Source organism: Lissotriton vulgaris, chromosome 10 (genome assembly GCF_964263255.1).
Source record: "Lissotriton vulgaris chromosome 10, aLisVul1.2, whole genome shotgun sequence".
In the NCBI taxonomy this organism is placed as follows: Eukaryota; Metazoa; Chordata; class Amphibia; order Caudata; family Salamandridae; genus Lissotriton; species Lissotriton vulgaris.
The window spans coordinates 871,822,736-871,893,411 of record NC_141698.1 but is presented as its reverse complement, the minus strand read 5'-3'; the positions used below and the strand labels follow the sequence as shown (position 1 = coordinate 871,893,411).

At 42.7% G+C, this 70,676-nt stretch overlaps 1 pseudogene; it reads left to right on the top strand.

Moving 5' to 3' along the window:
* The first annotated feature begins 17,327 nt into the window (after window positions 1-17,327).
* Window positions 17,328-17,824, top strand: LOC147688928 (ubiquitin-ribosomal protein eS31 fusion protein pseudogene; annotated as a pseudogene).
* Window positions 17,825-70,676: the final 52,852 nt, after the last annotated feature.

Genomic DNA, 70,676 nt, shown 5'->3' with positions numbered 1-70,676 from the left:
CGATGTGCTAGCACATTGTAGAGACGCCTGATGTTGAGTGCATAAAGCCAGATTGTTCCAGATGAACTAAGGAGGAGATTAACGTGACTAGCCGTGAGGCAAGTATTTTCCCTAGAATCTTAGCTTCTACATTAATTAATGAAATCGTTCTATATGAACCGCAATTATCTACGGTTTCTCTGGTTTAAAAGATGTCAACTTTAAATGTGAACATGTAAAATGGTGGTGTTCTTTTCCTGGGGCCTATGTAACCACACAACACCCATTCCTTATTTCTAAGACGACTAAATCTTAATAAAGACATGTGCTAGAATATGTCACTTAAGCTATAAAGTCTTCAAAGTACAGTGATCTTTAGTAGTTTTATCAGAATGAAAGCCAAAATGTATTCTTAAAAAATTGCCTAAAAAGCCCATAAAAAAGTGCATCTAAAAGCAATTTTGCTGTTAAAATCATTGCAGAAATTTAAAACAATGTATTTTCTTGAACATGTCTGATTGTTTAAATGCTTCCATGGAATGGGAGCATTGCACAAAGTCTGCAAATCCAGTGCAACAGCATGATAGATCTAAGCAGCGTTTCTCCATGTTGTAAAAAGGGCATGTTGCAAAACCAATCCAAAGAAAGAGAAAAAGCAACACTATTGTAATCCAAATGTATATCTGTGGTGTAATGTTATGTTATGTTATTGGGATTTGTATAGCGCTCAGCTGCCCCAGACTTTTTTGGTTTGGTGAGTGAATTTCAATGCTGAGTCGACCCAGACTCCCAGGTTTTTTACACATTCCTTGGGCTTGGGAGGTTGGCCTAAAGTATCAGGCCACCAATTTTCGCCCTAGGATGCGGTATTTTTCCCCAAGAGCAGTATCTCCGTTTCCCCCGCATTAAGCTGGAGGAAATTCGCCGTCATCCAGTTGGTGATGTCAGTAAGGGTCTGCTTGAAGTGATGGGCCTCCAGACCGTTGTTACCATTGAGAGCTACCACCAACTGGGTATCATCTGCGTAAGATACTAACGTCAGACCACTCTGTTTAACCACTTCTGCTAGTGGTCGGACGTAAACATTGAACAGGGTGGGGCTCAGTGATGACCCCTGAGGCACCCCCTGTCCGATGTTGTGCTCTTTAGAGATGTAAGGGGGGGTTGAGACTTTAAAGGATCTGTTTGCAAGAAAGTCTTTAAACCATCCCAGGGCCGTACCTGTGATTCCAGCTTCCTCCAATCTCATCAAGAGGGCCTCGTGTGACACCGTGTCGAAGGCAGCACTGAGATCCAACAGGATCAGTGCTGCCGTTCTGCCGGTGTCAAGAATGGTACGGAGGTCCTCTGTAACACTAAGCAAGGCTGTCTCGGTGCTGTGACCAGCTCTAAACCCGTGTTGGGAGTCATCAAGAATGTTATTGGTTAGGAGGAAGTTGGTGAGGGTGGTGTTGACGTGTGCCTCTATGATTTTAGCTGGCCAGGGGAGAAGTGAGATGGGCCGAATATTTTCAGAAAGGGTGGGGTCCAGAGTGGGCTTTTTCAAGATGGGGGGATACCCATGCCTGCTTCTATTTAGAGGGAATTTTGGCCGTAGAAAGAGACAGGTTAATAATATTCCGTATCGGTACCGTGACAAGCTCATTGGCTGCACAAAAGGTCTCGGGTTTTAGGGGGTCAGCCGGGGAGCCAGATTTCATTTTTTTACAGATTTTATGGAAACTCTCACGTTCTAGTGTGGAGAGGGAGGAAAGACAGGGTCTACTGGGGTCTAGAGTAACTGAAATCTGAGGGGAATAGGGGAAGGTCTCGTAAATTTTCTTTATTTTGTTGGTAAAGAAATTGGCCATGTTATTACATAGGTCTAAAGAGATGGCGGCAGAAATGTTTTTTTTTTTTGCAGTGAGGTCTTTTAGAATTTTAAAAACAGTTTTAGAGGCGTTGGTGCTACTGTTGATTTCGGTGGCATAATACGCCGCCCTTGTTCTACAGACATGACGATGATAGGTTTTTTGTAATTGAACATAATTACGCTTGAGGTTTTTCCTCCATTCTCTTTCCGCCTTTTTACATTCTTTTTTCAGAGTGGCTAATACTGAATTGTACCAGGGGCTAGCCGCATGGGCACGAGCCTTGACCCACTTAGCTGGGATCAGGGAGTCCAATGCTTGGGTTATCCAGTGGCAGAACTGGTCATATCCTAGGTCAATGTCGTCACTCAGGGGAGGGGGATTAGTCCTTAGGAGATTATGAAGCTCCTCCAAGCGGAGTTTTCTCCACGGACGCTTCTGGACTTGAAGGGTAGGTGCAGATGCGGGGGCGGGTTTGCAAGGTACTGTCATGATCACCAAATGGTGGTCTGTCCACGCCATAGGAATAGGTGTACCAGCAGTCCCATTCTCGATGTTGGAAAAGATGGGATCAAGGAGGTGTCCCGCTCTGTGGGTGGGGCCACTCACGAGTTGATTAAGCTGGAGGGCGGCAAGATCCGCAAGAAAGGTGGCGATAAAGTATGGTAATAAAGTATGTATTTTCGAGTCAAAATATAAATACCCAAGTTCCATTCTGTGGTGATGACGAATCCGTAGAAAAAGTCGTCTGTGGACAAAATAGCCTGAGGTAGTTTGTGCAAATGTAGGGGGCTTTGCTAAACTGCAAAGAACTTGCAGTTCGTTATGCAAAAATATTGCAATACGTAATGCGACAATCAGGCAGTTCGTAATACAAAAATAATGCCATGCGTAAAGCAGCAATCAGGCAGTCCGTTACATAAAAATAATGCAATGCATAATGCAACAATCAGGCAGTTCGTAATGGAATAGTCTTCCTCCTGAACTGTCTAGCCAACCCTCTCTGTCGATTTTCCGGAAGCACTTGAAGACTTGGCTCTTTTCTCAGGCTTACTAAACCTACCTCCTGCCTTATCTGCCCTCTATTTATCTGCCTATATTTCTGTGTAGCTATGCGCCTTGATGCCCACCCGGGCTAAGTTTGCGCAATATAAGTCTTATTCCATTCCATTCCAACAATAATGTACTCTGGCACCGATCATGGTGCTCTGGACGGTCTCTATGCCACTCTTAATGACTCGCGGTCAGCTACTGCCAAAGTATGCCCCCAACTCGGGTATGGAGTAAAACAAAGTGCAGCTCCACACTCCAGCCCCAGTACTGTCACTCCTCGGAAAGTACGAGCCATAATACGAACTTGAGCAGAGGCTCATGCTGCAAAGATGGGAAAAGGCAACAGCGTTTCTCTTGCAACCCACTCCCTACCCCAGGCGCGACACACGCATGCTCACTGAGTGTTACCTGGTGCGGGTTACGATCTCGAGTGGAGTGGAGTGGAGTGGTGTGGCTCACTGGTTAGAGGCGGCAGACCCGGAAGCAAAAGTCGGCCCGGGACCAGGGTTCGATTCCCGACGAGCCAGGGTCGTGGACCAGGGTCAGCGGACTCAATAATTCTCGCCTCGTGCCTACTCTAACCAGGAGTCCCACTCGGCAACTGTGGGCATTAGCTTGCCTAATCTCCACAATGGCCCCATAAACACCGGGGATGCCTGGCTCCACCTTGGGGATTCCCAGCAGGGACCATCCCAGCGGTATACAGCGCCAGGACGCCGACAGGCAACAGTGCGCTTTACAAGTAAACATCACATTCCATTACATCTCACGCTCCTCTACTCTCCTCGCAGCTTGGGCCTCTGATGCGACTTCGTTGATCTTGGGCAGTGGAACACGGACCCCCGATGTGATGGTTCGAGGTCTCTCCTTGGCAAACGCAGGCTCGGGCTGCCTGCAGTTAATCCGCTCAGCTCCAATGGGGATGCCGGTCCAGGCCGATGGCAATGACAATCGCAGCACTTCCGGTCATGCTGTTGATCAACGGAGGGATCACGGCTGCTCCGGGACACACCGTCACAGGACGATTTCTCACGAAGGTCTCAGGCCGCAACAGAGCACACGCACACAGCGTCGCTGAGACTCACTTGAGCTCTGGCATGCACATGATCACAGGCAATCCTCACGAAGGTCTCGGGCTGCACGAAGCACACAAACACAGCATCGCTGAGATTCACTTGGACTCCAGCAGCACATGATCACAGGACAATCCTCATGAAGGTCTCAGGCTCCACGAAGCACATGCACACAGCGTTGATGAGACTCAAATGGACTCCAGGTGCCCACGATGACAGGGCAATTCTCACGAGGGTCTCAGGCTGCAAAAAGAACACACACACACCATCGCTGAGACACCCTTGGAAATGTTATATTCCTGAGTTTCTACAATAGGGAGCCAGCTCTCCTCGGGCCCTTGGGGACAAGTTACTTCAGGACACAGCAAACAGCAAAGTCCTTCCTTTCAAGCAGGGGGACACAGCAAAGTCCCTTAGCCTTTCCTTGGTTAAATCAGCAAACTGCAGGCCAGCCCAGGAACACACAGCAAGGGTCAGACCTTTACTTCAGTCTCTCAGCTGTTTCTTCCTTGGCATAGGTTCCTCTTGACCATGAAGTAGTTTCCATCCTTTTCAGTCTTGATCAATTCCATTCCAACATTCAGGGATTTCAGCTCTCATAGTTATACCCCTAAATGTCTTTGAAGTCTTTGTGTTCAGGGGGGCACTGACCCCTTTCCAAACCTGTACTGGGTGTCTCCCTGTCAGGGACACCTTCTTCCTTTGATAGTGGGGTCTGGATCCTCAATCACTCAGCAGGAGATGGAGCGATTGTTTTATGGCAGCATCCCAGGCCTCTTCACCTCCAGGGGATACTACACTCCAGATGCAGGTCAGCCTGTTGCTGTCTCACCTCCACCCCTGGGTCAAGACATTACCCAGAGCCTATCACATTCAAATCCAGACAGTCAATCCACAACCAGGCAGAGACACACTGAAATATTAGAAGACAAAAAAACAGCCACTTCTAAAAGAGTGGTTAGTAATCACTCAATGCAAAAACCACCTTAACACAAAGATATGTTATTAAATTGTGAGTTCAGGCACACTAAACTTCACCTCTCCTTCTTAAGCCTAAGGGAATATATACTGGAAACATATTACACAGCCTTTCCCATTCTGTCCTATGGGCAAGATGGCCTTGCAACAGTGAAAAACGAAATGGAGAGTATTTCACTGTCAGGACATGGTACACACCTTAGTACATGTCCTACCTTTGACATACACTGCACCCTACCCAGAGGGGTGCCTTGGAGCTACCATAGGGGTGTCTGATGTACATATTAAGTGAAGGGTAAGGCCTGGCAAGTGGGTGCAGCAGCCAGCAGCCATAGAAGCAGAATGGGAGTGGGAGCAGGAGCAGGAGACGCCGATAGAAATGCTACAGCCGCTCTACCCACCAACCCTGCTGATTGCCCGATTGCTCCGTACAGGGCCCCCTCTCTGAATTGGAGGCGGAGGTGCCCAGCCAAGCTGAGCAACGCTGAGCCGAAGTCTGCATCTGACGCCCAGAGCACCCGGAGCTCTGAACCCGGAGTGTGATTCGTGAGGGAGCCGGGCTTGGTGTGCAGTGTGTGCCTCCTGCTATCCACATGCATGCCAGGCATCCTTGGAAGTTCAGCAGCCATAGTGTGCTGCTGCGAAAAGAGTGGGCCCAGGTGACTTCGGAAACACCTCGGTATGACTGAGTGTGGTTTGAAGTCCCCAAGGAGACCCCTCTTGCCTGCCAGCTACATTGGCCCCCCCTCAGCACTTGCTCCTGCATTCCGACGGCTGCTCAGAAGGCAGGGCCAGTTCAGTGATTCCCCATTGTTCCAACCGACGCCAGCACATTCCTGCAACATAAGTAGCCCAAGGCTCAAGGATCAAGGTCAAGGCTCCAAGTCCCCCGTTAGTGTTTGTGCTCAATACCACCACTTGCTCCAGTCACCCCAGATGCCCCAGGAGGGGGAGGTATTTGATCAGCGAGTGCCTCCGAGACACTACAGGGGCACCGCTGCATATTGCCACATTCTGCCACACTCCGAAGAGACCTGAAGAGACATGTTTCCCCCTCAATTAATCACTTTCTATCCCCCGGCCGGGAAGCCTCTAAGGCAGATAGTAGCTGTCCTCCACTCCCCCTCCCTGATGGAGTGTAACACCATCCACAGCCAAGCACATTCAACCCTGAAATGAGGTCAGGGAAAACTAGGAAATTGCTAAATAAATCCCTACTCAAAAATACAAGGCGAGAGTCCTTTTGTGACAACTTGGACATGGTAGAAGCCCCACCCTTGGACACACTTCAGACCAGTGCCACACATGGACACGCTCAGCTTTCATTCCCTGATCCTCCCCGGCATTTCTGCTCTACCTACACCGTCAGGCTGTTATCCTCTGTCAGTCCCAATCTTCCTGATCCAAACCCTGGTACGACAGCCCCTGCCGCTACCCCCTAAAAGGGCGACATTAAGGGAGTTCTTCAAAAATGCTGCAGCAACAAAAAAGTCAGGTCTAACCTCATATAATACTGTCCTGGAAACTACCCAGGCCCCCCAGCCCTCAGGCCAGAATTTAAAATGAGTAGAGGCCACAACTCATGATGACCCTCACAAGTTGGGCCTTAAACCACCTCAATCTGCATCCTCATTAAGAATCCCAACTACGGATGAATATTACTTCTCTAAACACTATTGAGTGCTGTTCACCACCAACATCACAGGATCACAGGGATCGGACATGTTCCACCACGACAAGCTATCAGCTAACGTAGAGATAACTTTAGTCTTGCTCCTAAACACTTCTTTAAGGAACCATTTCCAGCCCTTTATCAACATAAGCTCACCACCACCCTTAACACCAAACTTACAGACCAAGATCACGGCTACGGATAAGCAGGTTGAGAGTAAACCAGCATTAATCGCCGGAATTGAACAACAAATAGGGTAAACTCTACGCAAGGTCCAATTTTCACCCACAAAAACTATACTGGACCGATTCGATCAGTGTAACTGCTTCGGCTCCTCAATTGGCAGTCCGAAAATTAATTTGACCCATCCAATTTCAATGTCGACCGTAATAAGCCACCTGCCCTTGAGAGCTGAGGTTCGAATAACGAGAACATTCTTTGGTCTCAATTTTTGCAAACCCTCCAATCAACAGTCTCAGCCTTAAATTATCATTCTGACAAACTGGACTTGCAGGTGGATCTTTTAAACACACTTGCCGTGTTCACAACCGAGATTAACCAAAAACTAGAGGGTCATAACGCTCTGATCACAAAAGCACAATCTAAAGCACACTTAGCACAGGCGGTATGCTGTTGCTCTCCGATAATCGACAGCCTTTCCTCATTACCCAAGTTTCTCTTGTCAGTTTTAACCAAAGTTAAGAAACTCCCGTTATCAGGGCAGACCCGTATTCCATCCCAGGATCATCGCTCACCCGTAGTATCTGACTTAGATGCTCAGAAGTCAAACAACAGGAACCAAGGCCTCAACAGCAACAAAGCCCCATTAGGAAGCTTGATGACAGTCAAACAAACAGTCCTTGGTGCCCCCAATCCCATACTTGAATCTCAAAACGCTAACACAACAAGCCCCTTAATCTGCCAATCTGCAACAGTTTACGCAAATCCTAACACCTTAAAATCAGACCAAGCAATCCCACTGAAGAACGCATCCTCAACAGGCAACAAGGCAAGGATGCCGGCAAAGTAGTCAAAGTGGCACAAACCCACAATATGAGTAAGCGGGCAAATAAATCGCAACAGACAAGTAGTTGAAAGACGAAATACAATAAGCCATTACTTTTTAAAAAATACCTCCACTCTATCACTGGGCTCGACAAGTACAACTAGTAGCATTAGCAGCCAGTCTCCGACTCAACAATCAACTCCGTATAAAAAAACATCAACAAGGATGCCGGCAAAGTAGTCAAAGTGGCACAAACCCACAATATGAGTAAGCGGGCAAATAAATCGCAACAGACAAGTAGTTGAAAGACGAAATACAATAAGCCATTACTATTAAAAAAATACCTCCACTCTATCACTGGGCTCGACAAGTACAACTAGTAGCATTAGCAGCCAGTCTCCGACTCAACAATCAACTCCGTATAAAAAAACAAACGAACTGCAACTTGCATCAAACACTTGGTCCGAGCAAATTTAAGTTCTTAAGCCTACTCCCCAAACTACGCCAAAGAAAGCCCAACCTCCATCTAACGTAGTGTTTGAAGCAGACCAGGTGCGACCGCCATTCACAAACCATAATTTAATGGCTAATCCCGGTGCAAGCCCATCCAGCCTGATAACAGCAGGCAAGCCGAGTTCAGGGAAGAAGTCGGAGGGTTTAGCTCACCCCGCAGGTAACCTTAGCCATGATGTAGTGGAAAGGCTTCTAACAATTCCATTTATGATACCAGATCCTGCCACCAAGTGTAAAACCATCCTTAATAAAGCAACTCTAAACACTTTCAGCAGTAAAACCATTTTTAATAAAGTGACTCTAAACCCTTCCAACGATCATATAGGCCTCTTGCAAAGATCTTTTGGAAACCAATGGAGACCAGACCGCACTTCAAAGTCATCAGAGCTTACCATCGCTCCCATAGAGAGACACTTGCCCAATGAAGGGACCCAAACCAAACTGTTAGTCCCAGGGTACATTTCTCAAGGCCCGCACAACATCTTAAATCCTGGGAACATTCTTAGACTCTTTAAATCAATTCCAGAATTAAGCAAACTGGAATCTAGTGATATATTATCAATTGGATTTAAACCTAGAAACAATCGATCAATCAAAACAACTTTGATTACCCTGGCAACCTAAGCAATAAAGGAACTGGTACAATCACAGACAGAGCAATTTAAAAGCTGGGGTATGAACTTAGTAATACCCAGCGACCTCTGGTACTCTTCAATCCTAGCTAGCACTTCGGCTCTTTCTATTCGATCAGCAAATAAGCTCGAAGCAGCTCTCCAGCGAAGCAGCTCTCCAGCAGATCAGTCAGCCACAGAGAGCCAATCGACTGTAAAGTCCTGTTCCGAGGCTATAAAGATTGAAATATTATCTGCTCATTCTGTCAATATGCTCCAGGAAAATCAATATCCTTGATACGAAACTTCAATTCCCTGACAGTCTGGAATTCCTGAATAAATACAACATCATACTTCTCCAGGAAACCTGGTCTGTAACAAGTACACCCATAGAAGGTTATTTTGAATTTAGTGTCAACAACAAGCGAGGGTCCCTGATTATAGGAATACTAGAAAGAGGAGGCAGAGAAGAATACAAACAAGAATAAAAACCTCTCCTAGAAGCACAATAATTCTAAAGTTGGTATATATCCAAAAATTAATATGTATCAACATTGTCCCACACCAAAACTCATTAGAAAAACATAATTCTTATTTCATTTTTTGTCAACATTAACAAAGGCAATTTTCATAATGACATTCACAACAGATCACAAATATGAATATACATTTACAACATAACCCCCAATCATCCTAAAGCCACCACACATCCTCACACTCAACCCAACAGCCATACACAATACACAAGATGTGCAAAAATTAAATGACAAGTAAAAAACGAAGAGAGAACGCAACAATACAGTGAAGGTCAATTAATCACAAACAACCAAACAAAGAAGAGCCGACGCGCGTTTCGTAAAGAACTATGTTCCACAGTTCCTTCTTCAGGGTGCAAATATACTTTGTGTATGATTTCTTCTGGACTGTGGATTTCTTTAATATTAATAGATCAGAAAATAAACAATCAAAGGGGCTCAATCTTGAGATCAATATGTACAATTTTTACAATCTCTGTGGGGACTATGGAACAAGAATAAGCATACACAAAATATATACAGTCGATCAGATGATTCAGCTGCTGGAGAACCACAAACAAGATGTAAGACCAGTAAACCAAACGAGTGAATGAAGAAGAAAACAAAAGTGCCTGATACAAAGTGCATAGAAAAGCGACAACTAAACCTAAAAAAATATATAAAAATATGCAGGAGATAGACATTTATCTAATAACCACCTGTGTAAACGAAAATAAAGAACAACAAGTGTAAAAGCCTGGTCCATAACCGCGGAGCTCAAACCCAGATCAGTGGCCCACTATCTTTCGAGCTTTTATGCAGCCGTCTGGAAGAAAAGATTTATGGTACTGAGGATGGGCAAATGGCCCTTTTTAAAACATCAGCCAACATGGCGACGCTCAAATGATTACATTAAATATAGTGGCTGCGGTCATCACTCAGAATTAATTGAGCTGGTGGTGTGGGTTTGCCCCGCACTTCTTAACGACAAAAGGAGTTTGTTGTGGTGCGAATGGATCAAACACGGAGTTCGATCATGCCAGCAAGCCATTATAGCAGCATTGAATCTCAACAATATGATGCTTAACGTCAGGTTCATGAAATTTTTCATTAAAACTTGCAAAAAATTTACATCTGCTGGTTTACAAGAACCATCGTGGTAATTTGTACATCTATAAAAAAACGGGATTCCTGTGTTCTTTAATATATCTCGGGGCACTTATCAATGGTGCCTCTGCTTGTTTTACTGAAGGTTAAGGCTAGGTCGTACACCCATCAACAAGGTTATTATGTTTTAACATATTTGTGCTTGTTTCTTGCTCACCTTTTAAATATTTTGTACCACTGCATCCTTTTACTATTTTTTACTTTTTTCTGTTGCATTTAAGATGAACAGTGTTTTCCTACTTGTTTTTTATTCTAATTGTCATGATTTTAAGTAATCAAACAATAAACAATACTTACTGACGTGAAGTAGCAAAACTTCAGTGTCAGATGTCCCCAGCTGGGGAAAAGAAACATCAGTGTTGGTTAAAACAGAATCACCTGTAAGGTACAGAAAGTAGGAAGTTAACATCCAAGGAGCCCTATGTAGAACCGGCCACATTGTGTGGTTTGTTGAGAACTAGAGAAACATAATTATTGTGTTTGCTTCCAGCAAGGGCTGGTTAAAGCACAATTCTGGTACCTTCAATATTATGATAGGAACAGGCCCATTTCTTTTTGTCAACAATATTCTTCTGCACTAGATCACTGATCATTTGAAGCCAGGAAGGAACTGCTGGTACTCCCTGTACTTTGCCTCTGGTAGAACATTTCTGTAGCTTGTTGCTCTCCTCGTCCTCATCTTGAAAGTCGTTCAGTTCCTGTAAGCAGCCAAACATTCACTGATATCAAATAAGCATTTCCTCTGCCACTGTACTAGGACTGTCAAGGTCTGCAAACCACATCTTAACTCCAAACAGGACTTCATAGGGAGTCTGACCCCTAAAGGATCTTCTTGGCAGATTGTTTAAGGCTCTCTTTACCCCATACAGGTGGTGGACCCAACTGCGACCTGGGCCTGAAACTAATACTCTAGCTGTTAAAGACTGCTTTAAGTCATGGTTTTTCCTTTCCAATACTGCTTTTCCCTTGGGATGGTAGGGCTGGGGAATAGTGCACATGCATACCCAATGCACCTATGGTATCCCTGTAATCTTTAGAGGTAAATGTTGGGCCCTGGCCTGTATTGAATGCCTGTATTGAATGCATGCACTGCATATATGCTGATGAGGACTTGCAAATCTTTTGTAACAGTCTGAGCGTCAGCTAATCGCTGTGGCCATACCCATAGAAATTGAGAGCAGGAATCCACTGCTAACAATGTCTCCATCTATCCTTGTGTTAGAACATGTTACTGCAGCTTCAACAGCAGTTTGCACTGTCACCTATGTAGCCTGATCAGCCAAATAATTCCCTGCCATTTGTATTCCTGTACGTTGGTGGCTCAGCACGTGAATAACGTGCTTGTGACAATCTTGATTTAAGGTTTGCCACCAGTCCCCAAAGCATTTTATGCTTGATAGTGTTCCCTGGAGAATCTCTGAATCCATCTTCGCTCCAATAGTGTACATACTCATTATACGACTGGACACTATATTACAATTCACACACTAGAACTGTGGGGAATTCAGAATAAGTATTCTCAAGTTCATGATTTAGATCTTTCAGTTCAGCCAGCTGTTCAGTGCAGTCACCTTGTAAATGTGTGAATGTTTTAAGAAGTTGGAATTCTCCATTCCTCATTTTATTTTTATTGGTATACTTTTCCCACTAGGCAGAACCATCAGTATAAATTAGTACGTGATAATGATCTAGAAGCATTATTTCACTTGGCCAAGGATATTCTTGTTCATATTGTAGGTCTGCTTGTGTTTGTAATGTAGAGTCAAAGACATAATCTACATCTGTTGCTGTAAGTGAGATGGCCCATCTAGGATGTAAGGCTTTTGCGGCAGGACACTGGTTTTTGTCACTGCCTCTAACACTGGAATCAGGGTTACCACATTTATGCGTTTTCCCTGAGCCAATGATCTTTCTTTCACTTCAGCTGTCTGTACTAGAGTCAGTATTTTTTCTGTTGGTGCAAAACACATTTCGGCATTTGTATATAAGTGCAATTTAAATGCAATTGGTACAGTGTCAACATCATAGAATGTGACAAATAAGTTTGTTGTGTTTACACATATGTGTAAGTCTTTTGCAGCTATCATGTCAGCTTGTACTTTACTCAAGATTTTACAAAAAACAGTAGTAGTGCTGGGGATGGGAAGAATACCTAGCAAGTGATTATGCTGTGGGGCTGTGAGAAATTGGACTGCTGCCTGAGTGGGGCATTAACCTTGCTTAATCCACAGGCAAAATCCATGTGAGCGTGAACTACAAACGTCAGTAAATTAACCTGTGCTTAACCCTCTGGTAGGTTGGACAAAAGCAGTCAGGCTTAACTTAGAAGCAAGGTGTAAAGTATCTATGCAGCACACAAACAGTAATAGAGTGAAAATACAACACGAGTAAAAATCCCACACCAATTTAAAAAAACAGAGTAATTTTTTTTACACCAAAATGACAGAAATCCAATCAGTTCAACCGGAGTAATCAATTTTTAAAGTTTAATGTAAATATTAGTACCTAAAGGAACGAAGCACCAATCTCAGATATCTAGTCATGGGACACCAGATCAAAGTAAAAAGATATGGCTGATCACGATGGAGTGCGAGTAGGATACAAGAAGTGGATTGGGCCCGGTCAGAGCTTACCTTCAGATTGTCTTACAGTTCATATATCAGTAAGAAAGTGCATTTAGACAACATAAACTTTGCATGACTGAGTATGTGCACACCATCAGGATTTATTGACCTTAGTCCTGGCTAGCTTACAGTGCACCATCTGTAACCATAAACCTTACAAAATACTGGATGATGTGCAGTCTCATAACATGACAACCCTGATTTCCCAAGTAAATTGTGCAAACAGATCTAAACCTTTTGTTAGTAACTCAGGCATGCACAGAGGAAGCACACAAAATATAGAATTGTCACTTCAAACATTTATTTAGGCAGTAATATTCTTGTGGAAAATGTGTGCCACAATTATTAATAAAAGGAAGCAAAAGAGAGTAATCATCATTTCAAGAATGGTGAAGAAATAAAAGTTCATACATTGTGCTGTTACATTGATTAAATGAATACATATAATTATATCTGGTGTCCTATGTGTGTGTGTGAAGTCTGGATGAATCCGTTCATAAAACGGTTTAACCGCTAGTCCGTAATCTGGTATGTATGATCAGGCTAAATTCAGGAAACCTAAAAGTGATTGTAGCCTATTTATAGAAAAAGTGCACACTTCTCTAAAAAATGTGTTGCTAAGCTTTTGCTTCATTTTACAACTCATATCCCAAGAACAGGACACTAAGATAGTCAAATTTTGATTTTTTTAATTTGAATTTGTTGCACAAGTGAGTGAATCCCTGAATTATGTGATTTACTGTGGCAAAGTGTAATGCTTGGGAAACAACCTTTACAATGCGGGCTAAGCCATGCATGCAGTTTCCCCGCAAATGCAACCGCGCTTGCCTTAACCACACATAGGTCTTAACCATGCATATGTGTGGTTAAGTTATATGAGCGATCTAGATGCTGGGATGGGTGAGCCCAGGAACAGTAAGGATCAGGACAGGATGCAGTGAGCTAAGTGGGTATGGGGCCAGGTTGTGGGGGGATAGTTTTTAAGGGTTGGGCAGTTTGGGGTTTTAGGGCTGGGAGTCAGGGATGTTTTCAGGGCTTGGGGCAGGGAACATTTCAGGACTTGGGGGATCAGTGTAGTTTATAGAGCTCAGGGGGGTCTGGGTAGCTTTTAGGGCTTGGGGGTATTGTGGTGCTTTTTTAAGGTTCTGGGGATTGAGTCCTTTTTAGGGCTTTAGGGGAGTCAGGTTAGTTTTTAGGCCATTAAAAGGTCCCGTATGCTAATCGAAACATACATTGAGGAGGTATACTTGCTGCAATCTTCACTAGAGAAGTTGTTAATTTTGAGCTTACATGTGCTACTACTGCATTCCCCAATGATATTTCAGAAGCAGCTACAATTTATATGCTTGACCGCTTCTGCAATTGCTACCCATCTCCTATCGGCATCTTATATTTTTTGTGTCAATAGCTATCTTTTTCTCCTCCTACTAAGACTGTTTATTATTTTATTTCCTTCCTTTGAATAAAAGATAAATTGATGTCTTGATAGTTTGATCATCAGTGGAGTGGTGTGGCTCACTGGTTAGAGGCGGCAGACCCAGGAGCAGAGGACGGCCCGGGACCCGGGTTCAATTCCCGACGCGGCAGGGTCGTGGACTCAATAATTCCCACCTCGGTGCCTACTCTAACCAGGGATCACACTCTGCAACTCTGGGCATTAGCTAGCTTCATCTCCACCACGGCCCCCCACAAACGCCGGGGATGCCTGGTTTCACCTGGGAGATACCCAGTAGGGACCATCTCACAGGGAAAGCCAGGACGGGTTCCCCAGCGGTCTATGGCGCTGAGATACTCCTTCGGGAGTCGATTCTAGCGCGTTAGAAACCCGCAATTAATTAATTAATTAACCTATTGAGAGTATAACCCTTATTTAAAGTCTTACCCTGCATGACGGATTTATGACAGGCATTCTCTGACATTGTTGATTTGCCCCTTACACATTTATGCATTTCTTTTGTAAAAGAATCTGCTGAAAACCAACCTCATGCAGGAATTGTCTCTACTGCTCTTCTTAGATTGCTAATTAAGTATAGTTTATTTTCTGAATTCCATGACACCCTACCAACAGTAGCCTTTAACTGTACCTGCTCCTCCTCTTCAATTTGTCAATGACAAATAGCTTCAAGTTTACCTTCAATGGAGAAAGATAGAATACTAAGATCACTCCACTTATTATTAATTATTGAACCATTGGACATTCTATGGGTTGGATGAGCAGGGATGTCAGCCTCTATTCTACCATACACAATGATGACAACTAACACCCTACATGATTGCAGCAGTGGAGAACCTCTCTTGTTTACTCTGGACCACAATGGGAAGCACACTCTTGGACTATTCAAGTCTTCCTCTTTTATCATAGGTAAAAGTCTTATAGTATGATTGGAGAAAGTGGCATTGAGGCCACCAAATGCAATTATATTACTTGTCTGTACCTTATAGGCAATTGATTTAATAAAATAGAAACTATCTTTTAAGAGTGAGTCAGTCTCTTTACCAGGTGATATATACATGTCTTATCTTATGTGAATTCATAACACACTTAGCTAACCAGAGGCTTCCGAGCGCTGCATGAATCAATTGTGCATCCATCATCTAAAACTAGCGCCCAGCTAACTGGCCAAGTTTTAACCATTTTTCTAAACTTAGCCTCATTAGGTTTTCTTCTTTAGGTATTGAATTCCATAACTTGCGGGTCAGATAGGAAAATAAAATGCCACCCCATCTGGATCTGTAGATTCATGGCAAATGCAGGAGACCTACCTTTGAGGATCTTAAACTTTTGTTGGGGACATAAGCTAATAAGAGAGCACTGATCAGATGGGGGTCCTCTATGGTTCATACCCTTATGGGCCATGCAGAGAGCCTTGTTTTATATCCATTTCTCCACTGGGAGCCAGTGCCTGGGAAGACAAGGCATTGTTCACAGAAGAGTGTTTGGATAACTTGTAAATGTTCCTTTCCACAGCATTTTAAACCACTTGGAGTATCTTGATAACCGATTTTGGAGATCCCATATATAAGGAGGTATCATAGTCTAGGTGGGAGAGAATGAGCACCAGGAACTTAATTCTCCTTAATTGTAAAGGAAGAAGGACCAGGATTTTTTTGTAGGCTTCTCAACATGGCAAAGCATGATATAGTCAGTTTTTTGGCTAGGGCTTACATTTTTAAAGATCTCTCCAACAACATCACCAGGCTTTTTATAGGGGAGGAGGGAATAGGAGCAGGTCCATAGCTAACCTAACCTAACATTATATGTGGGGTAAAGTTGTTATCAGCTTGGTTTTGTCTTCATTTAGTTTGAGGGAGGAATTTGCCATTCACAATGCCACTTTCTCATTTCTCTTGTTCGCCAACATTAGCTGGGGAATGGGATAATATTTCCCTTTGTTATTACAAAAGAGTATACAAGGAGGTATCTTTGAAGGATGATCGAACACTTTAAAAGACTGTGACAAAGTAGTGCTCAACAATGTGGCTATGCTACCACTAGTATGCCCTTTTCTAGACTTCTTTTCAGGGGCTGCTAATAACAAAGTAGTCTTTTACCTCAAGTGTTTCAGTTACCCATCTCTCTTGTATACATTTTATGTTTAGGTTCATTAGGCCAATATTCAGAATTTTCTCAACACTTTGGATCAGCTTGCTTCCAGGTCAAAATATTAATCAGATTGTTAAACAGATTGGCTCAATGGGGTTGGCCTACAACCGTTATATTTTGGGGCTCCTGCCAACCACTGCAACTGCAGCAAATCATCATCACTTGGCTCAGGAATTAAATTCTTCTTTACAAGGAATACCCTTCTACTCCCTGCGTTATTTGTATTAGGTATGAGCATCAATCATCCCTAGGGATTTAACAGCACTAGAAAGCATTGTTCTGGTATGATAGTGTGCAATGACCCGGTAAACTGGGAGGAGGGAACCAAGGTGCCGGCTATGAGTATCGTTGTTTACCACCTTGGGAAAAGTGTTGTTCTAAGCTTCTTTCTGAATGGCAAATAATCAGCTCTGTAGCGAAGGTCTAGGGGGAGTTTGTTACAGTGAACGGCTGCCAGCTTAGAGAAGGGTCAACCTCCTACTCTGGTTTTCTTGATATGTCTAATTTTGGCCAAAGTGAGGTTGCAAGACCTCAGTTGTCATGTGGGAGTGTAGAAATAAATGTTGTCCCGTAGAATTCGAGGGCTGAGCTTGTGCAGTGCTCTATGTGCAACCTGCGTCGGCCTCCGGAAAACCCTGTAGCGTGCAAAGGAGGTCCTTTTCTCGCCATATGCCATTGGGAGGAGGTGGAGCCGCCGCCATGCAGATCTTCATAAAGACCCTGACGGGCAAAAGCATCACCCTAGAGGTTGGACCTTCTGACACAACCGAAAATGTGCAGGCTAAAATTCAGGATAAGGAAGAAATTCCTCCTGATCAGCAGTGACTGATTTTTGCTGGCGAACAGCTGGAAGACGGATGCACTTTGTCTGATTACAACATTCAAAAGTAATCTACTCTTCATGTTGTACTAAGACTTCATGGTGGTGCAAAGAAAAGAAATAAGAAGTCTTACACCACTCACAAAAAAAACAAGCATAAGAGAAAGAAGGTTAAACTTGCTGTGCTTAAATATTACAAGTTTGACGAGAATGGAAAGATTCACCATCTGGGCCATCTGAGCCGCCAGTGTCTATCTGAAGAGTGTGGTGCTGGAGTTTTCATGCCCTGCCACTTGGATAGGCATTACTGTGGCAAGTGTTATCTGACCTACTGTTTCAATTAACCAGAAGACAAGTAAATGTATGTGTAGTGCTCTATGTGCATAGCACATGAGTTTGAACGCGGCTCTCTGGTGCACTGGCAGCCAGCTCATTCTCTCCCTCACCAAAGACCCCACCACTGCCAAACTCAACTTCCAGAAAGCAATGCAGGACGTTGCAGTCTGGATATCCAAATGCTGCCTAAAACTCAACACTGAGAAAACAGAAGTCCTTGTTCTTGAAATCAACCCTTCAGCATGGGATAACACCTGGTGGCCTACCACCCATGGAAGCCCACCGACCCCCTTGGACCACACCAGAAACCTCGGCATCGTACTCGACTCATCACTCACCATGACCCGACAGGTCAACGGAGTCACCTTCAGCTGTTTCACGATCTCTGCATCCTCCGCAAAACCTTCAAATGGATCCCCCTGAGTCAAGGAAGATGGTCACCCATGCACTCATCACCAGCAGATTGGACTATGGAAACTCACTCTACACTGGCACAACAAATCCCTACTCAGCAAACTCTAGACGGTTCAGAACACCGCCGCCAGACTCGTCCTGGGCATCCGCCAGCACGAACATATTAGCCAACATCTACGAAGGCTCCACTGGCTCCCTGTAGGGAAAAGAGTCACCTTCAAAATCCTCATCCATGCCTACAAATGCCTACATAACACCGGATCCAAATACCTCAAAGACAGAATAAACTTCCACGTGCCCAAAGAAACCTCAGATCCTCTAACCTCGCTCTAGCCAAAACCCTGCGCATCCACAGAGCCAGGGCAGGTGGAAGATCCTTCTCCCACATTGCAAGACCTGGAACAAGCTCCCAGCAGACTTCAGACATGCCCCCTCGAAGAGCACTTTCAGGAAGACTCTCAAGACCTTACTCTTTAGCTACACAGATTCCCCAGCGCCTTGAGACCCCCAGAGGTGAGTAGTGCACTTACAATCCCCCTAATTGATTGATTGATTGATTGATTCCTTATACAATCTCCACATGTGTTCTAGTGCTTTACATTTTCTTTTTAATAGATTAAGTTATGGTGAATACCATTTTTCTGAAGGTATTTTCCTGTTCGGTTTGTTTATTAGTCTGGGTCAAACAGGTCCCATGCATAGAGTGATTTCAGAGTGTAGAAGTCCAGCCTCTGCCTGCATGGAAGGTGTCCTTAAAATGCTTTGGCCATTTAGGGGGAAATGAGAGGTGAGCGAGTCTGCGGTGATGAGCTTCCACACCCATTTTATTGCTGAAGAGGGTGCAGTCAGAAAGTTTAGTTAGTGGGCAACCCCCTTTCCAAGAAACTACAGTTAACTGTGCATTGCGCACCAGCTCCTCATGTGAGATTATGTCATTATCTAAGAGGGTGTAAATCTATTCCTATCATTGTAGTTATTTACCGTTGACCTACAAGATCTTGGAAGGCATGATATTATATGAACCTCTTTTGAAATAAAACATTCACAATTTTTCATTATTAGATTGACAAATATGAGCGAATAGAAGGTAACCCTTGACTTTTTCCAACCCAAAATTAAAAAATATTCTTCCAGTTTTATGTCAGTACTCTTAATCATATTCAACTGTTGTATTTGAGCCAGAAAATACAACAAAGAAGATCTATTTAAAACAAAATCATCATCCAATAGCACAAAGTCAAGAGTCTTCAAAACTTTATTAGTGGAGGACATAAACAAAGGACACGGACATTATTAACATTGGTGAATTATTTGTTAACCCGACTGGCATCATTTTGTACAGATGTTTAATGCATAATGCAAAATTTTAATGTGAGTTACCGTTAATAAAACACGGGCTGATCAGCCCAATGTTAATAATGTTAATAATGTCCGTGTCCTTTGTTTATGTCCTCCACTAATAAAGTTTAGTGAGAGTTTAGAAACCCCCTCACAGTCCCATCTCTACCTTTACCCTGCCGATGGATAAAACGACTAGGAACACACCCATCATGGTATCCGGGGGCAGAGTCAGCACAAGCAGCGGTTAACTTTACACGTGTGGGTAAGTTTGGCGTCTTCCGATCTGACCAGTCACGGCTCTTTTTTAAATAGAAGGAGTTTTGCACGGAGCCATTAAGCTCTCTACTTTGACTTTTTTTACCCCTTTTTTCTTCTTTTTTTCAGCTTTAAACCATAACGGTAGCATTTACCCCGTTGAGGCAATACGTACTCTCAAAAAAAGGTATGTAGAGCGGAAACAAATGTATTTTTTCGAGGGTCTGTCTGACCACGTATTCCGTGTGAGATTATTCATATTCTAGCCTTAACAGATAGTCACTCTAGTTCCCATTCACTTTGGTGCTAGTTCCCAATAACCCGCCTTTTGAAATGACATCTCCATTTGTAGGGATGGTGATAACCGTATGCTTGTCAGTACATTAACAACATAATGAGAACGACCATTTTTTTAAAATAAAATCCAGAAATTGGTCAATGTTGTTTTCTACAAATTAGCCTCGTGGCACTAGACAGCGAGTATTATCCTTAACTCCAAAGGCAGTACACAGTTGATCTTTTGACCAATAGATTGCCACTGTTTTCAAAGTATTTGTGTACCAATAACAACAGCCATAACACCACTATATGACAACCACTTTGGTTAATGTCTTGTGATTCTGTCGAGATTTCTCAGTAGACTTAGGCAAAACAGGATGTCCTCTGCCAAACCATTTTTCTGAAATATGAGCTTAAGATAAGCTTTAAATCCACAAAAAGAATTTTTTTGTATCATATGAATTTGTGCTGATATGTATTTGAATAAGCTTTTCTGCATATACTTGCTTGTTTTTTCCTCTTTTTTCTTTACCTACAGATTTGAGAGCAATTAACTCAGTGTTCACAATACGACACTGCCAATTACTTCACAATTAGTGTTTGTCCTGACGAAGGCTCCATAGACCCGGCTGGGCACTAAGGAGCTGAAACATGTCGACGCTATTCATAAAGTGGTATAGTGAGATCCAGTAACTTGTTCCCAAACCTATACCCACCACTTTTTTAAGGACAGACTTAACCTTTCAATAAAGTCCTCTTCAGGGTAAGTTTTGTTTTTTAACAACATTTTCCCTTATATTTTATTTTTTCTTCTCTGGACACTGCTGCCAGAATCTGAGGTTGCCTCTTGGTGAGGCTGGCATACAGCACAAAACTGGACATCCGATGATAATGCTACAACGCTAATGTGGGGCGGAGTACAGTAATATACCGCATTCTAACAACATAGCGTTTATGAGGGTGATCCATGCTAACCAAAAGGTCCAGCTGTTACAAGTGTCCATTCCACCACTTGATTACCTAAATATTAAAAATGGGGAAATGAATGGACGATAAACAATTCCTCCTCCCTCCTCAGTTGATTATTTACTAAAGAAAATCAACCATGATGGAGGAGAAATGGGAGTCTATAGTTAGAGCTTGTCAGCTTAAAGATTCTCAAGGCTGTTGAAAGGCAGTGCAGTCAGTTCTATCTCCCTCGATCCCCCAAAATATAGTTACGGTTCATATTATGGCAGAGGCCTGGTTGGCTCATTTTTCTAGGATGTATGCTAATGGCAACAGGGCTGTTGATGAAGGGCCATTGACTGAAGTCTTTTGCCTAAACCCTGAATTTAGTGAGGAGGAGGTTTTACGGTAGTTGTTGACAGGCAGTGAAAGTAGGTACCGGGTACGGACAGGGTCCCTCTTGATATATTCAGAGAAAACAAGGGGTTTTGGACCCCTGTCCTCAACTGCGCTTTTATCTCTGTGTGCTGTTTGGGCGTACCTTCATCGTTGCACACCTCTATCATCATCTCCATTTTCAAAAGGGAAATGCCCACGATGTAAAGTGTTACCACCCGATCTCACTCCTAGACTCTACAGCAAAAATCATTGGGAAAGTAGTCTTGGATCGCCTCCTTGTCTAGATAAATAAAAACAACATTCTATCTCAAACTAAGTAATTGTTTAGAAAGGGACTTGGGACAATTGAACTGTGCCTCAATCTCCATTATTATTATGGAAAAATATACATTTGCAAAGGATGCCGATCAGTCGAGCGATTTTGATTGTGTATGCAGATCCAAGTTGTGGTCCATTTTAGAGATGATGGGTGTCGATGGGGATTTAGTCTCAATCCTGAGACTTTTACATAATGATCTCACCACATCTGTAAGATTTGGTAATGCTAGTGAACGCACTGAACAGTTTAGATTTGAGCATGGGGTTCGTCAGGGATTCGTCCTTGTTCCGATTCTCTTTTTGCTCTAAACAAATGATCTGGAAAGAGTATTGGTATCTGTCGGGTCTATGTGCCCTATGTTGAGCAAAACGTGCCTGGCTTCTATTCGCAGATCATGCAGTTCTTCTGGCAAAGACGGCCAATGGCCTCAAGAGTTTAATTTCCAGCTATGTTAGATTTATAAGAGGTCTGGACCTGGAGACAAACCTGAATAAAACATTCACAATGGTTTGCGGTCCCAGAAATACCAAAAAATTTACCCTAAATATTGATGGCAAGAAATTAGATAGGGTAAGCGTATGTTCTTACCTGGGTATGGACTTCGCTGAGAGCTGTTCCTGGTCCCTCTGCATCAGCAACGGGATTATTGGATACACTCGAGCTGTAGGCACTACCTTTTTGCTCACCACAACCATTAGTAAAAAGCCTATTGCCCCATTTATGGACCTATACAACAGAAAACGTCTGCCAATTTTAACTTATTGAAGGGGTATTTGGGGATACAAGGACATGGGTGTCATGCAGTTGGAGCACCAGGAGCTAGGCATGGAGTACCTGCAGGATACCATGAATGCTGCGGCTTTGATTTGATGGTATTCATTATGGTCAAATAAGGAAGCTGACCTTAACTGGGCAGTTATTCGAGATTGACTGTCTTGAGAGCGCCGACTGGCCATCCCATGGCTAAAATATATCATGTATTGATTTTCGGCCCTTGGCTGTCCATATTTGTATGAGCACCAGGAGATTATCTTGAAAAAGGATAAACATTGGGTACAGGATAGCTATGTCAAGCACAGACAGGCTTCTAGAGAACTAATGAAAGTGGCCAAACCCACGGTTAGGGATCATTTTATCATTCTGACCGTGCCAACGATTGCCCCTTATTTATTATATGTTAACAATGTGTACAAGAGAACCTTACTGGCAATGTTCTTTTCTTTGTTATGGGCCAATATTCCTCAGCCACCATTGGTACTTGCCCATGTATGTGTATTCTAGTCAAACCTTACAGTATTTTGTATTCTTTTGTCGATACTGTATGTCGTTCACAAGCAGGTTTCTATTACCATTGCTGCGCAGAGAAAGTCTCTAAGGTTTAGGCTGCTCACTTCTTCTTTAACAACTATACGTTCAAGATACAGTCACTTGGTAGCTAGTTTTTTCAAGTGCACTTTAGCTCTAAGAAGGAGGTTTTACATTTTTATTGTACAGAGAGCTACATGTTTTATGGATTGTTGGATCTTTAGTATGATATAATTTCTGAATTATTGTACTTTATCTTTCTTATAGCGTTTATTAGGAGTTGCAAACCTATTTGAACAACGCATTGTTATCTTTTTTTGTATGTAGTAATTTTTGAATTTTATTGTTGATGTTTTTAGCATTCTCATTTGTTTCTTTTCACTTATTTCTTTTTGTGTATCTTTTATGATCTACTTTTGGCTGATCGAATAAAGATTAAGACAAAGACTCTTCTTTACCCTCTTTTATTTATCCTTCTCAACTTCCTTTTTACGTTTCTTCCTTATCTTTTTTCCTACCAGGCTTCTGATTACCTTCCTGTATGATTGGGGCCGTATTTTTCCCTTTGTCTTGTCTTCTGAAAATTAGATACACTACGATGCTTTTCCCCAGTTCAGGAGCTTGAGTAGGGGGTTCCTCCCCTTTATTAGCAGGCTCTGAGATGGCTTGATCTTCTTCTATAAAGAGCTTTTAGATGGCTTAAATCTATTCATAAACCATGTTATTTACCCTTCCCCCTAAAACTTAATCGAATATATATATATATATATATATATATATATATATATATTTTTTTTTTTTTTTTTCGAGAGAATTGTCCTGATTTGAAGTTTCTTTGCCATCATGTTTTCTCAGTAGCACTCAAAAAGTATGCAGTCAGATGTAAAAGATACCAGGTGAGGGTATCCCGCAACCTGGAGAGCTTGCTACTATTGTGTGGTACTAATGCCACACCCCCTTGTTATGGCATAACTTTTGTCTCTTATAGATGCTGCTAAACATCCTCTAAGTCCGGTCGAGAGCCACATATGACCAGGGAGGGGCACAAGAATGCCTATGGTCCCACCTATGATTCCCCGAAAGCCAAGAGAGGGCCTACAGCCCTGAGGAAGAACTAAGCTGGTTGACCAGCAGTGCATATGTGGTAGAAGTTCAATGCTGGTAGCTAGCCACAGTTAGAGGAACATTAAATTATAGGAGGTGGCTAGTAAATGTGGTGAAACAGCAAGTCAATTAAACAGTCACACAAGTCGCACCCCAACCTAGCAGGGCCGCTTCCATGTGGCAATTCTTGGCACTGTGCTAGCAGAACCTCTGCACTTCTTAGTGTGGCAGGCAGGGCAATCCATGAAGCCAGGCAGCTCCCAAACTGCTGAAGCACCTCCAATTACCCCATGGCAGATGGGAGAGAGATCTCCCATGGCATCTCCTGCTCGCTCTGTCACTTGCTCCACCTGAGAGCAGTGTGGAGCGTCAGCATCATCACCTTACTTTCTCTTTTCTGGCAGTCGAAAATGTCCAGCAGGACGAAGCTTGAGGCATAGCCAACAAGGGCTCACAATGTCCGATAACCCTTCAGTGAAGGACCGCCAAACAGGATTTGTTACTGCAGAGGAAAAGTAGCAGAAGCTGCCATGGTGATGGGGAATGCACCTTGGGCAGATTGACACTTGGCCCTGGTCTCTTTTCGGTTCTTAGAGCACTATTTAGCCAAAACGTTTATAAAACCCAAGTTTTGGATTTTGGCCATCTGGAAATTTTTAACACCACCTCCAAGGGTCCAGGTCTGGAGAGGCACCACTTGAGGGGTTAGGATTCACTCATGCATGTTCAAGATGGTTGGCACCCATCCAGTCCGAGATGCTCTGATCAGGAGGCCAGCCAACTACCAATTGGAGTCACTTTGGTAGTCCTGGGTACACGCAGTGGAACAGGGTTCAAGCAGAAGGTCAGGCCTCTGAGGGCTAAAGGCAGGCTTCAATAAGGAGAGCAGTCCTTCCAAGTACAGCAAAACAGTCCTCTGGAGTACAGAACAGGACATAGCAGTAGGCATTCCTAGAGTCCTTCTACTCATACAGAAAGTGAACTAAAGAGTAAGTCTGAGGGTCCTATTGTCATACTTATTGCCTTCTTTGAAGCAGGATAAGTTTCTGGAGAGTTCACTTTGAAGTGCTTGGAGTTTTCTGCCTCCCCAGCCCTGGTTCAAGGCCGGCTGAATGAACACGTAAGGGGTAGCACGCCCTTAATGTGAAGGTAGGGAAGAGACTATTGATTTGCTAGTGGGGCTGTGCCCAGCTCCGACCTTATCCTGCCGGTGATGGCCCATCTGGGACATTTAATCCCTCTATGGTGTGGCTGTATGGGAGTAATAAGCAACGTCCAACTGCCTACTAAACCCAGTCATTTGACCAAGAAACAGGCTATGAGCACTAAATAGTTAGGGATACCTTGTGCCTACCTAAGAGGTGGTCCGTATGTAAATAACAATATGAGTTTAAAGCTTGGCAAGGGGTTATTTTGCCAAGTCAAGGTGGCAGAGAGCTGGGGGAGGAATGGCTCCAGAAGGGTCCCATGTTCAGGATAACCAGTATTCCAAATACCTCCTTTTCAGGGACCTGCCTTCTGGCAATATCCAATGTTTCCACAAGGCCCACCTCAATTCTTCCCCAAAGGCCACAACCCATCTTTTTCAGACAGAGTTTGGGGCAGAGGAAGAGGTCGCAGAAGAGGGAACCAAAAAAGAGTTCAAAAGCAAGAACCTCCACAATACTCAGTGGAGACCCAGAACCAACCCAGGAAGAGAAATTAATTGTCAATCTGTCCCCGAGAGAACTCACTGAGACAGAAACTAGGGTCCTGAGTATGGGTCTTGGTATTGTACCTACACCCAAAATGAACAAGTTCCATGACAATTGTGAACTCCACAATTGGTTTCAAAACATATGCCTAAAAGCGTTCTTTCATGACAAACCTTTACCCTGTAACTACAACACTTGCCTTCATAACCCTTCAACTTTCACTCCTAACAGCAGTATGGTACCTAATGAGATCCTTACATTCAAACAAGGTGTACTAAAAGATGTTTCAGGAGGAATGACCTCTAGCCCCTTCTACAAACTTTCCTCACTGGAATTTGCGGCTGTTAACTCCATAGCTAATGACTCAACCATTACCATAAAACAAGCTGACAAAGGAGAGGCAACAGTGATCATCTTCACTGAATGTAAACGGCAACTGGCGAACCGCCAATATTACACTCCAACAACCATCAATCCCACTGCTCGCCTGACCACGACTATCATAGCAATGGTCTTCACAGCAGAAAACCATGGGTGGGTAAGCAAAAAAGAAGAGTTTCTTGTTAAAAAAGAAACAAAAGTGCCCAATTTTTACATCCTTCCCAAAATCCATAAGGGCATCAGTGAAATTGGTGTACTGGTCACAACAGATGTAGAAGCCCTCTACACCAATATTCCTCAAAGAGCCACTTTGGATGTGATAGAGGATGCCCTGAGCAATGACAATTGGGATTTGCTTACCCTGATACCCTTCATTTTTTAATGTGCCCCCTCTGAGCTGACGTAAAATGTCTTTGAATCAAAAAATCAGTTGCACGTTCGCTCTGAGCGTAGCTTGACTGTACATGGCGGCATTTGAAAAAAGACTGATCTTTTATGAGTCCAACCCCTATAAACCAACTTACTACTCTGGCGGCAGTATATGGACGATATCCTCATCCTCTGGAAGGGAGAACAATCATGATGTGATGATTTTTGTACATGGATTATTACTCTGAATCCCTTTGTTTGTTTCACTATTACTAAATCCCACACAAACATTCCATTCCTAGACCTCATGATCAGACTCACAGATGGATGACTGAGTACTACATTCTTTAAAAAAACAACTGTATACAATTATCTTATCCTTAACAGTAGTCACCATCCAAAAGCCCTGAAAGACAACATCCCATTTGGTCAATTCTTAAGACTTCGATGTAATTGCAGTACCGTAGGAGACTACGAAACAGAGGCAGACCTACTTTCAGAGTCTGAGTGGTCGAGATTACCCTAAAAGGAGCATTACACTTGCAAATATACGAACTACGAATAATAATCATGAGGCACTATTAGAGGAACGACCCGAAAAATCTACAGAAACTGTAACCTGTTTAACGATATACACTCCATACTCCAACAGAATTTGTAAGATCATTAGGAAACAATGGGGTATGTTGCAGACCGGCACAATGGATCTGCAGCCTCCTAAATTTTCACTAAAACGCACCAAGAACCTTAAAGACATGTTAGTCCATACTAGACCACGTCTCACCACTTCTAACCCACAAAGACTTTTATAGGGCCTCCTCCAAGACCTATTCTTGTGGGTCCTGTACAGTTTGTACATTGATGGAGGTTAAAAAAGAGATTGAATTCACATACTCATTCGAATGGGAATTAAGGACACATACCAATTGCAACACCAGCAACTGCATCTATACCATCACATGCCCATGTAACCTACACTACATCCTGATGACTACAAGGATGGTCAAAACCCGCATCATGGAACATCGTAGCAACATTCACTGCCATTAACTGAACACCATGTTGTGCACACATTTTGATCAGAATAAACACACTCCAGACACTTTACGTTGGGCGGTAATCGAGGCACACCCCAAAATGAGTAAAAAAGTCTTCTTCCAAAAAGAACAAAGATGGATTTACTGACTTTCAACAGACAAACAGGGATTGAATGAGGAAATCCCTTGGAGTGAGCATAACAGATGACATATTGTCCTACTAGTAACCACCAGCATCATGATCATTTTATAATCCAACGCTTCCAGCTTTCACCATATAGGGATTTATGCCTCTACACACACTACAGTGTACCATGGAGATTTCTTCAATACTACTATGGTTAGACCTTTAGTAGATTGCAACTCTACATCATACCATAATCCTATGGTTTCCGATTTTCTACCACAGGGATTCATACTGCTACACTCTCTTATAATGTACTAGGTCGACTTGCACTGTATAACCTTGACCCCACCCTGGTTTTTAGCTTGTAGATCTCTGCACGAATTACTGGGTCATTTAGAGATAAGAAACCTTCTTAAGGGATGCTGTGCAACAACATCCCGGACCCATCGTGACCATTGACATGTTTATATTTACCCTTTGAAACAACTATTCAAACATACTTATTTTGACCTTACATTTCATCTATTGCGATTTTCTTTGGGATCGCTAGTCCGTGATACACTTTAGACACTGCACTTAATATAGCGTTAAAGACTTTATCGCTATATCCAGACCATGTGGCATACTCCAAAATGGCAATTATTTTGGCCCTTGATACAGTACATACTAGTAGATTGCTGTACTGTTTACTGGGTCATCTAGAGTTAAGAGACTTTCTTAACTGATGCTTCAATTATAACACCCTGCCCCGCCACAGGCACTGACATGTTTATAGGTCTCCTTCGCAACCACCATTCCATAAAACTGACTTTGCATCTCATCTGTTGCGATTTTCCTTTGGATTGCTAGCCACCGATCCAATTTAGACAATGCACATAATATAGCTTTAAAGACTTTATCTTTATATTCAGGCCATATGGCTCCAAAATGGCGACCATTTTGGCCTTTCCATTTAACACAGCAATAGAAGTTAGATTTAAAAGTAAGGCCAAATGATACACTCCAAGATGGCACCCAATTCCACTCTTCCATGTGCCCTTTGCATGACAGTTTAATATACGCTGCAGGCGGTGTCCACCCACTTTCACCACGCTATGGAGTATTAAATGAGCAGCTCTGTACCCGCTCTTCACCTCTCTGATTCCGGCAGGGAGTGGGTAGGTCTTACAGTGCACTTGCCACTCTGCAAGCGTGAGTATCCTATTTTAACTCCTGATACAACGGGAGCACCCGGTTCTACTTCACTCTGTCCTTGTCTCCTGTTATCCTCCCTGGACTCATCTAAATTGCTAAAAATACACCTTCATGTTTCTTTTGCATGACTTCAATTCTGGACACTAGGTACTTCCAAGGGTCCTCCCTGCCGAGAGTTGTTGTTTGCTGCCAACCCCAATGAGGTGAGTGTCAAAATATTTCTGCTACCATGGTGGTGGTTGTTCCACCACACTTTCATGTTGAGCTAACTAACCACTATAGCTCGTTCTTAATTAACACGCCTTGCACTTTGCACTAACAAGGGGTCACAAAGTGTTTATTGCATGCCATTCCTTTAGGGAACACTCCATGCTTTTCATGGATTATTCTTGACTACATCTATATTTTACATGTCTAATGTATAACAATTCATTTTTATAGGTCCGTCATTCAACTTCAGGTACCTCACTGTAGGTTTTAGGTTTGGTGAATCAGGGTCACACTACCAAACAACCAACCACTGTGTAGATAGTTTTTTAGTATTCGGATCCTGATAAATTGCCATTTGAACTTAGGACTATTCGGGCAAGAAACATGTTGACCATTTAAAATTGTGCCACCCTTGTCCATTATTTCAGCAGTGTGCCCTGTTGTTTCAATTGGGTTGTAGGTCTCGTTGATTAAAGTGTTTCTCTGGAGAACCTCCATATCCCATTTTGATCGACTACTTATAGCACCAACTGTCTTCAAATCCATCTGCACACCCAGGCCATATACCCACACAGCACTGAAAGACACTTTGGAATAAAAGATCTCCGGCAAGGAGCCCCTCATTGGGAGACTGTCAGGTATTGCAGCGCCGAACTGAAGAGGAGCATGCCCTATGATAAAGCATGACACCCAGCCAGGTGTGTGAGAGCCCTAATTCTAATAGGGGGAATCCCTTATTCCTCCTATAACCTTGGACTGAGGACATTCCAGTCCTGTTGCTCCCTCCTTTAAAGGAATTGCATACCTTCTTGTATTGATTATTGAAGGAGCACATTTGCTGGATCTTATAGTGCCCCCAGTTCCTTCTCTATGAGTTATAATATTTATCTTGCCACAAATAGAAAACAATTAATTAGTGTCTCCCTCATATTTGTTAATTATTGATCTATGTGTATCTATTTTATTGTTTATCACATTACACGTACAACCTTTAAAATAAACCACACTGTGACCTACGGGATACCTAGTGCCCACCTTTGGGGTGACTTATATGTAATATAATGGGAGTTGAGGGCTTGGCAAGTGGGGTTTTATTGACAAGTCATCATAGCAGTTTAAAACGGCATTCATGCTACAGTGGCAGGTCTGGTAAATTTGTTAAACTGCTACTTATGTGGGTGGCAAAATAAGTGCTGCAGGACCATTAGTAGCATTTAATTTACAGGCCCTCGGTATATAGTACACCACTGTATTATGGACTTCTATGTACATTAATATACCAACCAGGTGTAAGCCATTTTTACCATATTTTAGGAAGTGAGTACAAGCACTTTAGCAGTGGTTAGCAGTTGTACAGTGTACGGAGTCCTAATGACAACATAAACAAATTCCTAAAAATAGTTGATGGCAGAAAATTTGGGGGTAGACCACCCGAAGGCTGACAGGTCTAACAGAGGCCACAACCATCTTACCACTTATAATCATCACCAAAGTGATAGCTGCACTGCTGACCATCTAACAAAGTGACCAAGCACAAAAGCATGGGTGGAGCAGACAATTATGTTTTGGGTGCTGCCCACAGTCTTCTCAGGTCTCTGTACCAATCCCAGACTGCAGGTGCATCCCAATGAGATTGACAGACCAATAACTCGAACGAGCCAATGACAAAAAAGAGGGACTACCAGCACACAATTTGTGCAGATGCGTTGTGGTAAATTTAGGGCATAATATAACACTCACTTTAGTGGAAAGTCTTTAGTATTCTCCATGGCTGTTGTAGCCAGTGCTCCAGACACGTGTATCAGGGTATTCATCCTTCTGTAGAGAGGAACACATTAAACTCGAGGGGCAGGTTGCAATGCCGCTCACAATTTTCTCCGGTTTCTGTACTATCCCAATGCAGAGATGCATCCCAATAAGCTTATCAACAAAGTGAAACTATGTTGAAGTCATGAGGCCCGGATGGGGTTCAGGTTGTTTGAGGCCATGGTATCCTATTAGCAGTACTCCCCGGTTTTTGAAGTTTGATGACACCCAGGTAAAGCCATGACCTTCAAATAGTGTCCCAATTGTCTCTTTTGAACAAATAATTGTGTAAAATCAGAAGGAGGAGAATGAATTAATCATTAAGATCAGGTTACAAATTGGGTTACACAATTATTATTGTTGAAAAAACATAGTTTGACAAAAATATTGTCAATTCAATTCATTTTTATTCAGTTCAGTTATAGCCATAAAATATCAATAAAAAGTTCAAACAAAAACTGTGTTAAAATACATAAATATTAAAAAAAAAACATCTAGTAGCTGCAAGTAATTTTCAAAAATATGCTTATTTGGAATAAACCAAATTAATAATAAATATTTGCAAAGTAAAATATAACACAGCATAAAGAGGGAAAGCATAAAAATCCCCATTATAAAGTGCCTCTATAATTAATAGAGTGCTGAATATAATGACTACCACAAGACATATATAGGTACGTTTGGTAAATATAACATTGCGAGTGTTCACTGTCTTGGATTGGCTTATCTTAAAAGAGGTAACAAATAGCACTTTCTAAAAGAAATATAAAATTAAAAAATGCAATGTAGAGTTGGGTGAAGATGAAGTGTAGCAACACAAAGGAAGCATAGGAAAAGCAACCAAAAAGTAAATGTCAATGATAGTACGACAAGCAGTCGACACAGACAAAATATTCCCCGCCTTCTGGATGCCATGAATGTCCTGAATACCCCAAAATCCTGACATATAGATTGTAAGTGGGTGGCAATTTATTTGATAAATGGTCACCATCACATTTAAAGGCTTGGAGCCCAATTGCCAGGGGAATTTGAACAGTGCCTCAATGCTCCCCTCAAACTCAGCTACACAGCAAGCTTGCCACTCCATTTATCATCAAACTGGACTACCAAATACAGAAAATAAATGGCAGAATTCAATTTTTCCACAAATGTAAATACCTCACCTTTCTTTGGTTTGCTTCATTTAAGAAATGATGTGGGTTTTAGCTTTATTGTTGGTTAAGTCAAAATTACCCATGAAATAGGATAATTTATTTATTAATCTCTGTAGAGCAATTGGGGCCCTGGCCATGAGGACTGCATCATCAGCGTAAAGTAGAACTGGAATTGGACAAGAATCCACCCGCATAGGGTCTTGACCAGCACTTCCCAGAAACATCTCAAGCCCATTGAGGTAAAGTGTACAAAAATGGGTGTAAGTACACAGCACTGACTAACACCCCTGCTCAAGCTGAAAGATGACTCCCTGTTAGGACTATATCTCACATTTGCTGTCACCTCCAAGTGAAACTGCATCAAACAAATTAGTATATGCTCTTCCCCCCACTTCCAACTTTATATTCCACCATTTGGACCAGTTAACATGACCAAAAGCAGATCTTAAGCCCATAAAAAGCAAGTTTCAATTGCCCTGTTTAGATGTAGTATATTTTTTAATCAGGAAGTAGAGCTTGATTCATTGTTCAATGGTGCCAATATCCGTATGAAAACAGTACTGCAGATTTGAAAGTATACTAGTATCATAGGAGCAGGTTGGAGATGAGCCAGAAGAATCTTTCCCCACTACCTTTGCAATTAAATGAATAGGGGAGATTGGGAGGTTGCACTTTGGATCACCCTGTTGCCTTTCTTAAAGATTGGCACTATAATTGATTGGAATCAGAATTTTGAAGGAAGCTCTTTTCTGTACTTCTTAATACATTGGTGATAAATGGACCCCAGAGGGGCTAGTTTTCCTTATATACATCTACAGGAGCCCTGTTGGGGCCTGGTGACTTACCACTGGATGCCTAGTCAAAGCGGACACCACTTCAAAGAGTTCAAATTGAATATAATCTTGGTTGTACGAATTTGTATTCTAACCCACTAGTGATGTAATTTTATTGGACTCATGTTCCAAATACGCTGCGAAAAAATGGTTTACCCAAATGTTGGGAGGGATCAGTGAGTCTATCTCTGCTTGGATAGCCTTATAAAAAAACATGAGATTGGCAGCTTGCCAGAATACTCACTCATCTCTACTGACTCTAGATTCTATCAAGGTTTCCCAATGCTTTTTCTCTAATGCCCTTTCTCCTAGCATCCATCGATGTTTCATAGAGTAGCCTACAAGAGTGCATATCAGCCATATTACTTAGGGAGGTATTTAGGGCAGCCTCAAGATTATAATGGGCTTTGGGACTTTCAGAGAAAAACCCTCTGACCAGAAGCATCTTCTCCCACTGCAGTGGTATAATGAGGAGGTCCCTAAACTCTGACTTATCAAAAGCTTCCGATTTTACCAATATCCTCCTATTTTTCTCCCCCATGAATGGAAAAGCGTATGTGGCAGTTCAAGATGCCCAGACACATCCACAAAAAGAGACCAGCAAAAGATTATGCTTACTAAATACATTGTGGACAACGTGGAAATCATTAAAGCTTATTTTTAAATCTTTGGAGACAAAAATGAAATCAATAATAAAAAGACCCCTCCCACTAAATGTTGGCATAGTGGACAGACAAGTTGAAGAGAAGTCAGCAGCAAAAAATACTATTTAATCAGTCAAGAGATTCACCATAGATACTATGGATGATGGTTGTCAAAACATCATCAGAGGTCAGATAGCCACATGGAATACTGTTCAAAAGAGGACAACGATGAATGATACAATCCTCCACACGAACTATATCCACTGTACTAAGGTTTTTAAGAACCCTTCTGTCAATCGTCCTCCCTCAGTACTACAATCATGTTCTCATTATTTCGATGAAAAATATTATTATAAAAGTTGATTAATGCAACTCACAAGAATTACACTAAATCCAAAAGAGTTGGAAGTGTGAGTTGTCTAAATATGATTTTCATGGGGAAGAACGCTTAGACTAGGGTGAGTATTCTTGGCCCTGCTCTACTTTACTGCAACTGCAGTGGTATGGAATTACATAAAACTATTTATTTGAACAAGTGCCACAGCCCAGTTTTTCTGACCACAGATTGAATCAAACCCATTCATAAAGTGTAACCTGCCCTCATTTTAGCACTTATCACTGCAACATTCCAAGTGGTAAATGTATCCACACTAGATAACATCTCAGGGGTGGCACAATGGTCACAAATTAATAGCGAGGCACCATGAAGTGATAGTGATGCATCACTGAGCACTTAGAAGGACACGTTGAGCAGTGTATACAAATATGACTTCTCAGAGCTATCAACAGTAGCTATGGTTTCACACATAAAATAATGTACCTGTGGTTCATGTGAATTGGCAACCACAGGGATCCCAGTAGCCAATATGGGACATTGAAGAATGTTATTGTTTTGTCAGTCTGAGGCTCCATTGTTTGCAACAGAGATCATTTGTTAGAAAGAGGGAGCAGATTGCTTGTGGGAAAACCTGTACCTACGTTGATGGACACAACACTGAGCACATTAAAGAAGTCTGTAAAAGTACTATAGCGGGCGAGCCTTCATTCCAGAGACCCCTAACAGGGGGTAGTTAAATCAATGGAAACGGTTACGAATAACTTTAGCATTTCTAAATATAAATAAAACACAGTCATTATCATCATTCTAAGGCCCATTACTGATCCAAGGGATTCTGCAGACAATATTAATCATATCAAGCAATAAGCTAGAAGCTCCCAGTCTGTCCTTGAACCAGTGAGTCATTTTGTTTAAGTGTTGCTCATAATTTTCTGTCAGTGAGGGCTGTAACTTGTGAACTCTCTTAAGTACAATGACAAGGAGTGGCCGCAGTGGGGGGAGGGGGTAATTGAAGGATGGTGTAATTCTTTGAAATGTTGAAAGCTTTGTGTGCAAAATCCTTGGCAGGCTGAACAGTGGCAAGATCAGAGCCAGCCAGGCTCAGGCTGTTGCAAGATAACCTTTGGATGAGTGTGCGGTCTGAGTCCCTTGATCATCTGGGTAGAATTTGATGCCCAAGTAATCATTGGAGAATGAGAAAGTGGTTTCCTTAGATAGTCTGACATTTCCCACGCTGACAGTTTCATGCATTCCCAAGATACTTTCCTCAGTTCTTATACACTGGGATATAACAAGAGTCAACTATGAAAAGACACCCTCCACATTCGGTAAACTTGCACAACTGGAAGGAGACTCTCAGGCACCTCCTAATTTGCTGTTACTTGTAAGAACAAGGTGTATGTGTTTAGCTTTCTCAGAATTTTGAAAACATGCAGAGCATTTTATCACCTTTTTATTTTAGGACTGTCGGAGCCCAAAATGTCTGAACACAAACTTGATACGCTGTCTTCCACCTTCCCAATAACCATAACTTCCTCTGATGAACAGGAATTTTCCCCTTCACACTCCCTTGTGCACCTTCTGTGCCTGTGGTGAGTTTATAATGAAGCTAAACTCAGAGTTAATGTCCGTTAGCCAAACCACACTGCTTAGCTCCCCTGGTAAAGATTTTTTATTAGGCACAATTTTCTCCTCTACAGATTCAATTTCATGGTTTATGGCCACCATGGCAGTAGTGAGGAAGTTAGCAATGGAATGTGAGAGCAGGTGCTCCTTACCGCTTCCCTCCATCACCTTCCTTTTTACCATTGCAGTCTGTAGGAAGCGAGGATCCTAAGACTAAAATTAAGCAATGTGGCTCAGCATGGCCTTCCTTCGGCCTCTGGCGGGCACAGAAAGGTCTGTCTTAACCGATCTTGGCCCGGGCATGTCCCACACTGTGTGCGAATATGCTGCCTTATGTGGAGCCTTTCTGGCCCTTATCCTCCTCCTTACCTACACACACCAGTCTGGTCCGTGAAGCCCTGCAGACAGTAAGGACAGTCTGATTACTACTGGAAAAAGCGTCCTGTGCGACAAGAGAACACCCCTCAATATCTGGAGCCTTCCTGGCCCCTCCTCCTTACACACACACACACACACACTTAAACCTGGGGCTTGGAGTCCTGCAGACGTTAAGGGCGGGCTGGCTACTGCAGATTTATTATGTCAAAAATATTGTGATGTCAAAAACATGGTGGAGCAGAATGTCACAGATGAGAAAATCATTTTAAAGTGTTTAATACTGGTTTGACGAGGTGTGTATAATACTTTTCTTAAATTATTTTGTTATGCTGTGTGCTGTGTATTTTTTATGTTAATAATAATATTTTAACATGCATTATATATCTATACACACACACACACACACACACACATATATATATCTATATATATATATATATGTATATATATATATCTATATATATATATATATATATATATATATATATATATATATATATATATATATATATATATATATATATATATATTCACTGAAAAAACCATAGGTTTAACACTCGTTATAGTTGGGAATTAGCATTTAAAAAACCTTTAGAAGTTCACTGAAAAAACCATAGGTTCAACACTCGTTATAGTTAGGAATAAGCATTTAAAAAACCTTCAAAATTCACTGAAAAAAACATAGGTTTAACACCAGTTATAGTTAGCTGGACATTTACTCATACAAAACCATTGAAATTCCCACGTTATAGTTAGTTGGACTCACTATAACTTGCGCGCCCGCAATCCACTGCTGATGATGTCACAAATTACATCATTCATGACATGGTCAGTGACATCCCTGATGACATCACTGATGACATCTCAAATGACATCACTGATGACATCTCACATGACATCACTGATGACATCACTGATGACCTCATTCATGTGATAATACGATGCACCTCCTCACACTCTAATCTAACTTTTGATATATCTAGTGTTAAACACAGACTACCATTCCAGAAACCATTGACACACCAATACCAGTTACTACATACGCACTCACTGATTCCTAAGTGTACACACACATCCACTCATTCACCCATAGAATCACTCATACATATAGTCACTCACCAATACAAAACGATCATAAGCACTCACACACCTATAGGCCTCCTAGGCCTGCTTAGGGGTCCTGCAAGGACCCTCAGGGCCATAGAAAGCATTTTGTTTTAAAAGAAAATGGCAAGATGCGCGCTAGGTGCGCAGATCCAGCCATTAAAATTCAAAAAACGAAGCGCAGGGTCCCGCGCTTCAGTTTTAATTAGCCCCCGGGTGGGTCAAGTCCCGGGGGCATGTAAAAAAATATTTGTGGGGGCCCAGGGGGACCCCGGCAGCCCAGGGACAGCCACCCCCAGGGCTTTCTATAAATATTTGCGGGGGGCACACTGCCCACACCCACAGCCCCGAGGATCACCACCCGGGGCTTTTTTTTTAATGTGTGGGGCCCTCAAAGGCCCTCCCTAGCCCCGGGTACTGCCACCCCCCGGGGCTTTCAGTCACTATTGTGCGGGAGCACACGGCCCACTGCTGCCCCGGGGACCCCCAACCTGGACTTCTTTTTTTCAAACAAAATACCTGTGTGGGGGGCTCGAGCCCCCCACGCCACATTCTCGGGCACTAATATCTGAATTTGAGGGGCCGTTAAGGACACCCGAGCCCCGGGGACCACCACTTCCCAGGGCTGTGTATACATTTGGAGGGGGGCCACGCAGCCCCCCTTCTGGAGCCTGTGATGGCCCTGGTGACACCACCCTCTAGGGCCAGTTCCTGCAGTATCCCGGGGTGCCCACCACTGGGACACTGCTGTTTGCTATGGCAGGGCGGGAGCCTCGTGGCTCCCGCCCTATCATAGCAAACTTGGTTTGGGTTTTGGAAGAGAGAGCAGGAAACCTGCTCTCTCTTCTAAAATGCAAACCAGATTGCTTTTCCACACGGGGAGCTGCATGTCAGCAGCTCCCCGTGGTTGTATGGCGTTTTAGGATCGATTTGAATTTTCCTGATTCATGCCCTTATATAGGTACAATTCACATTGCCCTAATATAGGCATAGAAATCATTCCCTTATTTAGACATAGCCCATGCAGTCCAAATACAGGCATGGCTACTTCCACCCGTACCAAAACGTCACAACGATGTCTTGGAAAATAGGCCTAAGCAGTCAAGGACCTCACATTGCTTGAATATTGATTTGTCCAAGAACTAATGTACTTTACAAAGAACCACTATTTCTTTGGGTTTCGTTACTGACGTTATTATGCCCGACTTTATGTCAAACTAGACACCTTCAAGGTATAAATATTCCATTTTCTTGCTTTAGCAAGACACCGTGGTTCGGCGCAGTTCGACTATCTAGTTGCTCGACGCAGCTCGCTACAGCAAGTGTCAAAGAAAGCCGACCCATTCTCTGATGCACTGATCGAGAAGCTGTCCTTTCTCTTGCTGAGACACAGCTCCAGTGTTTCCAAGCTCCCCTTGCGGGGTGTTGGGAAATCGAGTCCTGAGACAGAGATACCAGACCTTCTTCATTCTAAACTAAGCTATGGAGATGATTAGAACCTAAGAGAAATCTTGGATAGATTCTTGGCAAAGAAAACCAAACCTATGCCACACAGTACTCCCTCCCTCCCGCATACTAGACTTAGGTTAGGTACATTGGGGTAGGCGTATTTTAGAAGCACCAGTTGAGTACTTTTAGCCATTGTTATTTATGTATGTATTTATATATGGTTTAGAAACCATACAATGCTTTTACAGTATTATTTTATAATATTGTTCTCGCTGTACGCATCATACTTTACAGCCTGCATTACGATTGTAGCAGTTCACTTTACTTGCATGAGAAAGCAGACTGTTCAATAAACCCTTTTTATTGAAAACGCCTGTCTCTCTATTTTTCTGCAACTCTTTAGAAATGAGGCATGCACGATTGACTGAGTGAAATACTTATCTATTGTTTCCACGACTCTATAGATATATTTCTTATTCTTGGGAAACAAAGTTGTCATGTTTATGCGGTTGCCAGAAACTAATCCCTTCTTGTGAATTCAAGAACGTTTCTAGTGACCTCTGATCTAGCTAGCACTCACTATTAAGTTTAGTATATTCGATATAGACCTAGTCGACCTCAGTCCTACGTCTAAACTATAGGATATATTATTCCAATGCGCAGAGTCTATTGGAAATATAGGAACTATACTACACCGTGTGAAAAAGCAATGCCGGCTCCTGCAGGACGTGGGGAGCCAGCAGGGACAGTGGGGTCATTGGGGCTCCCCCCCCACGTTCCCAAACAGAGAGGGCCTGCTCCGGGGGATGAGGTCCCCGGGCTAGAAGTGGCCCGCTCCTCAAAAATAATTTAAAAATAATAAATAAATAAATGCTGACCCCTGGGGGTCCTTGGGGGTCAACTAGCCCACCAGGTACCTCCAGTAGGCGCCACAGGGCTGCGTAGCGGAGAGGTTGTCCAGGCCATGCCCCTTTTTACACCACTCTGCAACGCAGCTCTGTGGTGCTTACTGGAGGTAAGTGGTGGGCTAGTTAGCCCCCAGGGATCCTTCGGATTAAAGAGGAATAAATGCGCAGTGGTGCAGGGAGGGGGAGTGGTGTGATGTTACAAGTGTGCAAACGCATCCTGTGGTGCATTTTAGGTTGGGGAATTAAGTCCCCTTGAAACCTGAGGGTCCCTGGGGTCCAACTAACCCACCAGGTACATCCAGTAAGTGCCACAGAGTTGCTTTGTTGAAAGGTGTAAAATGGGGTATGGCCTCGGACAACCTTTCTGCAAAGCAGCTCTGTGGTGCTTACTGAGGTACAAGGTGGGCTAGTTGGACCCAGGGACTCTCAGGATTCAAGGTGACTTAATCCCCCAACTTAAAACGTTTCACAGGGTGTCTTTGCACAGTGATAAATGGAGGGGGAGGGTCGGAGGTTACATGTGCAAACATACCTTGTGGCGTATTTTAAGTTGGGGAATTAAGTTTCCTACAATCCTGAGGGCCCCTGGTAACCAACTAGGCCACCAGGTACCTCCAGTAAGCACCACAGGCCTGCGATGCAGAGAGGTGGTCCAGAACATGCGCCTTTTTACACCTCCGTGCAACGCAGCTCTGTGGCACTTACAGGAGCTACCTAGTGGGCTAGTTGGACGCCAGGGACCCTCAGGATTCAAGGGGACTTAATCTCCCAACTTAAAATGACCACAGGACGTGTTTGCAAATGTCACCTCCGTCCCCCCTCCCTTCATCACTGTGCAAACGCGCCTTTGGTGAGTTTCAAAAGGTAGTTGTAATCCTCCTGCCCTATTATGTACTAGGCCCTTACAGAGGAGCTCATCCTAATCACAGGGGTACCCCAACGCATAGTTTTCCCTAGTGTATGTAGGTGTTTTCACTGTATTCTAAGTGTCTTTTAGCATGGCACTGACTCTAGACCTGGTTAGTCAGAGGCAGTTACCACCAGTGTCTGTCTGAAAAAGTTGTGGGTACAGGATGATTTTGCAATAGGGCTTTTTTCTGCTTCTCTGTTCGATCTTTCTGCAAATGTCTTGCTTCTTACTGCACTTTTCTTCTTCTTTGTGAACTTCTGCTGCCTCTTTCTGCATTTCGTTTGCTTATTTCTGTGCATTTTTTCTTCTTTCCAACCTCTGTAGGCATAGTTAGAAAATAGCATTTAAAAAACCTTTGAAATTCACTGAAAAAAACATAGGTTTCAGGCATGTTATAGTTAGAAATTAGCATTTAAAAAACCTTTGAAATTCACTGAAAATCCTTAGGTTTCAGGCATGTTATAGTTAGAAATTAGCAATTAAAAAACCTTAGAAATTCACTGAAAAAAACATAGGTTTCAGGGGATTTATAGTTAGTTGGACATTTCACTCGTACAAAACCATATAAATTCCCCTGTTATAGTTAGTTCAGCTAACTATAACTCGCGCTCCCGCAATGCGCTGCTGATGACGTCACATATTACATCACTCATGACATGGTCAGTGACATCACTGATGATATCTCAAATGAAAACAGGGGAATTTCTATGGTTTTGTACGAGTGAAATGTCCACCTAACTATAACGCCCCTGAATTTTTTTCAGTGAATATATATATATATATTTCAACAGCAAGTCCAATAAAGTGCACACTCAGAAGGGATTGCAAATCCAGAAGTAAAGTAATAATTTAAGCAAAGATGAGATTACTACTGGATTTGCAATCCTCTCCTAGTGTGCGGTTTCTTGGACTTGCGTGGAATTGAAAGTCTGGCTTGTTCCACCGGCACACAGCGCACCACTTTTCATGGGCCCTGGGTGTGTATATATATATATAGTCAGGCTCCTTGTAACCACAAACAACGGTGGCACTTGTACAGTCGGGTGCAGCATGTGGTCGTGGAAAAAATGCTATACATTTGCGCTCCAGCTCCTTGTTTTACAAGAATTGCTGCACTCACGGGGATGATTTCCAAATACTTTATTCAGTAAACAGCGAACAAACGCATTTCGGCATGACGCCTTCCTTGGTGTTTATGACACACCGGGGGAGGCACGTTTAAAACACTGACTATTGAATGTCTAAATCAAGAAGGGACACAGGCATCTATGACAACCATAGGCGCCATCTTAGAGTGTTCAATACACCATATCAATCTATATTGCACACGTTATATACTGTGCAATTACAGACATGTTGGTCTAACTCATTGAAATTAAAATGATCACATCGTGAATACAATAACATTTCCAAAACTAACATAATTCAATCTTTTAAGAGTAAACATGTCGAGCTAAATCAAATCAAGCCGTGTAAAGAGATTTCCTATCGTCCATTTCATGTCATACTTTGTGGTGAATATATGTTCAAAATTCAATAATTATCAAGGAATTCAGGTGAATCTATGCTAATTTACAAAGTTATCTACAGAGCAAATTTCAGCAGAAAATTTCAACAGCAATTTTCAGCAGCAAATTACAGCAGCAAATTTCATCACGCCACTGCAGAGATCGAATATCTGCCAGTATGTACATGATAGTGTATCAAAATATCCAGGAAATAAACTTTCCATTTAATCATGATCCCAAATGTACCGCTAACTCCTCCCCACTGTTCAATCCTCGCGGGGGTTTGGTCATCAGGTCAATTATATATCGGAACTCTAGTCTACGTAGTTTTCTTAACCGGTCCCCACCCCTGATATTGACTGGGACAAAATCAAGGCCATAGAATTGCAACTCTGTTCTGTCCCTCTGGTGTACTTCAGAAAAGTGACGTGCCACTGGGTATGCTACATCTACCTTATAATAGCCCTCAAATGTTCCAATACTCTAATTTTGAGTTGATGGATAGTGCTTCCTATGTATTGCAGCCCACAGGGGCAAACTAAACAATATACTGCATAGGAAGTACTACAAGTAATAAACTTGAATATTGATTTCGTCTTGTTCTTTTCAGGTAATTTGTAGCTCAGAACTCTCTTGCTGTTGATGCAAACCTTGCACCTACCACAAGGAAAAAAAACTTTCATTTCCTTCAGGGTGTTGCTTTTCCCTTGTAAGACTTCTAGGTGGCTTCTGACTAGCATGACTCTGAGTGATCTTGCTTTGCTAAAGGTCACTAAAGGATTTGTTGGTATATCATCCTTGTTCACGGTATCGGATTTTAATATATGCCAGTTCTTTTTGAGCATTTTCCGAAGATAGTTAGTTTCAGATGAGTATGGAGGAATTATGTGGAATTGGCGCTTGACCTGCTCTTTCTTTTTTGTTTCATTAACTGCAAGCAGCTTATCTCTAGATATCCCTCTTACTTTGGTCAGAGTTTTTGCCAGATTGCTAGCTTGGTAACCCCTAGCACTGAATCTTACAATGCATGCTGAGGCTGCTGCCTCCAAATCCTGATCCTTGGAGCTGTTCCTCTTTAATCTTAAAAGCTCCCCGTAAGGTATACTTTGGATGAGCTTGGGGGTGTGGGGGGCAGGGGGGTGGTTACTGCTGGCGTATAATGTTGAATTGAATAATTGAATAATGTTGAAAGCTTTGGCTTTCCTAAATAAGGCGTCACCGAGGAAGGCGTCACGCCGAAACGCGTTTGTTCGTTGTTTGCTGAATAAAGTATTTGGAAAGCATCCCCGTGAGTGCGGCAATTCTTGTGATACAAGGAGTTGGAGGGTGTACGCCAATTCCCTCGGGGCTACAGGAGGTCAGAAGGAGCGCTTTGTTGGAGAAGATTTACCGAGACCTTCACTTGCCCGGCCTAGTGGTGTGCCTAATTGTGGACAATAGATGTGGAGACGAGAGCTTCGGAAAAACGAGGTGAGCCAGGGAAGCGGCGTCTTGCATGTTCGCCCTGATGGGTTGTGGGAGACAGGCTCTGTGCGATACGGCGCTTGTTAACATTTCCCGGGGAAGCGGTATTCAGACCGAGCGGCTCCCCAGACTGTGACTCCCTCTAGATTCCGCAGCCGTAAGGTATAATTACCAATGCAATACAAGAGGTCGGCATTCATCAGAGTCCTCTGTCTCGCCACACTGTACAGACAACAGCGAGTAAGACTCATACTTGCCACCCAGTTCCGTAAACATTGTGTGATTTACGAACCTCGGCTGAACTAGTAACAATATTCACATCACTGCGGCAGGAAGAACTTGTATTTTACAAGGGTGCATTTCCACACACACAGCCTTATTAGAACTACCAAGGGTCTCCAAGCACATGGAGGAAGAAAACGAAAGAGGAGCAGCAGCACAACTGCTATTCACAAGAAAAAAGAAAACATATACTGCAAGTGCTAACAATGATACAACCCCACAGTCTATTAATGACAAAATAAACAAACTAGAAAAACTTAAAAAGAATGAAATTTCGAAGGGGTGGGAGGCCACTTTGCTCCAAAATTACATCGACCAAGACATGGTACCAAGGGGGCTAACGATATTCACCACGCCAACTTATGACAAACCTAACCCCGCAATGCTCACGGAATGGTCGCAAAATTCGGCCTTGAGCTCTAGGAGAATGCTTGAGATTTTAGTCAAGTATGCCTGGATCGATAGGGACATTATTTTGAAACAAATCCAGGAACTGATGGAAGAAATCAAAAACATTTCTGATGGCGAAGCCACTGAGAAATTAATTAACACCATGAAAGACCGTCTAAAAAAATATGAGGAAGATATAAAAACTCGCAAAGAAAGAAAACTAGATCGTGATTACAACGATTACGAAAGCGGCAGAATGCTGACCTTCAGTCGCAAATAAATGTATACATCTAATGCCACTGTGGGAGAAGAACCTGATGAAGAACAACCACCCCGCCAGACTACCCCTTCCCTAACAAGCGAAACTGAGTCTGATATTTCTATTGATGGTGGCACTGCTATCGCTAAACCCTCACGTCAGATTAATTTTTTAGAGGAATACAGTCATCTACGCCGGAGCAGACGGACTGTAAAGGAGACTCCGGCGCTGACAGCAAGAGGACAAAGGGGCCGTGGCAGAGGAAGGGGAAACGTAACAACAGAGGAAAAAGATTACAGCATAGGTGGAGCAAGAGGCAAGACAAGAGGCGCACGTGGGAACAGCAGAATGCGGACCAGATGAGGTCGCTAATGGAGATAGACATGGCTAACCAGACAGTCATCAATTTATCAAATAAGGTGATTAATGATACTGCAGAACTGACATTATGTGTAGGACTTTCGTTCTGTGCATCAATGCCATTTAACTATGCTGAGGCATGTATAGATTTATTTAAGTTCACCCGTAAACTTAAGTTGAGAAAATGGCATAAACTTGAAGTGAGATCATCCACACCGATCAGCCTGACAACATTATGATCAGTGACACTATCGTTAATATGGTTATGTTAGAACAGGACAGTACGGAAAATGCCAGTCAATTATCCGACACCACAGCTACCCCCCAAGACACCCAAATTCTCCAGGAAGCTGAATTTACCATTGATAGCAGTGCAAATTCGGGCTTCAAGCTCAAATCCACTTTCCTCCCTCCCCTTCCACATGACTCCCTTGATACTTTTCAGGATAGCACTAGCAAGGCACTTTGCACCTACAAACACAAAAAGAACAGGAGAGAGTGTTTTAATAATAACATGACTTACACCCAAAGGCAGGCACTTAAATCTCTCATGGAGGATGATAGCATCGTTATACGTCCCGCAGACAAAGGCGGAAACGTGGTTATCCTAGATAAACAAACATACATTAACGAGGCTCTCAAACAACTTAAAGATGAGACATTTTACTTGCCTGTATCTCATGAGATCTACAACAAAAGCATAACTGAGTTATGGGACGAACTTAGGATGTGGAAAGACAAGGGCATTCTTGAATGGGAAGAGTATAATTATCTTAAAAATGACTTCCCGGTCCTTCCTGTTATGTATCTGCTTCCCAAACTACATAAAGATCCCCTTAATCCCCCGGGCAGGCCAATCGTGTCCTCAAGAGACAGTGCAAAAGATCATGTATCCAAATACGTGGACCATTACCTCAGGGAGTGGGTGGCTGGTTTACCCAGTCACATACGTGACACTAAAGACTTCCTCAATAAAATACAGAACATCAATTGGGAGGAGAACTATCTGATGATTACATTGGATGTAAAATATTTGTATACCATCATTGATCACAGGGATGGTTTGGAAGCATGTGGCCAATTTCTGGCAAGACGTCCCCTCAGATACAGAGAATACAGTAAAATGCTGTTGAGTTTGATGACACATTGTCTCTCCAATAACATTTTTCTATTCAATGGCATTCTCTGTAGACAGGTGGTCGGTACGGCGATGGGTTCGAGCTTTGCTCTCAGCTTCGCAAATCTTTTTATGGGAAGCTGGGAGCAGGACATCAGTGCCGACCCCACAAGTGCCCAGTACCTCCAGCATGTTATAACATGGCGGAGGTACATTGATGATCTCTTCGCCATCTGGGATGGCAACGAACAAGATGCCGTTGCCTTTATTGACGCTCTGAACAAAAATTACAAGAACATAGTACTGACGAGTCACATTAGCAATGAAACAGCTGAGTACATAGATGTCAAAATCAACATTGTACAAAATACACTACAGACAACCCTCTTTAGAAAAAGCACTGCTGGGAACAGTATTCTTCATGCCCTCAGTAGCCACCCGAATGCTCTCAAGTGGAGCACCCTTATGGGGAGCTGCTGAGGGCCAAAAGAAACTGTACCACTGAAGAAACTTACCAGGAGGAATGTAAGGACATGTTGACCAAGTTCTCTGCCAGAGGTTATCCTAAATGAAAAAGAAAGGGGAGATACTATAACCAGACCTGACACTCTCAGTGACAAAACCAAAGAGAAAGATGAGCAAGTGGCCAATGAGACCAGATTGATTCTCACCTACAATGCTGAATCACAGAATATACAGAGGATTGTGGCAAAAAACTGGAATATCCTCAAGAGCGACAGCGTTATAGGTGATGAATTGCCTAACAGACCCAGTGTCACCTACAGGAAAGGCAAAAGCTTAAGAGATCTTCTTGTCCACAGTGACGTAACCACCTATGCGGTAGGCTCCGAACATGGCCTCAAGGGATTCTTTCCCTGTGGCCATTGCAAGGCCTGCAAGAACAGTGTCTTCACAAAGGATATTCAGTACAACAGGAACCACATGGAGGTCCACCAATTTTTGACATGTGGTACCACACACATTGTTTATGTTATACTATGTCCCTGTGAAAGATGGTACATAGGGAGTACTACCTGTGCTGCTAAAAAACGTGTCTTATAACCTCTACGGGCAATCAAAAATAATGACAAAAAATATCCAGTTGCTCACCATTATGTTATGTTATGTTATGTTAAAATGCGTTTGTATAGCGCTCGGCTACTCTAAAAGAGTGTCCCGGTGCTTTCCACAGGCAGCTACAGTGTATAACAACATAACAAGAAGAACAGAACCCAAGAGAAAAAGAAAGAAACCCACCTAAACAGAAAGATTAAAAAGCCAAGTCTTCAAATTCTTCCTGAATTGAAGCAAATTGGGAGTACTGCGGAGTACCAGTGGGAGCGAGTTCCACAGCTGGGAGGCCTTAAGGCTGAAAGGGCGCCCCCCAATGCGGGCCTTCCTCACGCGTGGAACCACAGCAGTGAAAAAAGATTCCGAACGCAGTGAGCGAGCAGGGCGATAGAAAGCCAATCTTTCCGCAGATATACTGCGCCTGAGCCAAACAGAGCTTTGTGCACCAGCGTCAGGGATATGAACATAATCCGCTTCCGGATCGGCAGCCAATGAAGCGTCTGCAGCAGCCCAGAAGCGCGTGCTCGTCTATGCAAACCAAAGATCGCGCGGGCTGCAGAGTTCTGTGCCACCTGCAAACGCTGGACCAAGTAGTCCCGAAGGCCTAAAAAAAGGGCATTGGCATAATCTAGCCTGGATCCGATGAGCGCCTGCACCGTAATCCGTCTGTGCTCCGCAGATAGTAGAGGAAGAAACTTGCGGAGCATTTTCAGAATGCCGAAACAGGTGCCGGACAGGCCAAGAACGTGCGCTCTCAGAGAGAGCTTGTTATCAAGCTTAACACCAAGGTTCTTGGCAACCAAGGAGGATTGTGCCGGAGGACACATGGCAGCCGGCCACCACTGCCGCCACTCGGGATCGATGGCACAGCCGAAGAATAAAACCTCCGACTTACTGGAGTTGTCCTTCAGACTATTCCGCTGGAACCAGCCAAAGACCATGTCCAGGCAGTCCCGAATTCTCTCCCCATCAAATGGCTGATCTTTTCCACATGTGAAGAGGAGTTGCGTGTCGTCGGCGTAGGACACGATCTGGGCTCCGTAAGCCTCCACCGCAGCCGCCAGAGGGGACATAAAGATGTTGAACAAAGTCGGGCTCAACACAGAACCCTGTGGAACCCCGACTCCCAATGGCGGCATCTCGGCGGAGCTCTGGGAAACCCAGACCGTCTGGCGGCGGCCCTCCAGAAAGGATGTAAACCATCTGAACACCGTCCCCCTTAGGCCGATGTCATAAAGCCTGGCGAGAAGCGCCTCATGGGGGACGGTGTCGAAGGCCGCCGACAGGTCCAACATGACTAGCATGGCCTTGCCACCCACATCCAAGGTCTCCCTGATGATCTCAGAGACCTCCACCAACGCCGTTTCCGTACTGAAATTCGGACGGAAACCGGATTGGGATGGATGGAGCAACTTGTTGGATTCTAGGAAGCTCCACAAGACGCCATGGACATGTTTCTCAGTGATCTTGGCCAAAGCCGGGAGAAGTGAAATTGGCCTGTAATTGGCCAAGACCTCGGCATCAAGACCAGGCTTTTTCAGGAGGGGGATCACCATCGCCCTTTTCCAGGTGCGTGGGACACTCCCCTCCCTCAAGGAGGCATTGAGGATCGGGTTGACCAGGGGATTCACCACTGCCGCCATCCCGGCCAAAAATTTGGCGGGGCAGGGGTCAAGTGGGGAGCCAGATTTAAGACTGGCCAGCAGAGTCCGGGACATGTCACTGGAGACAGGTGGAAAGTCCGCCAGTACTGCCGTAGGCATGGACGATGTTCCAAGTCCTGCCCCGAGGCCACAGCAACCCTCCACCGAGCTCTCCGAGAAGGAGGCCTGAATTGCCTTAATCTTGTCGGTGAAAAAAGTGGCAAGATCACACGCCCAAGCATCAGGTGATACAGGCGGGGGTGAATAGGAAGTAGGGGACGTGAACTCCTTCACAATCGTGAAGATCTCCTTACAGGAGTTCGCCGACGCCTCAATCCTCCTGGCAAGGTATTCCCGCTTGGCACCAAGAATGTCACGGTGATAAGCCTTCACCGCCGACCTATAGGCGAGTTTAGCCTCCCCATCATATTGAAGGCGCCAGGCCCGCTCAGCAACCTTACATTGGCTGCGAGCCATACGCAGCACCTCCGTAAATCACGGCGCATGGGACAAACATTTCTCTGACACCTAAAAAAGTTAGATTCTTCATCCTAGAACAGATGAAACAAAACCCTATTGGGGGATAACAAATTGGTAAAGCTAAGGCAAAGAGAATCGAAGTATATAATTGATTTTCAGACCAAAGAACCTGGTGGGCTCAACCAGGATGAAGAACTGGCAATACACCTGAGAGAATAAATTTGATTTGCAGATGTATTACATCACTGAGGGGTTCAACTTGGACCTACACATAGGTACATCTCCTAGATTCTCTTTTAATCAACATGACCAGTCGAGAATATTCTTGTGAATGTTAGACCAATTTATGCCTTCTTTCTAAGAACATCACATGTATCCTCAATGTGCAGTGCATACAAGAGAAAATGTTTTGATTTTAATTGGTGGCACTCATGGGATTGTATTTACTATTATCAATGGACTCCGTTTCTCTCAACAGGAAAATATTTGATTGAGCTATGTATCTTTTGAGCACGGGTCACACCATCCACCTCTTCCTCACCAAATGGGCACTTTGAAATATGATCAGCATTCTGGCCAACAAAGCGCAAGTATTCTAGACAGGATATTGAACTGATGCCACACTTGAACAGTGAACAATACAAACATGTACTTTACATGTGTATAATTTTATCTGCACTAATGCCCATACCAAGTATCTCAATTTGTTTACATATCGGTCTGATTGACAGTAGAAGAAAGACTACATTCTTAAAGTAAACATGACGTAATGCATTTAACAAGAATATCATATTTGTCATCTGGCCAAATGGATGAATTCAAGTGTCTACTCGCCCAGTGGGCACAAGCGTGTTATATACACTAACTTGACATTAAGCTGATATGCTTGTAACATTAGTTTATTTGAACTTTTATTTTAACATAGTTATAGAAACCACGACGTAATGCATTTAACAAGATTATTATGTGTCCTATCTAGACCAAAATGAATGAATTTGAGTGGATGCTTGCCCTGAGGGCCCAAGACAGACTTGAACTAATCTAACGTTGAGATGAAATACAATATAAGTTTATTTGAACTTTCATTTAATTTATCAAAAGATACTTTATCATCACTAGATTTTCCTTATGCATTTCATGCTGATACTTTATCAATACCTGAGTTTCTTCATGTATTTTATGCACTTTGCATGAATATTTCGTTTAATATGTGCAAATGATCCCATTCCATCATGGCGGCTCATTTTCTGTGCAAGGCACGACGCTTGTGTAGTCCTTTTACAATGTTTATACTCTACTCGTGAACTGTTGGCTGCCGAATGCTTTATTAACACGATTGTGGGCACTTTCCATTGATCGTGATCAAGGCTTCAGGGAAGCCCAAACATGTTGTTTTTTGGATTAAAAACCCTTGGAATTTATATATATATATATATATATACACACATCATTATTATTAATTATTATATATTTTATTTCTGCTAATTAATATTTCACTTTTTAATACATTAGCAATTTGTTGTTTCAACTGTTAATTTGTTAATTAGATCACTGATTATGTAAATTGTCTATTAGTTTTAAATATTTTTTTGATTCATTAATTGTATTATATTTGAGTAATTTGTATATAATTAATTTTATACACTATTATTTTTTATTTTTCAAATGATTCTATAACATTTTTTTCTAGCCTTAGTTTTGTTTGTTTTAGTGGTGGTGAGATTAAAGCGTATTAAAGTGGAAAATGTGTTAACAGGGCCCGCTCTAGAGCTGTCCGATCGGTGCCACCGCACCAGGCGCTGTCTTGGTGTGGGGGCTCCCTGTTTGTAAGTATATTTTCATTTAAATGCACCTGTTGCCCGCGTTCCCCACTTCCAGCAATTCTCAGCCATCAATATAAAGGTCAAGATCACTCCAGTGATTAATGTTCATGCTGGAGAGAGATTGGAGATTTGTCTAGTGGAAGTATTAACTCATTGTAAGGTAGTGCAGTGGGTTAATATGCATGTCGCAAATAATGTATACCATGCAGATCTCAAAGTGCAAATAATGTAAGCAGGCCAGTCAATTACTGCTTGTGTCCCAAGGATCCTTTAGTTACTTGCAGTTTGTAAGTTAAAATCCTAATATGCCCTGTCTTTCATTATCCTAAACTTGTAAAAAGAGTTCCTTTGGGTAGACATCACTTATTAAATATTAAAGAGAACCCCTAACAATGATGTTAGTTTTAAATTCTGAGTGTATGCTTTTCCACACCAAGGCCTCATTAACTATGCTACCTACCAGTATAGATGACACCTGACTCCTACAACTTGTAGTCCTCTGTCTGATATAACATTTCCTATACGCTGATTTACACAACGTGATTGTCTCTGTGCCAATGTGTGTGTGTGATTTAAAGTGCTCGGACACCATACACTAGTATGAGTGACACTATTAAACTAAATCAGTCTGATAGAGAGTGACTTGAGCAACAATGTTGAAAGGCGGTAGTGAGGGAATCCGTGATAGATCTGGTCGATGGGGGGGTGCCAACAAACAACGCTGCACAAGGCGCTACCAGTGCCAAAGCTGGCCCTTTGTTTTAAATGTATATATTTGTTATTTATTTTAATTGGTAAACACTTTTTAATATTGTTTATAATCTTAATGTTGATCTCTCCATATAAATGATATACTGTTAAAACATGTTTAACAATAGTTGATGAAATATGTTTTATGTTCCTTTTTTATCTTTATTTCGCTTTTTCAATTTAGCATGGTGAATAGTAAATATGACCCTTCCAAAGTCCAACACTTTCCATACTGTTCCTTAATTTGCAGCGGGAATAGTAAATCTGACCTCTAAAAGTCCAACACTTTCCTTATTCTTTGTCATTTCAAAGTAGAAATATTAACCTGACTCTTTCCATTTTTAAGCATATATTTTTATGATTTATTGTTAACATATTTTATTTTATTTTTCTATATTTTTTGTTATATTTTTATTTTTTACACTATTATTCACACGTATTAGTTAGTGTTCATATTTATGAAATTGTGTTATTTATGTCCGTATTAGGTTGAAGTTTTTTACACATATTTTGAAGCATATATTTTATTTTATGTTTTAGATTTCAAAATGTATTTTTATATTTCTCAAAATATCTGTATATAGCAGTTCAATGTACTAGTTTTAAGTTTTAATGCTAATATAGTCTTGTCCCATTTACAGGTAGCACTTTATATGTTTTACACCTAAGGCTTGTTGTAACTAATAATCATGATGACTGAGATCACACTGTATGGTATAATTGTTTACCTTTGCACTGGGTATTGGGTTTTTTTCTGTTGGCAATCCATTTTAATTTTATACTAACAATGTCATATCTGCTGCTTTTATTAATTATTTCCATTAGTAATGACACTATGAACTAGTGGTTTATGTTTGCCCTGATAGTCTGTTTTATTGCTATTTTTTTTCCCACTTTACACATTGCGTATTCTATGTGAACGTTGTTAATACTGAAGAATTCCTTATTTGTTTGTTTTATACAAGGTGTTGTTATTGTTTTATTTGTTGATAATTTTATGGATTTGATTGATCGGAAATTAACATGTTTGTTGATAAATGTATGCTGCTAAGCGGCCGATTTCGATGTCGAATGGACCTGAGTCCTTCCGACATCGATTGAGTACTGGGACCAACCGACCTACTGTTGTCGATCCCAACCCATGCAATTGAACACTGTTTGGTCGCAGTCCTATTATTTACAATGGAGCATGCATTCTGACCGAAATGCATGCTCTCATTTTATTTATTTATATATTTATTTTTCCACAGTAACTCAATGGACCCATACATAAATTGCAAAACACACTTCAAGCAGACACATAATCAGAGAACATCCCCCAAATTCCTAAAACAATATTTCGTTTCTTGACCCCTTTAACAGAATACAAACTGAACTCTAACAGAAATAAATTATAGATCTTAGCCCTCAATCATTCGAAGGAGGGAGATTCATCCTGTAGCCACTGAGCCACAATACAAAGTTGGGCAACAGTTATTGCAATGAAAATAAAATATCTATGTTTGTATAGGGGAGTACCCTTACCAACTTCCGGTCCAATACCCAAAAGCATAATTATAGGTGTTATAACAATTTGAACCCCTATTACTCAATTTGAACCCCTATTACTCTAGACAAAAATTGCTCGATGTGTTGAATATATTTGTCTAACAAGCACACGAGAAAAAAATAGGCAACATATCTGCATTGTACCCCATGAATCGAAAGCATTTTCCATCTTGCCCACTCCCCCATTTTAGCATACGTGCCGGCGTATAATATAGATTAAAAAAGTTTTAAAGCATTGAGCTTTCAGGTTCGCAGACAGCAGAGTCTCCCTGGATCTGATAATAGCATCCTTTAAACACAAATTCCCAATCTGACTTTTTTCCGAAAAATAAAATCTCTAAGCTGAAGAAAATTGTTTTTAGGCAATTTATACTGTTGGGTTAATTCTTCATAAGACTTCAGGGAGCCATCATTACAAAAGAGATCCCCAAGTTTGACAACGCCCTTTACCCTCCAGCCCACAGCAATGGTATCCCAGAATATAGGAGGAAGAATATTTACAGCATTTGTTGGGGTATACCGGGACAATTTCTCAACTAAACAAAGCTTTCGTATTCTCTTCCACACAATTAAGGCTGAAATAAGCACCTTAAACCGTGTGCGCTTGTAATAGCTGCCGATAATTTGTTTGGAGAAGCATTGACGTGCCTCAGGACCCAGCAAAGTCTGAAAAATAGACAAGGCCTCCGCAGTATTACCAACGTCTTCTCCTGTTAATAAAATACACATTCTTAACAAAATACAAGTAAAGAGATAAAAAGCCAAGTCCGGAATGGCAAGCTCTTCCGTTCAATGAATAAAGTCAAAAATCTCATGGCTCGTCTGGGTTTACTTGGGATCCAGAGAAACTTAGAACAAATGGCCTGTAAGTGATGCAATTGTGCCACTGAAATTTCCAACGGAACAGCTCAAAAAACATACAACACCTTAGGTAAAACATTCATCTTGATTATCTTGCTTCTGCCAATCAGGGTAAATTGCATTTTAGATCACTTATCCAGTGAATCTTGAATGCTACATAGTAGCGAGATCCAATTGAGGCAAACCAATTCGTCCATAGATGATCTGATTTTGATACCCAGATACATCACTTCTTTTACCACACAAGCGTCATGCATGATCACCTGATCAGTAATTAAAACCTATGTCTTAGCGACATTTAATTTGTAGCCAGATACTTGACCAAATGAAAATGCAAGCCACTCAATCTCTGGGAGCGCTAGAACAGGATCAGAAGTAGTTACTGCAATATCGTCTGCTTATGCAAACACTGAATAGGGTACATTGTGAACCTTGAAGGGCTTGATCAAGAAGTTATTCCTTAGTTTTTCTAGAAACTGATGTATAGGTAGCGCAAACAACAGTGGGGAACAGGGGCACCCCTGTCTTGTGCCTCGAGTAATATGAACCGTTTCGGAGAGTAAGCCCATTGACGCAATCTTGGGGACCAGTGAAGTATACAAAACTTCTCGGGCATTTATGAACCGTGTACCAAAACCCATCCTTACCATCAATTCCCACAAGTATGCCCACTCCACACAGTCAAACGCCTTTTCTGCATCCAATAGCATAAGGCCAAGTTACAGCTTTTACGCCTGTGCAATATCAAACAACGTCACCACTTTATTGACATGTCAAACTGTACTACTCGAGCTCGGCGGTAATGGGTAGGTCATTACACACGGACACAGGATACTGGAGCCACACCCTATGGGCTCATTCCTGATGTACTGTCCCGCCGATCCCTCATGTGGCCATTAGTGTATGACCAGTAGGCATAGGAGAATCCACAGAGGTAACAAACACGACACATATGACACTAGCATGTTGTTGTTATTATTACTTTTCACTTTCTTAAGGTCCTGAAGAATCGCGGGTGATTAACCCATTGCGAGAAACATGTCGACCACAATCACTTCTAGCCTTTTCTAGGGTCACTCGACTTAACCCGTTGACACCTAGCAAGCTAGCCCCACCTTTTAATTGCAGCCAGGGGACCCCCAGAATAAAGTCAATTCCGGTACCCCTTGCTACATTTTAACCATCTTACCACAGGAGTACACCACCCTGCCCACATACCCCCACCTCACCATAAGGCTGTTGGCACCTTTGAGGTGAGCCCGTCGGGGGTTGCACCGCCTCCCCGACGAGGAGCAACCGCCAATGATGAAGCATGACACCCTTCTGGGTGTGTGAGGCAACTACATCCAACATAATGGATGCCCCAGGGTATCATTGGTACACCCTTGGTCACGCCAGGTAAACCTTCCCCTACTTCCCTATCTCTCTACAGGAACAGTGCAGCAACCCCCCTTTTTTGTATCTCCAAACTGTACTACGCTCAGGAATAAAACAATGTTGATTTTGGGACACTAAAGGAGTAATGACTTGAGACAGTCAGTTAGCTAAGATTTTAGAATATATTTTGCTATCACAGTTCATTAATGAAATTGGCCTATAAGAGCCCACCAATTCAGGATCTTTACCTTTTTTCCCAAAAACCACAATAGTGGCTTCTGCCCATGATTTCGTGGCATGTCCATTCTTTGCAGCCCTAAATGTACATAACATATCATCTTTTAATACACTAACAAACAACTTATATATTTTTGCCGGAAGTTTGTCGGGTCCAGCCGCTTTCCCCAAAGCTAGTCCATTAACAGCTGCTTCCAGCTCTTCCATAGTGATTGGTTCATCTAACCTCTCCCTTTCACTAGTCTCAAATTGCACTATAGGCCAATCCTTGCTATATAAAGTAGTCATACTGGAAGGTGGCTTTTGCGTATACAATTCTGAATAAAACTGTTGGAAAATAGCTGAGATCCCTTTGGGGTCCTGGCAGAGTACTCTGGCATTATCCTTCATCCCCGCAATTCGCCACCCGGATTCTTTCATACGTAGGCAAAGCACCAAACACTGGCCAACAGTTTCGCCAAATTCATGAATTTTTATTTTGTGGACCAGATATTTCCTGGCATTATCCACGTTCCAGACTCCCTTGATTTTGGACCTCGCCAACTTCACAGCCTCCTCTAGATTTTGTAGATTGCCTGTACATGCAGTGGCCCCCTGAATTAATTTATTTTCTGCGGGCCTCAACTTTACATAGTGCTCCAGCATCTCCTGCTTTCTCTTCCTATTCTGGTAGCTCACAAAGCTTAATACCTCCCCTCTCATTTTAAAGAGAAGAGGTGCAATTCATCCTTGAACCTCGTGGCAGGCACCTCAACGTGCCTGCCATGGGGTACAGGGATCAACAAGGGGACATCATAGGTGCCCCTCGGCCATCATCCGGAGGCCTTGCACCCATGGGGCAATGCTGGGAGCCCCCAAAGTTGACTTCCAACAGCCTTTCTGTGTCCGTACGGCCAGCACAGAAAGGCTGTTGGAATCCGACATTGTAATCCCTCGGGCGGAAGGAGCCGCCCTTGGGTTACAGGAGTCCAACGGAAGCCATTCGGAAATACGGTTTGGATTCATTTCCGATCGACTCCATCCAAACTGGTTAGTCAGAAATGATTCCAAACAGCTGATCACAATGTCTTAGGAACAGTTCCTAAATATATTAACCTTTGCATACCTACCTATTTATGGCTATATTCTCAATGTTTTTGCACTTCATATAGAAAGTTACTTTATAAACTTAATATTTGTCATTGACATTTATTTTTTGTACAATATTTAGTATTGCGTTAATATGTAATATACATGGAGGGAAAGCAGTATGTTAACTGTGTACAGCAACATTTTGGAGCCATCTACCTTTGTGGCCACTCCTCCAACAGTGTTAGTTTGTATAATGGCCACTAGTTACATGACCACTAAAACAGAAAAACAAAAAAGGAGAGGGAAATGAGGGCAGCCTTGACTCGTGCTCTTGCATATGGTGAACATCTTCAATTTAGTTGTGTGCCTTGGAGGGAGGCCTTTGCAGCAGTCCATAGGGTAAAAGCTGAGGCGAAAGAGCCTTCATTAACATCTAGTTGGTCTTGAATGTGTTCTCTAGGGATCTGGCCAAGTTCGCACACTAACATTTGACAGTGGGGTAACATTACCTAGCTCGAGGCATAGCAGGATCTGGGAGTGATGCAAATTACCACTCTCTAGTATAGAACAGCATGACAGCAATGCAGTATCATGGGAGATACTACGAAGCTGTTGATCCTAGAACTATAAATGGGAATGCATGATATAAATGTATAGTCCTTATTTCGTGTGTGTAGTAACTCCCATGAGTAAATACGGCTGGGGTTGTCTATTGCATCTCACTTTACATAGGCCCTATCTACAACCAACTCTGCCTATATTTTGATCTAGTGCCAGGTTCCAATCATCACCTAATATTAGCTTTGCTGCAACCAAATTCAGTGAGCACTTGTGATAATGACGCTAAGAAATGTGATGTTGTAAGCATTAGGGGCATAGCTGGAACTCTAGAATAATAAATGAACATAAGGGATCTATTTTGGTGAAAATGTATCGACCCAAAAGATCATCCCATATCTTCTTGACCATATATTGGAAGGATTATCAAATGAGAAAGGCCACCCCACACTTCTGAGAGACTGTAATTTGTCCATAAGCAGTGTCTACTGCTGCTGATTACAACCACACCCAGACTTATTTAGTTTTTTCCAATTTTTCTTGTGAGAAGTGTATTTTCTGCGGCATTGCTAATATGGGACGGGGAAAAATGAATCCTCAGTTGAAGTTGGCCATAATGATTTACACCCGAAACACCACCACCGGCATCAAACCTGCTTTCTAATGGTCCAGATGATCTAGTGTAAAAGTATAGAGACTGTTACATTTCTGCAACTGCTTACCATCTCTGAAACTGCTTACCCCATATGATCATAGAAAAAGCAGAGAAACTAGTGGGATAGATAAAAAAAAAGTTTGTTCGCAACAATAACACTCAAACTGTTATTGTTTTAAATGGCACTTTCAGACGTATTATTTTTGCATATACGTCTTATAATGAGTCCTCTTTGTAGCCACAACTGATGGAAAGGGCGGGTCTATTGAATACATATTGTGAAAAATTTAGGCCAAATGCATTGAAAAGTTGCATACACATACTGATGGATTAAATTACGATGATGAACTTTGGCCAGGATTAAATATTTAATGCTTCCTATATTCAGACGCAAACACAACAATATGATGGAAGCAGTGCTGCAACTTTTCAAACACTCACCCCAGTCAAGAGATATCAGTTAAAACCATTGTTCTTTTGCTCACAATGTTACCCCAGTTTGGACCCAGCCACATGCAAATCAATCTTGATCCCGCTCAACATGGGAACAGTCCTGTCCGAACTGCCAGTGGAGGCCCTACCTGGAGCCAAAACAAGCATCACGGGATCGGTTCTGAGGTATCACCCTTCATAAGCCAGGATAGTTTGAATCCAGTGGCACAGCGAGCATGGGACCCACGTCTGGGCATACCCTTCCCACTTAGGGTGACCATAGATGCTCTCTTGGCCTTGGGTTGGGTACCAAGGGGTGCCTGACCCTGGATTTGCTTCCTCTTTGTGGCAGGGTCCAGCTCCATTGGGTTGGTTAATTCATCTGCTCACTGAGTGAAGTCCTGCTTGGCCGTCACTTGTGTATCCTTGCTCCCATCTCCTTCCTCATCTTTTAATGCATGAAACTTTTTGAAGTGTGAGCTATTGCAGGTAATGGAGTAGGGCCCTCACACCACCGTGATCATTGCCTCTTTGACGTTCCTGATGGTTAGCGGTTTATTTGAGAACAGAGTTTCTGACTTCTCAGTTTGTACCTGTCACACTAGCACCAGGATTCCAAATTTGGAAGTAGATTTAGTTGCTTGATGCTGCTCTTCTGCTTGCATTTTCATCTTCATATTTACTTTCTAGTTATGAGCCACTATGACACTGAGACCAGAAAGGGCTTTGCCTTTTAGTTGTAGCTGTCCGGTCTGGCTTCTTCCTCCCAGCACAAGTTAAGATATTCCAGAGGGACCTGGCAGGAGGTTGAGATAATCCAGAGGGACCTGGCATAGAGCTTGGCCAAATGAAATTTGTGTGAGCTTCGCTCTTTGTGATGCTTTTTTATGTTTTTGCCGTGAATGGTTCAGCCATGCCACAGGCTTGTGACCACAGTGGTGTTATATTCCAAATGGGTTTTTCTGTGTATGTTTTTTTTTTTTAAATGACCCTTTTTGCAGGGTTATTCCCAAACTTTTTGCTTCTTCCTCCTATTTCTTTTCCTGACCTGTTGTTGTTGGCTTTAGGACTCTGGGCACTTTACCATTCAGTGCTAAAGTGCATATGCTCTCTATGTAAATTGTTATTATGATTGGTTATCCATGATTGGCATATTTGATTTACTAATAAGCCCCTACTAAAGTGCACTGAGTCTGTAAGTGTCTGTAAATTAAATGCTACTAATGGGCCTGCAGCACTGTTTGTCCCACCCACATGAGTAGCTCTGAAAAGGTAACTCAGGCCTGCCACCGCAGTACCTGTGCGCAGTTTCTTAACTGCCATGTCGACCTGGCAAGTCCACCCACTTGCCAGGGCCTAACGTACCCTTTTCTTACATGCTAGTCACCCCTAATGTAGGCCCAAGGTACCCCTATGGGCAGGGTGCAGTGCATGTTAAAGGCAGGGCATGCCATGATGTGTGTGGCATGTCTTGATAGTGAAATACTGCCAATTTCGTTTTTCTCTATTGTAAGGCTATCTGTTCCCATAGGATAGGATGGGGAGTTTGCTTATAACATCTTATAAGCATAACTGCCCCTGGGAACCAGATAGGAAAATAACGTTTAGTATGCTTGAACTCAGAATGTTAAAATCCATCTTTTAGTGAGGGTGATTTTTAAATTCTGTGTTTGCAAATACGACTTTTAGAAAGTAGGTATTTTCTTGCTTAGCCATTCAGTGTGCCTTAGCTAGGATGTGTATTGACTGTCCGCCTTTGGAGTGACAGGGGCTGGGGATGTGCAGTGGCTCCAGAGAGTCTGGATGAGTCAGCGATTGGCTGAATAGTCCTGGTCTGCATTTGGAGTGATGGGAGGAGTAGCACCTGCCCCTGAATAGGGATGTGCCTGCCTTCCACAATGATGGCCCCGCTCCCTGTGGTGTGTCTGGAGCCATTGCTCACACTGACAATGGAGGTTGTTGTGCACTTGCAAAGTGCCTCTCCCCCAGAACTGGTTTGGACTGGGCTCCGAACCCTGGGCCAGGAGAGAACAAAGAGATTTACTGTATAAAAGAGGGACCCGGACCCCAGACTTTTATTTCATCTCTGGAATTTAAGAGGATCCTTTGCCAAGGAGAAGAGCTGGAGAGACTGAGGAGAAGTACTACCCCTTTGCTGTGCGCTGTGCGATGTTGGCCTGCAGTTGCCGTTTCTGCCAAGGAAAGGAGAAGGAGGTTGCTGTGTGGTGCATCCCCTGCTTGAAGGAGATCTCCAAGGGCCTGTTTGTGCTGGTCTCCTGTTCTGAAGTCTCAGGGACACAAAGTTGTCACCCCCAGCTCCCCTGCACGCTGCTGCTGTGAGTTCTGACCTGCCAGGAGGTGCCCTTGCCAGTATTGGACCTATAGAGGTTGTTGCTGCTGTTTGGGAGCTGGAATAGAGAAGGAACTTGATGAACTACAATAGCTGATGCATCAGTATTCTTGCGGCTGTTTTTCCAGCACATCGCCACAGAGCAAGAAGAATTTCCACACATCGCTGTGCCGCTGCAAAAACCGACGCAGCACTTGTCGCCACTGCAAGAATCGACTCATTGAGGGATTTCGGCTGAAAAAAACCAGCGTTAATTACCAACTAATCCTGGATTTCCACGTATTGCACTTGTGTGGCAAGGTTTCCTGATGCATCACCTGTGGACCGTAACCATCATGAAGAGTCAATGCATCACTTCTCCTGCTTGCAGCAGAACTGTTGCATCTCCTCCCCAAGGTCTCAGGGACTTACGAATCTCTTTGTTTTGACGCTTCTTCACTCTGCAGCTATTCGGCCTTGTGAATTGTGACACAACTATAGGTACCTTGTGTAAACGTCACGCATCCATAGTTTACTTTGGTACAAGTTCTTGAAACATTTTGAAAGATATATTGTTAACTGAGTATTATGGATTTTTGTCATTTTGGTCTTGTTTAGTTTAGATAAAGATACTTTATTTTTCTAAAATGGTGTGGTGTCCTTTTGTGGTAGTTTCACAGTGTTACTGTGTGTTTTGGTACAAATACTTTACACATTGCCTTTGGGATAAGCCTGTCTGCTCGTGCCAAGGTACCAAGACGGTGAACAGGGGTTATCTAAAGTGTGTATCCCCTGACCCTGACTAAAAGCAAGGGTAAATATATAAAGGAAAAAACCTGACTCACTTTTGGAACCATATAAACAAACTTTGCTCCTCCAACAAGATCAGGGGGAACTCAGTTTCTGAAGAAGCCTGATCTCAGTATGTGATTCAACAATACTGCTGTGATAGCCAGGACCTTGCCGAGATTGTAATCAGAGATCCTGCTGACATTATGTTGATGGACACCCGTGAGCTGACTACCTCGGTCCAGGTCTACAAGCTTCTGAAATCTATGAAAAATCATGGTGCTCCAGGGCCTAACTGCTTTCCATCTCCTGTTTTCAAATGTGGAGGAGATTCCTGGAGCAAAGCAGCCTCCTTCCACCAAAATTGGGCCCCGCAAGAACAAATGTACACATTCTGCAATATGCTAACGACATTGTCATAATGGACCTGGCCAAGTCTGGCCTCCAACGAGCCTTGTGTAAGCTCAAAGAATACAACATAGCTAATGCTCTAAAAATTAACCAGGATTAGACCAAGGTCCTGATTTTCAGCTGTTGCAAGAAAGAGAACATTTGGCCCGCAAGGATAAAAACAACATCAAAATACAACTATCTGGGGGCTTGGTTTAGTGAGTCTTCCAGACCATCAGTCCACCTAGCTGCCCTGAAAAAGAGAGCTATTAGCAACAACATAAAGCCTGACTCAACTCAACCAGTCCCTGAGTTGCCCCTCCACTGAACCCATACTGAAGGTGATCAAAGCTACCCTTCTTCCTGCCCTAAGTTACAGGCACCAGGCCTTTTCTGATACACGCTCGACCAGTCTCAACCACGCCCAGGTTACCATTTATAAAAAAATCTTTTGTCTTCCGAATTATATTCACAGGACAAGACTAAGACTAGAGCCGGGCCTCCAAAGAGAATCCCTTTTCTGTGAGGCAGACCCCCTGAAGTATTTTGTAAGGGTCCGAAAAGCTGCAGATAATACGCTTAATGCCTGGTTAAACGAAACCCTTATATAACAAACAGAAATGGAGAGTAAAGGGATTTTATCCACCTCGGTGGACGGAAGGGTACTCCCAATCCCCTGGATAGGTAACTATATAACAAAATGAGGAGTACCACCATAGATAAGGCAAAAGAGCGATATCGGTGGGATGGAATTCTAATGAGAAAAAAGAAGAAGTCCTTCTTTGTTTTTAATGAACCCCTCACTCACCGACATGGTCGGTGACATGCTTCATCATCGGGGCCACCTTGACAGCCGAGTGCCATCAAGGTGTGCTGCAACACCTGGGATACAGTGGAGCGGGTATGTGAGTGATGAATGTAAAGAAAAAAGTAATCAGTGAGTTAAAAATTGTCCTGGTATGGCTTATACAGTATTTTATTCTAAGACTACTGGACAATAATAAAAACAGTGCATGTCGATACAGTGATGGTTTTATTCTGACCAAATGTATCTGTGAAGTATGTGTGAGGTCTACATGTTTCAACCCGTTTTTAGGAAATTACCGGTTTTTCATCAGGACCAAAATAAAGGTGTTGGGTGGTCAGGGTACACTAACACCCTGCCATGCCTGCAACCCTTTGTTCCCAATTAACAAAAATATTGTTATAGGGCAAAGAAAAAGCAACCCAAAAGTGGTTGCATTAAAAGCAGAAAAAACCTGTGGAGAAAAAGAAATTTTATTTTAAGTCAACAAAACTAGTTACAAGCCTGCAACGTAGTGAAGTGACGAATCTGCTCTTTCTGTGAATCATCCCACATCTAATTAAAACGAACTACTCAGGTGCGGTGGTTGAGTGTTGTTTAACAGTGAAGTTTAGGGTTGATTGTAGACACACCTATCAATATAAGTGTGAAAGAGAACAAGCAAAGTCTATTTACTACTGGTTCGTAACGGCTAACTAGTGCGTGCCTAGGTATTACTCATATTTTAATGGTGCCAGGGATTACCGACGTGCTAATGGTACAACTTGATCCAAAATAAACAATACAAAACAGACACAACACATAACACATATTGTAAATAAAGCGTGCTCACTCCTCTTTAGGGGTTTAGAATGCTGCACGGGATTAGAGGGAAGGGAGGCCACAGTACAGGAAACGTATTCTGCGGAATGGAAAGTTTTAGGAGATTTAGAAAAATGGCTGGGTGGAATGCTAGTTGGCACCACATATGATGTTTGGATAGGGTGACTAAAAACAGACGTGTTTCTTTTTAGTGCAGCCGGGATTTACTTACAGTTTCAGTGGTCTGTTTACAGCCGTATACCTATTTCGCCCCTCCGTACGCCCGCCAAGAGCCAAGTGCGGGGATGTATTTAAAGGTAGCCGCCATTGGATACGGGGTGGGCGTGGCTACCGTGACGTGAGGACGTCATACGGTAACAGGGGAAACTACGGAGACCCATTAGGTTAGAGTTTACCATAGAGACGAAACACAAATTTCAGGCCTGAACGATAATATACCCTGGGCGAATGTACTCTCCTAAATACTTTTGTCTGACCCCTTAGTGATACACATCCCATTATACCATGCTGAATGACTATCCCTGTTTTCATTTCCGTGTATGAGATCACGTTCCCATGACTACCCCCCTTGAGCCTGAACGCTCCTCCTTCTGGAGCACCTTTGTAAATTTGTGTTTCGTTTGTGTTTAAATTTGTGTTTTGAAAATATTGCATCTAATATGGGCAACATGCCTTATTCTGAAGTGATGCCACTTGACGCACTAGAGGGAAGCAAGACTTTTAATCAAAGATAACATGTAGATACCCACTGGTGTCCAGTGGCCCATAGAAATCACTGGCCTGTGTTGACCACACTGCATTTGGGAATTCGGACATTGTCAGTTGCTCCAGCTTGAAAAGCCTCCCTGTGGTCCTGTGCTAACAGCCGATCTACTCTCTAACCATTTTTTGGTTGCTATTATTCCTCTGTCACTCTCTTGTTTACGAGATTGATGTTTTGTTGCTGTAGGGCCAAAGGAGTATTCAATGCTCCATTTCAGACAATTCTTACAGCACATTTTTGAGCATGAGGCTCTCATCTTTATTGACCCCTCTCTTGAACTGGTTGTTATTGTTTCAGTTTCTCCAACATTTCCTCAAGATGATTTTCACTTCTTCCAATGTGATGTAAGTTTCTGGATTCCTGTATTGTTATACATCCCATTGTACCCCAAAATAGGCCTATGTAGCTAAACAATGTTTTACCTACTTTGCTCTGCATAACGGTTCTAGCACTGATCTTTTACCTAGTTATGTGCTGAATTAATGTCGATCAGTTTTCTCCTAAACTGGCCTCATTTATTATGCATGAGGATTCCTAGTATCATATCATAGTCCCCTGTCCAGGACATACAGAAGGATTACCATCTTCTGAATAATGCCAAGCTCACCACTATTGCCATCCTTGGCAGGTCCACAATACATAATAGCAAGCAATTACATATATAGATAGAACCCCTGAGGGTACTTTTTGGGTATAAAAGAACCACATCTTCACTGGGGAAACAGAGGAGAATCTTCCACGCTGACACTAGACGCTAGGTCCCAGCCAGCAGAAACTCCAGCACATAGTGGTCTGGCATCCCTTGCGGGGTGTCCAACTTGAGACCAAGATAAGGGCCTTCATGCTCTCCCATCAGGTAATGGAGTTGGCCCTTTCCTAGGGGATTCTTGTATTTACGACCACATACATAAAATATAAAATCCCTCTGTTAAGTCTCAGTGTTCCTACCAGCGCCAGGAAACTCATGGTGACAGTGCGCTTTTACAAATACTCATTAACATAACATAACATAACATAACATACATGCTCGCTGCACTTAGATACATTTAGATAGGGTTTGCATCTTAGGAGTGTGCTCGATTACTGCCATGTATCGATATGCCTGCATATATTTACTATTTTAGCACCGTGGTGGAATTCTACCTTATATTTAGTCTTTTGGTATTTATAATAATAATAATAATGAAGACATTTGTAAAGCGCCTGGTTACGCCATCCCGGCGTGTCCCCGCGCTGTGGAAAAAGGAACTGTCAGGGACGAGCAACCAACAAAATTAACCACAGGAAACTAGTTGTTAAATAGTTAAGTTTTAAGCAGTCGTTTAAAATTAGTCTCCGACCTCTCCAACCTGACGCCGGCCGGACGTTTGTTCCAGCTTTGAGCGACTAAGAAGCGGAACAAGCGGCCGCCCATTCTTGCTTTCTCTATCTTGTAATCATATTTTATCAGTTTATGTCTAATGATTGTCGCAGCAAACATGTTTTATATTAGAATAACACTGGTTCAATAAATTATTATTGAAAACATCCCCATCGTTTAATCTGTATACCTCCGAGACCAAGTGAGCATGAGTGAGTGAGTGAAAAATAATGTACTGTTTCCATGATCCCTGAAGGATCAAGGGTTGTCATGTTCGATAGTTGTCAGAAACTATTCACTCCTTGGTAAATGTAAGGGGCTTATGGTAGCACTGTGAGCTAGCTGGTCAAAAGGCTGACATATACTTTGGGGGTGTCTAGAATCAGTCTGGACTCCAATCCCATAGTTTATGTAGTCTAAATTTGCATAATCTATGTATTAGGAACTACCCTATGTGGCACCGCCATTGTTGGTTTGCTACTTATTTAATGGTCAAATCTAAGTAGTTCAGTCCTGCTTTCTCGGAGACCCCTACTCACATTTTTCACAGAGATGTCTGGAGTGGGAAGGGAAAAATCTGCAAGAGCTGAGTAGGTGTATCCCAGGTATTGACTGTATGTATGTGGGATTTGCCACTGTGGGCTACAAATGTAACTTTATAAAAATGAAAATTGCCCACCTCAATGTCCTATTTTTGGGATATGAGTTACCAAATGCAGGAAAAAGACTGGCACCAAATTGTTTTGAAAAATGTTCACCGCTCCAACCTCCAAAGACTCTGAAGGATTTACAATCCATTTTAGGATTCCTACATTTTGGCAGAACATTCATTTAGGATTACTCAGCAAAGGTAAAACCGTTCTATGACTTAATCAGCCCTTATTTTTCAGTTCAACATTGGACAAAGATACACACAGAGATCATTCTGTACAAGCTGACATGTTAGCTTCCAAACACACATGTGTAAATCTTCCAAATTTGGTGATACGTGTAGTCGCAAGTCAATCAGGGTACACATACCTCACCTTCAACAAAGGCAAAACTGTATACATTGCATACAAATCCCATTTGTACACAAATGCCGAGATGCGTTTTGCATCCACAGAAAAAAAAGCAAAGTAAACCAAGGCAGGCATCCCAAACGCAAAAGCATTGCATTCTCAATGGATACAATAGGCTAATCCCCTCACTGCAACAGATGTAGAATACAAATTTGGTTTTACAATAAAAACACAGGACGCTCCGCAGTAAAACATGTGATTTTGGTCCTGAAACCGCATGCATCATCACACCATGAACAGCGAGACCTTTCCTTAGTGAACATTACAGCAGTTCCAGTCCGAAAGGAGTAGTTTGGGACAGGGTTTCATATGATGTATACGGCCCAACTGAACTTTTAAAAATACCATACGTGTTTAAAATTTCTTTAAGTGATATCATGACCTCCAGTACTTTGCTTATTTAGAGCATGCCTCATACTACATCAGATAATATTCCTGAACAACACAGTGCAAAAAACGTTGAACTTACCTCAGATTTCCTCACTTACACATTTTGAGGGATGGCATTACTGCACACAACACAGTGAGGATACATTAGATGCCATACTACATGAGGTTCTTACAATTCATCAGACTCCAATTGGAAGGGATGGTTGGTTTAGCCTTTGGACACAAATCAGTATCAGTCAAGATTCAGTGGTCCCACTGAAGGGTTTAGTATCCATTGGCCTGACCAGCCCTCTGTAAAAATAGAACACAAGCGGGTGGTGATATCTTACATTGTTGGGGAGTTATGCCTAGAGTGGCTAAATGCTTCAACACTGTCGTAGGTGAAGCGACAATTATCGGTACTCTCAGATGACATGGATCTCAGGGATTTTTTGATAGATCCGCAGTAATATTTCTTAGACGCTATTTACAATGAGGTTTGGAAAATCTCTCAACAGGAAGCTGCTGAGAGACTACGTGAAATTGATAGGGTTAACATAGAAAAGGCTTTGACAGTGGTCGACAATTGTATGACCACATTATCATCTAGGCTTTAATCACAGGGCATCATTATTCTGCAATAAATATAATGGAACAGGATTTGTCCATATTACAACATTGACAATAGCAATTGAGATCCATTCTATTATTGAGCTGGACACTATACTCATTGCGCTCTGGTCACGTGCCCTAGTGGTACAGCAACAATCCAACTCATTTTTCTGCATATAATCTAACAGAAAGACAGACAACAATGGCACAAAGCGATGAAAAGTATATAATGCTGCACATTGAAACATTAGACCAATTATCTTTTACCATGGCTGAGCCAATTTCCACAGAAGGGTTAATCCATGGCCATATTACACTGCTGGTCACGACATTTCAATTTCGATACTGTCTACAGTATCACCAGGTAGGTAGGTATGAAGTGTTGGGACAGGGATACATACACAAGTCTTGGGATTTGCAGTACAGATTTTGATGCAGGAATGGGGACACTGATGTTTTTCTCAGCAGTTCCAACTGTGAGAGTTCTTTAAGAGGGTCTCTAATTTGCCAGGATATTTTGCTTCACAGAGCCTGTTATGCTTCAGTTGCAAACCTATTACGTCACTTGAAAAGATCCCCAGCGACCATGATTTATCCAATATTCAAACTACTCTTGAATGCCTGAAAGTCTTTTGATTACCAGGTTTCAAGGTCTTCGGCTGAGGTAAAGGCGCTAGTCCGAACGAACTTCCCGCTCCATTTCAGAGAAATGGTACATTGTATCTTTAACATGTCCGATACAAAGGGGATTGTGCACCTATTTAACTCCTTCCATGCTCATGACAAGCTCAGCTCGTCATGAGCCACGGCGCTCCGGTGCTCATGACGAGCTCAGCTCGTCATGAGCCGTGGAACGCTCGCATGCGGGGATAATTCCCCTGCTATGCTGAGCGTTCCACGGGAACGGGTGGGGTGATGACGAGCTGAGCTCGTCATGAGCACAGGAGCGCCGTGCGCGTCCCCCCTCCCCCCAGCACAGCGGGAAAATAACCCCCGCAGCGAAGGGGTTAAGGGCATAGGTTCTGGACTATTGAGCACCTTTCAGTCAATCTTCTGAGTTATTCCTGCATTCATCCACTCTGTATTGGGAAGTATTTTTGTAGGGGTTCCGCCGGTTCTACTACTTGTAGTGGGTATCCGGGTTTTAATTTTCCTGCTAACGCAATGGATGGGCCAGTTCCAATAGAGATGGAAAAAGCACTCCTTATGCAACGTTGCTGTGAACTCATGGTACCCCATCTAGGCGCACCTCTGCTTCGGGAGCTAAGCAAGCATTGGTTCCTATTGTTCAGATCAGTCTGGGTTGACTGTATGTTATGTTAGGTTATTTAGATTTATACGGCGCGCAGCTACCCCAATGGTTTTCTTGGCACCATCCTGAAAGGAAAGGGAGGAACAGGGGATTACTGATTAAACAGCCACCTTTACAGACCTCTACAAAAAAGTCCCATAGACTGCTTTGTTTTGTAAAGACAGGGGGAGGGATTTCTACATGGAGGGATCAAGGTAGGCGAAAGACCGACCACCCATGTGCAACAGTCTGATTCTGGGAACCAACAATTTCACTTGAGACATAGAATGGAGAAAGCGCGCTGGTATGTAAGGATGAACTAAGGATTGAAGATATTGAGAGGCTGTGCCAGATTTGATCTTAAACATGTAGTTCAAGGCTTTGAATTTAATGCAATTCTCTACCCTGAGCCAATGAAGATCACATAAGAAACCCGAGATAGAAGCAAACCCAGGAACCTGGCAGAGCAGTCTGGTAGCTGCATCCTGCACCACCTGCAAGTTTTGTGTCACGTCTTTCCTAACACCCAGATACAAAATGTTACCATAATCCAGCCTGGAACTAACAAGGGCCTGACTATGGTTCTCTGAGTGGGGCAGGGCAGCATCCATTGAATCTTCCTAAGCCATTCAACGATGGTGAAGCAAATCGAGACCACCTTAACGACTTGCTGTTTCATTGACAGCTGATCATCAATGACGAAGCCCAGATTGTGGACTTGATGAGTCAGCTGGGGTAGAACACCCATTTCTGACCGGTAGTGTTGGGGATCCCAGAAATATTTTCTTCTCCCTAAAATCAGGACTCAAGTTCTTTCGCCGTTTAATTTTAGTAAGTTCGTTTGCATCCAGGAGGCAATTTTAGGCAAACCAGGTAGAAGAGCAGATGACTCAGATTCTTGCACTGTAGAGAGTGAAAAATAATTCTTGGTGTCATCTGCGTAGGAAAATAAAGAGAGTCCTGCATCTTCAGCAATCGTCACCAAAGGTCTAACATACATCTTAAATAATAGAGGGCTTAAGACTGAGCCTTGAGGTACTCCATACAAGCATGAGTGGGTTTTGGAGTTGGCCGTAGAAGAAAAGACCTGGAACGTTCGGTTGGCCAAAAAGGAGGCAAGCCATTGTAAGTGCAGGGACATCAATGCCCAGAAATTGCTAAACTTTCAATAATATTGGGTGTGACACCGTGTCAAATGCAGTGCTCAGATCATGTAAATTGAGGGCCGTCGTCTCCCCATTATCCAAATGGTGTTGAAGCATTTAGGTAACTCCTAGAAGAGTTTTTTTCGTAGAGAAACCTGCTCTGAATACGGATTGTGAAGGGTGTAGGAGATTTTGGGATTTAATGAAGTGGGATGACTGCAAGTTAACATGCCTTTCCAGAACTTTTGAGAAGGCTGGAAGCAGTAAAATTAGCCATAAATTAAAAGATTGAGAAGGATCAGCATTAGCCTTCTTTAGAAGTGGAAGACCCATAGCATGCTTCCAATCAGGCGGTACTATTGCTTCTTGTATGGAAGCATTTTGGAGTTCCATGATTAACATAAGTGAAGGCAGCTCAAGCTGCTTTAGCACAGAGATGGGGAGAATATCACAAGGTGAACGAGACTTTAGGCTACCCAAGAGTTGCCTAAAAGAATCCATTTCCAAAAGAGACCAGGTTTTCAGTTTATTGGTGGATTCAATATTCTTGCACTTCACAAGTTCAGTGTTATTGGCTTCATGGGAGAGGGTATAAGTCTGCTGTGTGGTGTTAGCCAGCTTATCACCATTCTAGGCAGAATACATTTTTTCAACTTTATTTTAAAAGAAGTTGGCTAGGTCCTCGCATTACAAACCATTAAGGACTATAGGGGTGGTCTGGCTTTCTG